This window comes from Lethenteron reissneri, chromosome 19 (assembly GCF_015708825.2).
Source record: "Lethenteron reissneri isolate LAM-NWPU_2019-01 chromosome 19, ASM1570882v1, whole genome shotgun sequence".
Lineage (NCBI taxonomy): Eukaryota > Metazoa > Chordata > Hyperoartia > Petromyzontiformes > Petromyzontidae > Lethenteron > Lethenteron reissneri.
The window spans coordinates 12,715,807-12,767,343 of record NC_083797.1 but is presented as its reverse complement, the minus strand read 5'-3'; the positions used below and the strand labels follow the sequence as shown (position 1 = coordinate 12,767,343).

At 48.3% G+C, this 51,537-nt stretch overlaps 2 protein-coding genes across 10 annotated transcripts in view; one reads left to right on the top strand and one right to left on the bottom strand.

Moving 5' to 3' along the window:
• Positions 1-17,647, top strand: part of RAB23 (RAB23, member RAS oncogene family) — a 25,843-nt gene extending 8,196 nt beyond the window's left edge. For 2 of the 3 annotated variants that reach the window (XM_061554382.1, XM_061554383.1), the window contains exons 2-7: positions 4,187-4,465; positions 6,755-6,840; positions 8,870-9,026; positions 9,409-9,491; positions 10,748-10,837; positions 11,958-17,647. In XM_061554382.1, the coding sequence (XP_061410366.1) occupies positions 4,311-4,465; positions 6,755-6,840; positions 8,870-9,026; positions 9,409-9,491; positions 10,748-10,837; positions 11,958-12,091 (705 nt within the window). In that variant the 5' untranslated portion in view covers positions 4,187-4,310 and the 3' untranslated portion in view covers positions 12,092-17,647. Of the gene's footprint in view, positions 1-4,186; positions 4,466-6,754; positions 6,841-8,869; positions 9,027-9,408; positions 9,492-10,747; positions 10,838-11,850 lie in introns of all 3 variants that reach the window. The other variant, XM_061554385.1, reaches the window with a different exon arrangement.
• A 3,371-nt stretch (positions 17,648-21,018) lies between these two features.
• On the bottom strand, positions 21,019-51,192 carry ZNF451 (zinc finger protein 451). Of its 7 annotated transcripts, none has more exons than XM_061554379.1 (16): positions 51,066-51,192; positions 46,309-46,399; positions 44,337-44,414; positions 43,594-43,722; positions 42,368-42,479; positions 41,084-41,234; positions 39,959-40,085; positions 30,302-30,470; positions 29,861-30,008; positions 29,230-29,564; positions 26,928-27,905; positions 25,541-25,690; positions 24,430-24,560; positions 22,397-22,583; positions 21,781-21,855; positions 21,019-21,437 (listed from the first exon to the last, which is right to left on the bottom strand). In XM_061554379.1, the coding sequence occupies exons 2-16, from the start codon at positions 46,390-46,392 to the stop codon at positions 21,349-21,351; spliced, it is 2,943 nt and encodes a 980-aa protein (XP_061410363.1). In that variant the 5' UTR covers positions 46,393-46,399; positions 51,066-51,192; the 3' UTR covers positions 21,019-21,348. The 7 variants fall into 7 exon arrangements, with proteins under 7 accessions (XP_061410363.1, XP_061410358.1, XP_061410361.1 ...); XM_061554374.1 differs by lacking the exon at positions 51,066-51,192 and adding an exon at positions 49,536-49,596; XM_061554377.1 differs by lacking the exon at positions 51,066-51,192 and adding an exon at positions 49,536-49,592 and having other exon boundaries at positions 46,309-46,394.
• Between the last annotated feature and the right edge of the window lie 345 nt (positions 51,193-51,537).

Genomic DNA, 51,537 nt, shown 5'->3' with positions numbered 1-51,537 from the left:
CAGATCGTTTTCAAGGGTGTGTCTATAGTGTCCATTGACTCATGCATAGTGACCCAGTTATGACATATATGCACATTAATGCAATGAATACGTGCGAAAAAGTAAACAAACGTTTTAATTGCAATAACATGAATGCGCCCCCGCTAAGCGTGCATTCATAAACAAATGACCGTGGCTGGTGGCCGGCACAGGACGTTGCTGCAGGGCACAGCGCTTTCATAATCCGGCGGCGAGACATTCCGTGCGTGGCTCTGCGATGTTATCGGAGAGGGACTTCAGAGAGGGAGGACCAAGTGACCCAGACAGCGGGGCACTGTGGGATTTGACACCGTCATTTCACCACAGTGGGGGGGGGGGGGCTCTCTCATCCACACTCCACTGCTCTCCCAATGCCCTCCGTTTCAGCAACCAAGGCCTCCCGTCCAATTTCCCCCATTTGATCGTTGCTCAGTAGGAGGTCTCTCCTTCTCTGTTGCTGCTCCAGATGACATTGGCAGAGTGGGGGAGTGGTGATGCTTTAATCGGTACACTGCACTATGACAAACCTGTCAACCCCTTCTCAGTGCCTACCTTATTACAGACCAATTCAGACCTTATTGGTCACTCCGTGCCCTTATACATCTCAACGTTCATCCCACAAAGTCCCATCACAAGGGAGAAACACAAACATATAGACAATTTTTTTTGCCCGTATTGAAACGGCTGTACGTCGTATGGACCCGAAAACTCAATTTCCCTGTACAAGAATGCAGTAGTACCCCAGAGATCGAACTTAATTCGTTCCAGAAGGCCATTCAAACACAGATTTGTTTGAACACCGAAATAATTTTCCCCATAAGAATTAATGTAAATGACATTAATTGGTTCCAGACACAAGATATCTCTCATTATAAAGATTTTTTACACGAAGTTTACAGTAATTACATGCATAAAATCATACAACAAGAAACACAATAAATAAATGGAATAAATGAATAAATATATGGAATAAATTAAATAAATGAACATTAAACTTCACTTTACCTGTAGTAAGGAGAGTTGATGGCTTGAGTGGAAGGTGATGAGGAGGTGGTGGTGTTATTGTTTGGAAGGGGAGTCCCCTTTGTCTGGGCAAGCGGCATGCACGCTGGCTATACGCGTCTCAGCCGTACAGGTTCTTTCAAGTCGCGATTGCCCGTCCGACCTCCGAATTTTGTTCGGTTTCCGGAACAAAAATGTTCGGAAATATCGTTCGAATATCGATTTGTTCGAGTTCTGGTGCGTTCGATCTCCGAGGTTCTACTGTCTAGGTAAACCGTATGGGTTGACAACAGGTATGCTATGAACTCAGCTGATTTGTAACGCGTTCGTGAACTGATGTTAGTTATGACAACGTTTCTTTTGGTAGGACTGCATAAATGTCAATGTGTTCTACACCCACCTCCACACTTTTGCCAATCGCCCAATGATGCTGGTTGTAATCGCCAGCGAAACGTCATGCTCAAATTGTAAATGTTGTGAGTTTGCTCTCCAACACACACACTGGTGTGCTGAAGTAGCAACTAATTGGCACGTTCCGTTTACGTGACTACCTTACGAATTGGCTGTCGGATGGAGGTGGCTGTACGACACACTTACATTCACGCGATCCAACCCAAACAACGGTATCCGTGAGCTGAGCTAATTGTCTGGCCATGGCTAACAGTAGTTTCAAGTTACATCGAAACCAGACCTGGACTCTTTCACCACCCCACACTGATCAGCATGGTGAAGTATAGTCAAACAGTACTCACGACTGACACGGCAGGGTGGAGGCCGTCATCCACCAAGGAAATTGACAAAACACTGTACGTTAAATACCAGTACAGTAGACTCGATTATTTGCGCTAATGACGGGGAGGACAGCCGCGGGTAATCCAAAAATATAAATTTTCCTTGGATCTGCTAAAAACCACTAATATAGGTATACATTATGTTTAAGCCTAGGAAATTGAGGTTCTCATCACTAGCGTGCTCAGTGATAACACTTTCCTGTCCCCGCACAGAAGACTCGGCACACTAAGTGGATGATAGCAGAGCCACGCCAATCAACATCAATCAAACGCTGCCCACTGTTGTAAAGATATTGCAACTACTGTACTGTAGAGGTGACTCCGTGGATTTCTGATTAACTGGAGCACATATTTGTTCGGTTTAAGCATGTGACTTGTAATACATATTTCCAAGAATAACAATGTGTAACTGTTATTAGATTATTAATTTGGGCTTAAGGGAAAATCCACGAGTTATTAATTTATGTCAAAATATCAGGTGCGCGGTTAATCCGCAAATTGTATAAAACGCACGCGGATTAATCGAGAGTCTAGTGTATTTACACCGTGCAAACAGATTAGATACTTGCTTTGCTTTCTTTCCCATCCCCACACCGATCACAGATGTTATGAAATGCCGTGAGACGTGATGACATCTCATCTCGGCAGCTTATTTTTTCGGAGTTCGCGTTGAGCTGACTGGCATGGCCTCTTGGTCGGCGATCGGCCGCAGAAGATGACGTCGCGGTCACTTTTGATGTCGCTTCAATCGGTCTCTTATCCACGCTAGGTGGTGGCTAGGTGATGGCGCACCCTTACGCCCTTCAAAGCATGTCGGTCTTTTGGAAATGAAACTGAAAAAAGCTGTACGTGTAATCCTCAGTTGGAATAAGCCAAATTAAGTCGGTACATTATCTATGGTGGCAGTCGTCATTGGACACCAGGCTGAGACCATACATTCACCAGAGTTGAGAACAAAGTGTATTCATTGGTGGCTGAAAGCCAGATTTATTGTACATATTATTATTATTATTATGCTTGTTTACCAAGGAAAGTACCACTGTGAGTCGAGGACCTTTTGTCATGAGGGTCCTACCAAGTTTTCCCAGTGATGGGAACGATGTTGCTGTGCAAAATCCCCATTGAGTAATTTGCGGCTCTGGTTTATTTGTAAAATACTGGTTGCACTGTGCGTGTATTTGTTTGGGCTATTTGAGGAAACTGGAGAATCCGGAGGAAACCCATGCAGAACAGAGAGAGAACACACAAACTCCACACGAAAAGTCACCGTAGTCGAGAATCGAACCCAGGCTTTCTTAGTTGTGAGTGTTACCGCACTGCAAAAGATGCCAGTGTTTGATGTCTCAGTGCTTTGATAAAACCATGATGTGACCTCTGAGCTAATATGTAATTTACCTAGGCAATCTTCAGTCTCAAGACTCCTCTTCGTGCGTCAGAGGAAACCCACAAATAAGAGGGGCGGACACTCAAAGCAATCCGTACAGATAGGTCTGTAATTCGGGGCTATCAATCTCCCATGTCTTACTTGCCATGTCAGAACGTTGCCATGTGTTTTTGAGAATACCAGCGTTATTTTAAGGAAGCCTCTTCAGATGCGTCACTGTATTAGTCTGACGTGAGCATACGTGTGTACATGGAGACCGAATCAATCCTGACACAGGAGCCATGGTGATGTCCCCACCACTTAGTGGTGATTCCTAGTTGTTGGGTTTTTTGTGTGCGTGCGTGTGCGTGCGCGCGCGCGTGTGCATGCGCGTGTCTAGGGAATGATGTTGCAATGGTTTCTGCGCTGCAACTACGCCCCCGTAACTTGGCTTCAATTCTTGCCAATGCTTGCAAATCAGTTACAAGCTGCAACTGAAACTGTGTTGAACCTTCCCTCGGTCAACGAAATCTTAAGTACGTTGCAAACAATGCCGGATTGCAGACAATGGTGACCGGATGTGGTAGTTGCGACACCACCTGTTCCTGCGGGATGCGGGCCTTCACAGGTGCTCACTAACAGCGCTTGTTATTAAGGTCCATTAGGTTTGCCAGGAGATCCTTTTTTGTGTGTGTGTGCGCACACACGTGGCATCTGGTGGGTGTGTGGCCTAGCCGCCCAGCAGTCCTTTCAATTTCGCTTGGATAGCATTGCTATCTCCCTGTCTATTTGCTCCTCTGCTTTCCTGCCTGTCTTTCCATTTGTCTTTCGATCTGCCTGTCAGTCTGTTTATCTGTCTCTCCGGTTGTCTGTCTGCCTGTTTGTCTTCGTTTCCACCAATCCCTACCATACAGAATTAATGCAAACCAATGGCAGGTATGTGGGGCGACTGATGTGTGGGGTGACTGCACGCGTGACTCACCTGTCCGCCTCTCTGCGTCGTTCACCACAGACGCCGCATCCGCACCCTCTCCTCCTCCTACGCCTCTGCGGGGGCAGCCAGGGGGCCGGTGCGCGAGCGCCACTCTTCCACGGGAGGCGGTGTGGTGGGCGCCAGGCGTGGGGCCGCCGGAGTCATGATGGAGGAGGACATTGAAGTGGCCATAAAGGTAGTGGTGGTGGGGAACGGCGGCGTGGGGAAGTCCAGCATGATCCAGCGCTACTGCAAGGGCGTCTTCACCTCCGAGTACAAGAAAACCATTGGGGTGGACTTCCTCGAGAGGCTCATTCAGTAAGTGCCTCCGGCAGCGCTGGGGAAACCCAGAGAGTGCCTCAGTTGTGATGGCTCATTGCTCTGATATGTGACAATTTAGTTTCCACCAAAGCCTCGCTATCTGCCTCCCTAGTCGATCACATACTCTGCATCTCATCCCCTATATTATGCATAGCCTCCCTTTCTCAACCACATACTCTGCATATTGAACAGTTACTCCTTATGTCACCAAAAGCCACCCTCTATCACCCACAGAGAATCAAATCCACATATTTGCTGACATTTTTACCTCCTTCTGCCGGTCAATACTTTTCTAAAATGTCTCGCGTTAGTCTGTCCGTTTGTCATATCAGCGTGGAAATTGTGCTTCCTTGCCGCACGCCGCGCTTTGCCTCACCGCGATTCAGGCAAACCCCCCCCCCCGCAGCCACCGCTGAACTCTGGGACTCTCCCCCCCCTCCCCTCGTCTTCCCCACCAGAGTCAAACTCACAGTCACTTTAAGTCTTGCGACAATCGCTCTCCACTTTCACGTCTGCGTCGCTGACGCTGATAAGGTCCACGGTAGGCCCTGAGCTCGTGCCAGCAACTTTCAATAAAGCAACAATAAAAATCTGTTAGTTTCTGAAATTTGAAATTCTGTGTGGGGTGAATCCCTAAGGGAAATATCCCTGCAGCACTGACACACGCTGATGGAATCGTGAGACATGAGTACGCGTGTATTGGTGCCGATAGCCCGTGCCGCACAGTCGAGGCACACCAGTTAGCACGGCCACAGCAGGTAATGCGTTTCGTGCCTGCATGTGCTAAAGAACAGCATGTGATATGAGGGTGTTGGAACACCGTGAACCCCGTAGTTAATGCATTTTCAGAGTTTGTTCAAAGATCACAGCCCTGGTCTTGTATGCCTGGAGGCTGTGCTTTAATAACGCCTATTGTGTTTTTCGATTTCTTTTGAAAGCCATTGTTTAGATAATTATTATTCTAATCTGCACCTGCTGCACTGAATGGGCCGTAGTTGCGTAGAGTCACAGCAAGGGGTTGGAGCGAGGCCCAGGCAGGGGCTGATTTATTTAAACGTGATTTATCGTCAGTGCCTGACCAAGCTCCTCCTTCCTGATGCGCACTCAATGATCGTTTGCACTGAGCCCTAACAGCAAAAGTCGCAATAAAACGAGTTGGCCAAGAGAGATTGCTTGGTGTGTTTTTCCTACTTGGATTCTCAGTTGTTTCGATTTGGCTCTGAGTCTTGGGGTATTTTCACTTAATCCCAAGGATCATAAATACACTTCTGAGTTTGGCTTCGGCAATTTAACTATTAGCTATTCAACTATTTATTTTATTTTATTAGGTAAGGCCCACTGAGCACTATAGCTCTCTTTCAGACGCTACCTGGCCACAAACGATAGCTCAACGAAGTGGTTTATCATGTGGAAATGTGTAGCAACACAAATGCGGTAGGGAAAAACCGGAGGACTCGGAGGAGAATCCACACGACCATTGGGAGAACATGCAGGCTCCAGGTATCAGGGTTGGAATCGAACCCACGACCTGCATACCAGGCGAGGGAGATGAGATTTCGCCACTGCGGCACCAGTTCATTGGTGACCAATGGTTTCCGAATCAAATTAACATTAACTATTATTATTATTACTCCAGCGCTTTGCATTCTGTTCTTATCGGACGGCTCGGACCATACAGCGTGAACCCCGTATCCACCAAATCGAACAGTATTTGGGGATACCGCAGTGGGTGCACAGGCACAAATAAGAAATAAACAGACAACTCAGCACATTCAACAGTAGCACTGGATATATAATGGGTGACGTTTTGGGCAATGGCCCTTTTTCGTAGCACATGAAGAAGGGCCTGAAACGTCTCTTATGTCTTTTTTCTGACGACTGTGTTGAATTTTCTTTATCTGCAAGAGCCGATTCGTTTTCGGGTTCCATCCTCCGTCGACTCACAGGGCCCTCCCTTGGGGGGGGGGGGATCTCAGTGGAACTTCTCGGGGAGAGGGCAGCGCTGGTACAGGCAGCGGCGTTCTCTAGCCGTCTCTGCGGCGACCGGCACAGCTTGAGCCAGACGGAGCGCGCAGCACTCGCCCGGCCTCCCCGTCATCGCATGCCCAACAGTCTCCTGCTGTTGCTGCTGATTCTGTAGCTGCTGACTCTGCTTATGTTGCTAATTCTGCTGCTGTTGCCGATTCTGCTGCTGCTGATGCTGCCGATTTAGCTGTTGCTTTTGCTGTTGCTGCTGATTCTGCTGCTTACTTGTCTGATTCTGCTGCTCCTGTTGCTGCTGCGCAGGATGAAGGGGCAGGACGTGAGGTTGATGCTGTGGGACACTGCTGGGCAGGAGGAGTTTGACGCCATCACAAAGGCCTACTACAGAGGTGAGGTGCTGCTGCGGCTCTGCTGTGGGGGCGGACTAATTCACAGCGCCAAAGCACCGTGAACGCGCCGATCTCAACGAATATCGCAAGCCCAGCAGGTTTGAATCTGGTTAGTGCTTCGACAGCTTGCCACGTGTTGTAGGCTCGAGGCTGCGAGGTGACAGGCAGTAGTGTCACCCCCTCTTACGAGTGGTGGGTTTTGTCTGGGTTCTCCAGGGTTGCTCCCACGTGAAGCCAAACACTCATTCTTGGAGTTGGCCAAAAATCGCCCTCGGGAGAATGGTTCACAAGACTCGGCCAGACTTCGTTCTGTGACATAACCTCCCAGGGCTGCTCTCTGACACAAGGTGGTGCACTTCTCCCTGCTACAGTATCGAATGGAAATCTCTTTCGTCTCACGACATGACGCAAAATCAAATGTCAGAATTAGTTAATGTCTCGGGATTTCAAGAATTGTCTCTACTCATTCTACACCACACCGGAGCCTCTTAGCAAAGTAACCATGGTCTGCTAACACTGTGTCTTTGGGCATGCCTCGAAGCCACACAAGTATGCAAACCAGCTCACTTTTTCGTTTGGCATTAAGAAAATAATTGAAAAAGAAAAACTGTCTGGGAGTGCAGGAGGCGGTTTAAAGATTTACAGATCTCTGGTTCTGTTTGGGAAGCTAATACATCACCCTACACATTAACGTGACCCGACATGCCGAGCCTGCACAGCCCGCCGATGGGAAACGGGGTCGCGGCACCTGCAGCTTTATCTGAACGCACACAGTCCCGATGAAGGCCTCGTTACCCAGTCGACTTTCACCTTCAAGAGAAAAGGACATATGATAAAAATAATAATAATGACTTGCATTCATTGGCTGCCCATAACAACGGTACTTCTCAGAGCACAGTCTTTGGTGTACGGTGCTCTTTCTGGAAGACTTTGCAGTTTTTTCCTGGATTTTTCTGTTTGCGCATAGTCACTTTAATATGTTTTCTTGTTCATTTTTTTTTTGCGGTTGTACCCGATTCAAGAGCCGAATGGCTCACAGGGCTATACCAAATAAACTGAAACTAAATTAACTGAAACTTTCTATCCGAGGGGACCCCCTCTGCATTAGGGGGGTGGAGGGGAGCTCTGGAGCCGCATGCGGCTCTTTACGGCCTGCTTAGTGATGTAATGTACAGACATATTCACGTGCATTGCGGCTCTTCAAATATTGAGTTGTTGTGTGGAATTTGGAAGTAAAAAAATGGCTCTTCTTGAGCCATTTTGGTCTGCCGACCCCTGCCCTGATGTCAGCTTGTCCCTACACACGGGGGCCCTTGGGGGCCCTGGTTGAGCAAGCGAGGGGAAGGATATTGTGGGGCACAGCAGGTGGCTGTTTGTGGGGAGCAGCTGCCCCACTGCCTCCCGTGCCCCAACAACGCGTGACCAAATGTTGACGAGAGATCGCTGGAATGTGCTGCCTCTTGGCTTTCAGCCACAGCGAATGTTCGCCCCCTTTGCTGGCGCAAGGTGCGATGTCTGCTGCCGGCTCATGGCCGCAAGGGGAGACCGGCACTACCCCAGTGTCAAGAGACACTTTCACTTTTGCGTCGTGCACTTTAAGTTTCGTCCTTTGAGCCTCGTCTTTAGGGATGCATTCCAGTGTCTTTAAACTACGGAGCAAGCGGTGTATTGATCTCTTTCTCTTCTTTTCTGTGCTGCCTACCTGCCTGTGTGCCCATTTGTCTACCTGCTTTTCTCTCTTCGTCTGCATGTCTATCCTCTGCGTGTGTACGTGTCTGCCAGCGTGCGAGACTGTGTGCATGCTTGTCTGCGTGTCTGTGTGCGTGTCTGCGTGCATGACTGCACGTGTCTGTGTGCGTGCATGTCTGTGTGCGTGACTGCACGTGTCTGTGTGACTGTGTGCGTGTCTGCGTGACTGTGTGCGTGTCTGCGTGCATGACTGCACGTGTCTGTGTGACTGTGTGCGTGTCTGCGTGCGTGACTGCACGTGTCTGCGTGCGTGACTGCATGTGTCTGTGTGCGTGCGTAGGTGCGCAGGCGTGCGTGCTCGTCTTCTCCACGGTGGACCGCGCCTCCTTCGAGGCGGCGCTCTCCTGGAGGCTCAAGGTGGAGCGCGAGGTGGGCACCGTGCCCATCGTGCTCGTGCAGAACAAGATCGACCTCCTCGACAGCGCCGTCGTCAACAGGTGTCAGCGCCGGACCATCGTCGGCTCATCGTCGCCGTCATCTCTGACATTATCCCTCCTCTCATTGTCACCGCGATCGTCAGCGACAATGTTGTTATCAGCAGCGTTCTTGTCATCCTCGTCTTCTTCATCCTCGTCGTCGCCGCCACCTTCAGCGCCTTCTTCATGATTAACGGCATCGTGATAATCGTTTTCATCAATGTCACCATCGTCGCAAAGTTAGCATAATTGTCACCGCCACCATCTTGCACACTCCATGCTGAACGCGATTGTGAAGCCTGCCACGCTGCAGAGCGCAGGAGGAAACTAACCTCCGAGTCTAGTCGTAGCCCCGGTGTTCCGCGGTCTTGGCTAACGCTGCGTGCTGTGTGCGCTTTCATAGTGAGGAGGCGGAGGCTTTGGCCAAGCAGATGAAGGTGCGGTTCTACCGGGCGTCCGTCAAGGAGGACCTCAACATCAACGATGGTGAGCTCTGTGCACAGGGCACTGGGAGGTTTATCCGTGAGGTTTTCCCCCGCATTGATATCTGTGCCATAGGGATCCGTGCACAGAGCAACGCAGCTTGTTCCATTCTGGTTTCACTATTTTCATTGTCAATTTGAGACGATGCCTGTGCCTGCGAGGAGCGGGGGCGGGGGGGGGGGAGCAGTGGTTCGCGCACTTTGCTGCGAACCCGACGCCCTGAGTTTGATTACTGGCCACGGCCAACATCAGTGGCGAGTGATATCTGAACCTGGTCCTGGGTCATTTCTTCACCAACTCACACTGGCCGGCTTGGTGAAGTATGGTCAAACAACTCCCATGACTGATAACGGCGTGGGGAAGCCTTCGTCTCGTAATGGAGGAAAGCACACGGCGACACGTCCACATTTCAAATTAGGTCATCTCAGTCGGGCTCCCATTGGTTGCATTAAACACCGATGGAGTTTAGATTTGGATTGATCATTCGCGCTGTCGTGAGACATGCGCACGGTCGTATAGGCTGATGGCGTTTAATTCCTATCCATCCACGACATTCGTGGCCGATGTAAACTGAACGTGGCCCCCACGTTCTTCACTTAACCCTTTCCCTTTCGAAACCAGAAGGGAAGATTCAAGATAAAATAACTTTATCAGTAGAGATCCTCCCACAAGGCCATGCAGGAGGGCGTGTGGCACAGTTTGGCGCCGGCTATCATAGAGTGGTCGTATCGCTACGGTTTCTCTGCGGTGAGTACAGTAAAATGTATTTTTAAAAAAGCAGGGCTGTCTTTCCGACAGCCCTGCTCTTCACCTGAGGACGGCTGCTTGCATTGTGGCCGAAACGTCGTGAGAATTGTATTTTATTATGTTGTATCTTTATTATTTTATTATTTCCCTTCTATGTGACTTTACCGAAAGAACCAAGAAGATGAATCCCTGCAGTCACGAAAGCTTTAAATCGAAATTTAAACGGCGCTACTCCTTAAATAAAATGAACGTCGAGCTACTTGCACGTTCCGAGATTCAGCGGTGAGCGGGACACTCCCACCCTGCAACTTGCAGACGTCTCGGAACGAGAAAGGGTTAATAAACTCTACATTGAGCGACTGGTGCGGTATTTAGACATCAGGGCTGAGGAGGTGGTCAGGCGTGGCCCTGCCCACAGCCACCCACCTCATGTGCCCTGCCGGCACTTCCCCCAACAATCTATGCGGCTAAAAGTTGGATCTTTTGAATTGTTGGTTGTTTGTGTGAGACAGTGTTTAAGTACCTGGCAAGGAAGTATCTGCAGAGCCTGCAGCAGGGTGCCACAGAGGCGCCACGGAAGCAAATCTCCAACAGCAAAATAGGTGAGTCATCTTCAGTCCAGATTATCCATTTGCTCAAACGCTGCACCGAGCCGTTGCCATGGCACTCATGTGCCACTTAGTCAGTGGCTCGGCGAAGTGTGTTGTGTTAGTGCTAAGCGGGCACCACTGATATCCTGGGCTTGAATTGAGGCAATCAACTGCCTCACCACACCGTCGCCACCCCTCGTGGTCTTGCCAAGCCGTAATCCGTCTCACTCCGACGCTCGCCTCGGCGCTCCTTGCGGTCTCGGCGCTCCGTGTGTGCGATGGTCGTCCCGTTTGCTCCTCACCAATCTTGCACACCGGCCCTCGTCCCACCTAACGATGTGCTCCCTCACTTACTAACCAGTGTGACGTCTTGAACTGCGTTTGTTCCACCTTTCTGTGCTTTGCACACTTTTCAGCTTTTGCCATATTTTCTGTTTCAGTGTCCATGTTTCTGATCCATATCTCACTGATTGAAAACCTTCTCGCACTGCCTTGGTATGTTGCTTTCCATCATGAAATTCACGTTTCCAAAAGCACTCCATTCCGCTCTCATTTCATCATTTTCACCTCGATCCTTCCTTCAGTAATCGTCACATGTGTACCTGTTCTGCTGCGTCATACAGTTGCCTCCCACCAACAATTATTCTCTTGTCCAGTTCTATTAACCTAGTAGAGTTCGACTTTTTTTATTTTATTTAACCAGGTAATGTCCACTGAGCTATTTTTCAGAAGCTACCGGCCCAAATTATAGCTCAACGGGATGGCTTATCACGTCGAAAATTATAGCAGCCATATTCTCGAAATGAATGTTTCTAAATGTGGAGAGAAAAAACACACAACCACAGTGAGAGAGAGAGCATGCAAACTCCAAATATACAGGCGACAGGGTCAAGATCGAAGCCACGACCTCATGTATACCAGGCGAGGAGGTTAACATCTCGCCACCGCGACGCCCTGCGATTGCCCTATTCGTGGCTCTAATCGAGTGGGGGGGGGGGGGGGTCAATTCCACTTTGCCATTGCAGGGTCCCGTCTCCCCCGTAGAACAACCGCTGCTGTTGGCCTCTCTGACACGAGAGCGATCGCGAGCTGGGCGGACGGGGGCGAGTGACCGTCGTTTCTATCCCCACAGCCGTGTTCAACACCGCGAGCGACAGCAGCCCCACGCTGCCCGCGGCCAACGGGAGCGACATCGTGAGCCTGAGGCCCAACAAGCAGCGCGCCAAGAAGAGCCGCGTGCCCTTCAACAGCTGCGGCCTCTTGTAGCGATGGCGCCCGGCACGCCCAGGGAGGAGGCGCGGAGGCGGCACACGGCGCCGCCCGTTAACGCCGTCGTTCTCGCAGCGGCAGGCGGCGCTGTAGACAAGGAGTCCTCGGGAGACGTGACAGAAAGTCAAGCACACGCGCTCGACCCTCGCCGCTTAGAAAATGCTAAGGGGTGACGTCGGTGACCCCGGCGTTTCCAGAGCGGGGCTCGTGCCGGACCGGCTCCTAGATCCTGCGTTGAGCAAAACAGGGTTTGGTTTTAATGTTCGTTGTCGAGTCGCAAAACGTTGCCTTGCCCCCCCCCCAACCCGTGCTCCTCGCCCTGGAGCTTCCCGCTCCACCTATGGACGCAGCGACCGTGCATGTGCCGCTCTGTGTGTGTGCGCCGCGCCGTGTGTGCGCAACGCAGCAGGCACCGGCAAACAGAACGTCGATGTAGCCCGAGGCTCGGATCTCTCTCTCCGGCCGCGGCGACGCCGATTAATGCCGAGGGAAAGAACGTGCGGTGGCTGTGGATCCCCCGGCCTCTCGGGAGCTCACCGTGAGGCGGTGGAATCCAGGAGACGACAAAATCAAAGCTGCCCACTGCCTGCCGTTTGTGGGAAGGCGTCGCCTGCATCACCGGAGGTGTCTCCACTAAAGCCGCTTTGCACATCGTCCGATATCGACGAGTGGAAGGTTTAAATTTTTGCTCCGTCCGCCCGGTAATTTTCGCGAGGAGATCCCAAAGTGGGCCGGCCATTAAGACTCTTGTGATGCCATCGTTTTGCAAAAAAAAAAAATGGCCGTTGTGTGCCACTTGCAGCCAAAATCCTTACGTGCATAGAGCTCTTGCAAAAAACCACCCCTAAATGTTGGACTGCTCCTAGATACAAATGGCCTGCCAGGTCTCGATTGGAGGAGATGACGATTATCAGTAGATTTGCACCTTGTTAAAGGATGGGGATAACGAGTTTGTTTTATCTTAAAGTTTCAACAGCACCCACGTTTTTTAAAATGTATTATTTGGGTTAAGGGAGTCAGAAGATGCTCATTTCTACTGTATATTAACATTTGACCCCAACGGTAATAAAATGTTCAGAATGCTTCATTTCTAGAACGCATACCTAGAAAGTGCCACACTTGTAAATCCGCAGTCCTTCGTTAATCCGCTGCTGGTTCAAGGCCTCCCCACGCCGTCCCGGTCATGGGGAATGTTTGGCCATACTTCACGCCAGTCAGTGCGGGTTTTGCCAACACTCTGTACTGATGTCAGCTGTCGACAGAAATCGAACTCGGTTTGTCGGGTTTACAGCGCAGTGCGACAACTGCTGTGTCATTGTTCCCTCATTCCGCTTGTTGCTGATTATTAACAGTGGCTAGTGGCAGTCGCAGCCTGGCGTGTTGGGAATGAGCTGCTTTGAGCGTTACGGGTCGGGAAATAATGAACAGCGACATCCAGTGGTGAACTTTCATGTTTTGTAACTGTTCCTATGTCCGAGTGCTGTGTTATTGTGGAACGCAGGGTGGCCTAGCGACGTGGACCCTTGTCATCTAGAGTCGATCTGGAATGTACAGTTTCCAATCTTTAAAGTTAAGTCGGCGTCTCCCTGTTGATCTCCATCGGTGGTCCCTGAGACGCACGGAAGCTCCACATTCCAGTTGGAGACACCAGTCTCTCCGTAGGACCGCAGGTGACTTCCAACAAAGGGGTATTCATTTTGACCACCATTCGAGGGATGATGGGGCCGAGTCATTCCACGGCGGGGGATTTGAACCTCGTAACCTTTCGATTGTGGGTCAAGCGTTTTATCCGCAGCATCACCCAGCCGATTTGAATCTTTGTGGCTGATGGCCGCGTTTTCTGAGAATGACCCAAGCGTGCCAAGGATGACGCTATCGAACGTGTTCCATTGTTTGGAAGAGGAGGCCATTGGACACTGCTGCCTTTGCCAAAATCTCAACATCTCCACACTAAATTGTTAATGTATATTGAACAATCATGGATCCAAGCGTCTGTTTCACAGGCCAAAAAAACATGTAATTGCATTTGGATCCATCGGTGAGCGAGCCTTCCAAACCAACGTGTTTTCCTGCACCATTTCCCTAGGCGGCGGATCTTCGCCTGGTTTCAACATTGGGAGATGGACCAGAACAATGTGGCCAGTTAAACAAATGCTGACGGGTCTCATTAATAATATTGCCAATCACCGAGGGGTGCAACACTGAGTCTCAATACTTTTCGATTTTTAAAGTAGGGTCCTGGCCATTGGGTTCGATCGGCCAATTTGACAAACGGCTTGTGGGAGGAAGCCGGAGTTCCCGGAGAACACCCTCGCTCTCTGAAGGGGCGACACTCGGCACTGACACCGCCTGGCCACCCCACAACCCCATGCCGACAGTGACTGCCAAGCCCTGATGCTTCCCGTCCACCTGCTAACCAGGCCCATCCTGCTTATCTTCTGAGATCAGACGGGGGAGGCGAATGGTCGACACAGCTAATACCTGTGGCGACGTAACTAGCATGCAGGCCTCCATTTGAAAGAGGTAACGCATTTAAATGTGCCCCCATAAACAAGAATAATGTTACATATTTGTTCAACGAATAATGAATCCACCGAGTCTCAAAACTAATTTCTTCGGGAGGGTCCTTGCTTAGCATACGTGGCCAATTCCGAGTGGATTTTTTACGATAGCATTCACGAACAACATTTTGGAACATCCGTGTGGTTCTGTGACCCCGCTGTTCCCACCTCAGACTGCTTCTGCCAGAGCGCTGCCTACGTACAACGGCCTCGTGTCCGATTGATGATGGAGAGACACCTCAGTATACATGTGTACAGATCAGGGTTCGACGGTCAAATGACGCGCAGCAAAGTTTGTAATCCTCGGAAATCGCACTGTGCAATCGGGTGTCGTGTTGCGCCTGCAAAACACGGGTTTTATGAGCTTTTGCGAGCCGAGCAGCGTCGTTTTATTCGAATAAAGTATTGACGCGTGATGGGATTGGTGCAGCGGCGTGCACGCGGATCGGCAAGCATCGTGCGGCGAGGCACGGCGGCGACCGCGTCGTGCAATGAAACGCGTCGCGCTGGGACGCGCCTCGCTCCTCGAACGTTTGTAACGCGACGTCTCACGCGAAGGGAAAAAAACCCACACCAGTCGAGCTTATTACTCGCTGGGGCTAGGTGTGAAATAATTGGAACCGTAATTGGCCGACTGGGCTACGCGTGTTTGCCAAGTTTGTGAGATGTGTCCGGGTGGCTCGATGGCTGCGTCAAGGACACTGAGCCTGCACTGCAGAGGCCCTGGGGCTTGAGTCTAAATCTGGTTTTTAGTCACAAGGAACTTAAACTAACTGCATAAGTGTCGCGAGTCTATGGTCTTGGCCTGGTCACCAACGAATAGCAGCACACTTGCCATACGAATGTCGTTTTTTTTGCTTAAAGTATCATAACATAGCTTTAAGGACTCGGTTTTATGAATATATCGGTTGACTTAACATGAGGGTGTCACTCTTTTTTAGAGGGCACATTGGGAGCACCATCTCGTGTTGGGTGAGACTGGTCTAACGTGAAGTAGCTCCAGTTCTGCTGACCGTAGCAGCTTCAAGGACAGTTTCTTCAACTTGAGAAATTACTTAAGCAGAATAGCTTAGGAAATGTCAAAATGTATTGGAAATATTGTAAGTAGGGTACTGAAGCCTATATTGTCAAATTAGGCTTGGCACACTGTATCACCGTCGTACAGAACATGGGGCACTGCCAAGACATTTGAACGATTAGCTTAGTCACTTATCGGAAATTATGAGGGGACATCACCAATGGGTTGGGATGCTTTTTTCCATGATGCAAACGAATATATTACAAGATGACCTGATTTTAAGCGCAGTGCTGTAATAACCGTTTCCGGTCAGAAATGTATCTGAATAAAGAATGCCCGAGGTTATATTGCCTTTAAGAATATCAAGTCGGGATCCACTGCATATTCATGTTGGTTTTATTCATAACCTATGTATAGGAAATTAATCAATGGTGAGACCAGGTTTGAAAGTGGCTTGATCGGCCAAAGTTAATTTGACATCCATCATCTACGTGCACCGCCAAATGTGAAGTTGATTCGGTTTAATCCAGGTGAGAACTGAATGGGCCAGCATAGTGTCATTTACAGGGGCTCCTCTATTTACGAACGCGTTAGGTTCCAGAAGTCTGTTGGTTTTGTTCACAAGTCCAACTTTAACTACCGTCGATTCCAAACATGTTGTAAGGCATGTACACTAAACGCGGGGAATGGTTTAAAAAGTTGTATAATCTCCTGTAGATGCCACTGGTTCTTCATGTTCTGCAGACGGAGATGCCACCACTGCATCTATTGCGCGGTTAAACTTATGACTATCGGTCCGAAGAGGCAACTGGACATGTGGACATGTTTTTTCGTATCTCTGAAAATGCGTAAGTCGAATGTTCGTAAGTAGAGGAGCCCCTGGACAAGAGTAACATAGAGCCTGCCACTCACGAGCAATGAATGCTGCGTAATCCCAAGTGAGTAATTTGCGGTGTGATGTTCAAATCTTTTAAATTTGGACCATGCTGCCGGCACACAACGGAATACTCTTGCGAATGACTTCACAGAATCTTTAACGTCCACTGGTGTGTGTAGTGTTCGGGTTATTATACCGACAGTAATAACCAGGGCGGCCGTTGGGATTTGAACCGTGAACCTCCGTAAGAGGTGAGCGCGCTCCCACAAGGCCACGTCACCGCCGCCGCTCTTCAATGAGAGTTTGTAATACGTCAACATTGAATTAAGTGGTTACGGAAACATTTTTAAATAATTCTGTATCTGCAAAATACATTTCAAAGGCATAAGCACAAAACTGTGTCGCATCTTACGTAAGCTCGCCGACACATGGTTTCCTGTTATAAAACGTCAAATCGCATTATTACAATTTTGTGAGTTAAATAACGTAACCGACTTGTGTATCCTTGGCAAAGTAACGGAGGCAGGTTAAAGCAGCACAGACTATTTAAATGTCAGTGTGTGTGCTCTTTGTGCCGCATAGGGGTTCCCTTGCAGTATCATGTTCAGTTTGGTTCCTGTCTGTGCACGATGCAGTTATAATAATGTTTGGAAATCTGGAATGGGGGCGAGGGGGTACCTTCCCCTGGGCCAATTCACCCGAAAGTACTTGGTGCTGTGTTGACGAAAGTGAAATAGACCATGCTTATGTGCCGGCTTTGCGAACGCGTCAGCAACATTTGCCCTAAACAGTCGATACAGACGAATATAAAATGGTTGTTTCATACACACAAATATAAAAAAAAAACTTGCGTTAACAATCTGACTTTATCAGACGATTCAGGCTTGCGTTTGAAAACAGCTGTACGCTTGCCATTCGCCCCCGAGTTGGAATAGTAGTGGTCTGTGCGTGTACGCGTGCAGTTAGGGATTCAATCGTCGATGCTGTACATGTGACGCATGAAGAGGGACCGCACCAGCAGTTACGTTGTTTTCTGTACTGTGATTTTGAGAGGGAAAAAACTCACGAGGTATACCAATTAAACATTGTGAAAACGAGCGTTTTAGTCTGGGTTGCGATGTTGCACGCATTTAACGCTGTTAGACTATGTAGAACTTCTTTCGCACCGTATGTAGCCAACCGTGCTAATCGGAGGTACGGGGAGGGGAACTACAAAGTAAACATAGAAGCGGTTATAAATAAATTAGTTTTCAGGGTTGAACACAAGATTTTCCCTCCTCCAAGGAAAAAGGGCAGTGGTTTAAATTCCACAACCATATGGTAGGGACCCACCGAACTTCCCTGTAACACATTCCTGCGGAGGGAGCTAGTAGGGACGTTGGGTTGCTCAGTCAATGGCCAGGGTCAACGGCGGCGTGGTGTATTCCGCAAACATGCCCGACTAAGGGCGGGCACAAGCCGGCGTGAGTAGGTTAAACGTTGAGTTTTATAAGGGCACCACGGGGTGACCAGCCCCTCACCCAGCCCCACCCCTCACCCAGCCCCACCCTCCCCACCCAGCCCCTCCCTGCACGACGGACGGATGGACACAATAATCCCCTGTGGGCTGGTGTAACCAGGAAGTTCCTACCAGTAAAACAGCACATTGTCAACATTGCCTTGGCGACTGGATTCTCAGATGTCCCTTGTGGGATGATGACCGTGCATTTTAACCCCACCTGAGTAATGTACGGGAATTCGCGGCGATACGGTCAGAACCCAATGGGACAAAATTACGCACAAAAGTTTTATTATCACAACCGATGGTCACTTACAAATGTTATGGCATTCTAACCCATTACTCTGGAGCTGTGGATTTTAAGGCATAGACAATCACTTATGATGCATGTAACCAAGTTCCAAAGGAGAATAGATCTAGAAAATACTCAACCCGAGGCCATAAAGATGCAGCAGCACTGCAATTGCTTGGTCAGGCCACTGCTGATAAAATGGCCTCCTCTAGAGGGTATTTGGTCTACTCTTCCACCCTGACCATAGGTCTTGGAAGCGGGAGTAACCACTCACAAGTGTAACCCCACCACACGCGCACTGCCGATCAATTGGAGGTGCGCAACTTGACCGGTTTCAAGTGCCACGCTGGGAGATCAACCCGGTGGCCATTACATCGTGGCAGCATCCTTACCCTATCAATCCGATGCCATACACGCTTATCTGATCCTAAGCGATTTTTGTTGTATGGTTTTAATAAAACTATGGGGAGTCCTCGCCTAACGCGTAGTTCACGTAACGTGTTTTCCACGTGAACGCGGTTTCTTCCATTGGGATTTTTTCACACAACGCAGACTGCGCAAACCGTTATAGCGCGGCTCGCCGTTGTAATGCGCTTTCTGAGCGGTTGACGGCAAACTACTTTCTTGAGCTGCGCGGTCCCAGCGGTACGATACGCTACGCAGAATGATAGTAAAACGTGGCGGCGTACCCTCAGTGAATTGTACCGCTGCGTGCGGACGTCATCTCACCAAACATTATTGTTGCCGTCAGTTATAGGGAAATTGTTTTCGCTTAACGCGGCACTTTTAAGGAATGCACTTACGGCGCTGAACGAGGACTTGCTGTAAACCCAAAGTATGCTTAAGCTTACAGTGGAGCAGCAGCAGCACTGGAATCCATTGCATTTAGGCTGCACCGTCTATGATAGTACTGTACCTCTGATTAGCACGCTTGGCTACGTACGGTGCGAAAGATGTTCGACATACATATGAAGACAAAGAATCCCCATATAGCCTTAAGACTGTTGGGCCAAGTTTTCAATCGAAATGCATTATCCCACAGAGAAGCCCTACCACAACTTCACCCTTCACTTTTAATTGTCAATTATTTTTTTGGAGAGCACAGGTCAAATAAAGCACATTACAGTTGAAGAAAAAGGCAAAAAAGGTTGAAATTGGAGTCGGCTCTGTTGAGACAATGATGTCTGAGAACTTGTGTAGCTGTAGGAGAGATGGACCCATTGTGGAAAGGTTAATAAGTGATGGCTCACATACCCGTGGAACTTGAATCATATTTACAAAGTTGAGAATACGCTCTGGGAAATCATAAAACATTTCTTGCAAAACGTATTACTTTACATTTTAAAGCCAACATTTTTTTGGGGCAAACTGCTCACAAATAACTGGAGCATTTAAATTGGGCCAATGCCTCTTTTTAAATCCTTTATATAAGTTCGCTTGCTTGCGTGCTTGCTTACGACCGTGTAAATCTTTCGGTCGTTTTTTAACCCACTTCCCATGATCCAATCGAGCTGACATTTTCCACACACACTCGTTGTGCGTGACAATTAATGTTCGTGAAAAATTTTTTCCAAAATTTTACACTTTATAGGACAAAAATATTATATTTAATTACCAATTGTTTAATACTGCAGACAATCATCTGACCCATAGGTGGCAGCCATCTCAAGCCAGAGGACGAGAGGACTCTAGCCGCCACGCATATAAAGGATTTAGAGTGAAAAACTTTGTTTTTACGGGTTTACTTATATTAAGTTCGCTTGCTTGCGTGCTTGCTTGCTTACGACCGTGCAAATCTTTCGCTCGTTTTTTAACCCACTTCCCGTGATCCAATCGAGCTGACATTTTGCACACAGACTCGTTGTGCGAGACAATTAATGTTCGTGAAAATTTTTTTTCCAAAATTTTACACTGTTTAGGGAAAACAAATTAAATATTGAATTACCAATTGCTTAATACTGGCAGACAATCATCTGACCCATAGGTGGCAGCCATCTCAAGCCAGAGGACGAGAGGACTCTAGCTGCCCGTTTCATGATGACGCAAATGTTGACTAACCACATGGCATGAAATCCCTGCCCCCACGCTGTACAATGGAGACTATTTATAGAGCAGTTACATTGAAGCCGCCAGGTTCTTGAAAGTGGTAAAACGGGTCAACGCTAGTGCCCTCGGGAATATACGGGGCATGTCAAGAGGTGATCTTACATATAAAGGATTTATAGTGAAAAACTTTGTTTTTACGGGTTAATTTTTTCATCTTCTGATCAATATACACCAACTGTGAGTTAACTAAGTGACAGATAAATAAATGGCCTACCAAGATCCAGTGAGTAAATGATAAACATCCACCCTTTCATAAAAATAAAAAAAATTCTCTAGTTAATTTAATGACTTTTTTTTAGTTGCCATGTCATGGACAGGTAACAATACATTCCTGCGGAGGGAGCTGGTAGGAACTTTGGCTTGCTCGGTCAATGGCCAGGGTCAACGGCGGCGTGGTGTATTCCACAAATATGCCCGACTGTGAGGACGGGCACAAGCCGGCGTGAGTAGGTTACACGTTGAGTTTTATAAGGGCACCACGGGGTGACCAGCCCCATGCCACCCAGCCCCATCCCTCCCACCCAGCCCACCCTCACCAACCAGCCCCTCCCCACCCAGCCCCTCCCTGCACGACGGACGGACACAATAATCCCCTGTGGGCTGGTGTAACCAGGAGGTTCCTACCAGTATAAACAAAAGCAATCATCTCATTTCGCCAAGCAGTTACACCATTAAAAAATTTCTGTTTTTTTATTTTGCAGTCTTTATTTTGTTTGGTTTGCCTAAATGGAGCACACTGGCATAATCAGAATGAAGATTTGTCACTTTCCATGTGGATGATACAATAGTCATAGCTCAAAGCAGAGCGCTGTCTGTTGATCAAAAATCAATGCTCATTAAAAAATTAAGGAAGGTCAAATGAAGGTTCTGAGGTGAACTGAGGGACAGGTCACGCAGAGAGGTTAGGATGCAAGAGGGGACTGCGTGGACCCCATGTCTTTCAGACTGCGCGCCAACGCCTCCCTCAGCTCAGCTTCCTCTTCGGCGTCTACTGCACTCACACGACACGTATACACACAGCAGTCACACACGTGGACACACAACACACTGTCCTTTAGCCCACGAGCCCAGACCAGATATTTCACTTATCGGTACCACAAGGCAGCATAGCTTTTTAGTGGCTCCAATTTCTTTATGTGGCCAATAACAGTGAATTGTGAGAACCCTTTGAAATGTTCGGGTGTGCAGATAATTAACGTCTCAATATACTGTACAACAGCGGAGGGGCTCTCACATCAAAGGGGACCTCGAAGAGGTTTAATTACCCATTGAGGGGACTACAGGGCAGGGAAAGGAGACGATGGTTTGGAAAGAAGTGTGCATTAAAACATTACACAGTGAAGACAGTCCTGGGCAGAGGAGCGGACCAGGGTCTTTAGCCTGGACGTATGAATAGAGGTCTTCATCAGCTGCAAAGGATAGTTTGTGTCATAAACCCTTAGAAGGTTGTTACACTTCCTCTTTTGAGCAGTCCTTTCAGTTTACAGAAAAGGACGGTTTGTACATAAGGTTACTGGCACACAACACGCACCGGCATACAGACACACACGCACATGCCTACACACACAAACCTGCATACATGCCGTTACAGACAAAGATCCCCCATATAGGCATTTACAGACTGTTAGGGCAAGTGCTGTTAGCGAGCACCTATTAAGCAAGGCAGGAACGGTTCACGAAGGGGTGGGTTGCCAGCACCACACCTGACCGCCTTTGTCTCCCCAGTGCCAATGGTTACACAACAGCTGAGGCCGAGTCGATCTAGGGGAGGCCCACGACCACTTCAAAAAATCATCACTTACAATGACCATGAGCGGGAATCAAACTGGGGGTCGCCGCTTTTGTAGCGCATCACACAAACTGCTGCGCCACCGCTCCCCACAGCCAGACACATATGCGCACCCAAGCAACCGCACGCAAAGATTCCGCACACACACACGGTAGCCGTACCATTGTCAGAGTCTGAGATGCTGTTGATGAGGGCGCAGAGCAGCTTGGCGTCAGTGTTGTGGGGGTCGAGGATGTGTGACGGGCGTCCCGTGCGAGCAAACTGCTCCTTGACCTCCATGAAGCCCTTGTCCCCCGACAGCACGGACAGGGGGATGTGCTTGGGCAGCTGCGCGTCCATGCGCCCGGCCTACGCGCGAGCAGTACGAGGCAAACGCAGACCATCAAAACACAGGTTCCGGCGCCGAAACGGTTGTGTAGCTAATTCATCGTCGTCGCCGCCGCCGTCGTCTGCGACGTTGTCCCTACTCTCGTCGTCTCTGTGATCGTCACCGACGATGTTGTTTATCAAAATCCTTGTTGTCGTCGTCGCCAATGTTGCCTTCAGCACCTTCTTCATCATTAACGTCATTGTAATGACTGTTGTTGTCAATGCCATCGTCTGGGTGTACACCCACCACCGGAGTGGAAGAAAGGCAGGCGCATCTTACAGATGACTAGTCGATGGTCAGAGGGCAGATCAGCTCCACGGTAGGTCCTGGTGTCAAGGACATTGGCTCGCATCCGCTGGTCCGTCACTATGTAGTCCAGCAGATGTTCTTACTTGGACCCGGCATGCATCCATGATGTTGTGTGGATGCGCCAATGCCGGAACAGAGTGTTGGTAATAACAAGCCCATGGGCTGCACAAAAATCTAGCAGCCGCCTACTGTTGTTATTGAGCTGATCTGGCCCATGCCTTCCAATCACTCCAGACCAGGTGCCAGCATCATGACCAACTCGGGCATTGAAGTCACCCAACAAGATGACTATCCCAAGGGGCCACTTTAGCCAGCACCTGTGACAGGTCATAGAAAGCATCTGACTCATCGGCCTTGCCTGCATCCCTCCATGGATGTTCGTCTTTGGTGGGGGCATAAGTAAACACGACCACCACTCCTCGCCTGTGGTTGATGGGAAGGCAAGCCCAAAGTAGCCTGGGGCTTACAGCCTCCCACACTTCACCGCCACGCTCCCACGCCCCCTTCATTATATTGTTCAGAAGAAGAGCCACACCCTGTTGTTTGGCAGTCTCCTGCCCCGAGTAGAGGACTGTCCACCCCTCATGGTGGCAGGAGCCAGATCCGGTCCACTGGACCTCCTGAATGCCAGAGATCCAGGCGGTACCAATCCAGCTCCCGACAGGAGTGGCAGCCTCTCCTCCGCAGTGAACGTTCGAACATTCCACGTGGCCATCCGAAGTGGCTTTTCATTGTTCCTGGAGGAGCCCCGAGAGATTCAATCTCCTGGCTCCGCCAAATGGGGTTTGGCCAGCAGACGTCATAGACGCCTGTCTGCCCGGGGCCTCCGGCACAAGCTTATTAGTTAGATATTTCAGTCGTGGTTTAGTGGTAATTTATTGAAGGTGGAGGGGTTACTAGCCCCTCGCACCCATCCAGAGCCCCCATTTAGCCGCTACGGTGGTCACAGACGCCCTGAGGGGAAAGGCCAATCTGAATTGGCCCTCCCCTCACGGCACTGCCCACGACAGCGTTGCCCGTCCAGCACCATGAGGTTAGGGGGTTATTTTGCACAGACACCAAAAATATATACATATATACACCAACACACAACAATTTATAAGTGACTGAATGACAGACCAGACTATGCATCAGTGTTAATGACTGAATGACGCACTAGGCTAACGGTGTACGTTTGTAGGGGTGGGGGGGGGGGGTGTAGCGTTTAGCGCGCTGCGATATGAAACCAGCCATCCGAGTTCGATTCCCGCTCACGGCCATCACCAGTGACAATTATTTGAACCAGTCTTGGGCATCCCCTAGGTCAATACAGTCTCAAATGAGTACTTGGTGCGATGTGGAAAAAACTTTGCCACTCGGGAGACAAAGGCGGCCGGGCGTGGTGCTGGCCACCCACTCCCTCGTGTGCCGTTCTGGCCTTCATAGATGCTCACTAACAGCACTTACCCCAAGAGTCTGTTAAGTCTACACGAAGGGAGGGGGGGATCTTAGTCTTTAAAATCTTTTGAAACTCACGTGCAGGCAGATGGCGAAGTCGGCGGCGTCCTTGCGCCCACTGCACTGCGGGTGTAGGAAAAAGCAGCCCTGCTGCTGCAGCTGACGGTATGCGGCACAATCCCTGGGTGGCTGCCACTTGTTGCTTCCGCCTTGGTTTGGCAACGCCACCCGGGGGACGAACGCAAGCACAGCGTGAAGGGGTGCAGCCACGCGACTGTCCGTTCACACCGCTGCTGGTGGAAGGGCTTCCACACACGGACTTCCACGCTAGCCAGACATCTTGGAAGCGTTTCATATACCCACACTTTACCCCACCAGACGCGACCTGCCGATCGGTTAACTGTGCTGCACCCAATTTTTGGTGCTGTGTGGCAGAGGCCGAGGGATTTAAGCAACCTCTGTATGTATGTTGAACTTTTTCCGCACCATACGTAGACAACTGTGCTAATCGGAGGTGCGGGGGAAAGGACAAAAAACTAAACACAAAAATCAGTTCTAAAGAAATTAGTTTTTAAACTAGATGATTTAAAAATACATATCTGCAGTGGCTTCCTAATATCAGAAGAGTGTTCCAGAAGCCGCAGTAGCGCATTTAATAAGCGCGCGATGGGGTGACTGTCTTTGTTCAATGGCCAGCAAAAAAGGTGCTGCTGCGAGGATGACCGGAGTCAGATTGATGGTTTATACTTCATCGTTGAAACTGTCACGCAAGGAGATCAAACATGCAGCATGTGGATCACAAGAGTAACTGAAGGTACTTCATACTGAACAGTGAGCCAGAGCCTGGAATTGATGGCAAAAGCCAGCAGGGTTGCCTTCACATCCAACCTGCCATCGAGAAGTAGAATCCAAAAAGTTTATTTAGACCAGTACTAGAATGCCAGATTCACAATGGAGTGTTTATTTAATTGAAACAGCGATGATAAGAGGTTACACAGGAGTTAAAAACACATTCGGCAAAGCGCCAATCAACATTGTCCATCGCTAGCTTACGATGAAATTGGTTGTCATTTTATTTCCTCATGGGTAGAGAGGGGGGGTAAGGATGACAACCATGGCTCAAGGCCACTAATCTTACTCACCCATTTGCTTACTCCTAATCTTACTCACCCCTTTGCTTACTCCTCACCTTTGAAGCCCCATATGAAGATGCCAGTCTGCAGCTGCGCAGGGAGTTTTTGAAAGAAGTTGGGCCAGTTGTCCAGGTCAATGAGGAGAACGTGTGACATGGTGCTCAGGTAGTCGGCGTCCGGGAGCTCCTGATTGCTTGAGTCGGGGCCTGGTTGTTCAAAAATCCACCCCCCCACCCACGCAGATATGTAAAACACAAAGCACACTCCACACACACCAAGCACGTACATCATTGTGTCTTGCTCGAGCGATCAAATCACATTTGCAAGAGGCCTGAAGGTGGCGACATGTTAACAACCTCGCCTAGTATACAGGAGGTCCTGCGTTCTATCCTAAATATAACGCCTGTATATTTGGAGTTTGCATGTATTCCCCGTGGTCACGTGGATTTTTCTCTGGGTTCTCTGGGTTTTCCCTCCACGTTTAGAATTGACATAACATGTTTAGAGTATCTGGCTGCTTTACATGTCCACACGATAAGCCACTTCCATAGAGCTATCATTTGTGGCCAGGTCACTTCTAAAAGAGTTACATAGCTCAGTGGGACTTACCTGGTAAAATAAAAGTTTAGTTTTTAGTTTAGTAAAAAAAAAACGAATTGCCAGACTAATAGGGTGGAGCCCTCGTTCCCAGATCTGAAAGGTCTGGCGCGTGTGTTAGTGTACAGACCAAAATAAGAGAGTACTTGTGGTGTGTTTTTTTATAGTACTGCAGTCGTTTCGACGGTACACGGCTCCCCCCCCTCACTCCCCCTACCATACATCACCCACCGCCGCCCTCCCCTCTCACTCCCTCCCCGTCACCCTCTACCGCTAATGTATTTACGCAAATAATCTTCACACACAATGCAACTACATAAAAGTGCAATAGCATGCTCGAGCGCGTTCCGTCATGCATTACATTATGTAAAATATTCCAAACGTAGTGTGTTAAATATTCTGAATAAATATACATATTAGTTTTTTTTTTTTTTTAGCGGACCTGGTCTAGCTAAGTGCAAAATCTGGCTCACTGTGGATTTTACTGTACTTTAACATCTAATTTGCATTATAATAATTCCTAAATAATAGACTCTTTGGCAAACATGCACTCCTGGTGGAAGGCCTCCCTTCATGGTGTGGATCACGGCAGTTCTATGACCGTGAGCTGGTTGGTGAAGTGAATGAAGGGTTGCGACGGGACAGGTTTACATTTCAATTTCCACTGGTCTCTCAGCAGTAGCGAAGAACAGAGCTCACCAGGATTCATTGTGTGACAAGCTAATAACCACCACGCCACCTCCCAAATCATCAGTATGTATACACTATGTCTTTGGTTACTCTCAGTTCAGAGTAACGGAGAATCTCAAAGAACAAAAGCAATTAAAGCAAAATGCCAGCACTCACTGCTTTCCGGAGATGGAGACGCTGTGAACTCAAATGGCATGGGCTTGGGCTCCAAGTCCAACTGAACTTTCATGTAGGCCGCTAAGAAGGGGTAACCACCTCCACCACTACTCCCAACCCCATTGTTACTGCTGCTCCCACCGCCGCTGACCCTGTTCCCGCAGCGCTGGCACGTGCTTTTGCCTGGCAACAGCTGCGTTCGACACTCTGGACACAAAACCAGGTAGTGCGGGCCCTTTTTGGATAGATTAGACTGCATGTGACTTTTCAGGTGGTCATGAATAGCCTCCAGTAGATAGCTTGCCTTCTTGCAAAAGCAGCACTTGTAAATTGGCCCGCGATTGTCAGCAACCTTGTGCTTCTTCCTGGGCGGTTTCAGAGTCTTCTGCTGCTCATCACTGTCCCTGGGCCTCACGGCCACGGTGTTATCCTTCTGCGGGGAAGCCCCGCTCGTGCCGGCCGCCTCCGAGCCCTGCGCGCCACCAGCCGCTGCACCGAGCGCCGGCTCTGTCGCGGGATATTCTGGCGCCGCCGTCGCTTCCGTCGCCGGAGTCTCGTCGTCGTCACCGCCGCGGCGCTCGAAGTAGAAGGAGTGGCCTGGGTGGTAGTTCAGCAGGTGGCCCGCAATGCCGTTGCGTCCACTGGGCACCTCAATGCGGCACGAGCAGCACCAGCGCTCGTAGTCGGATAAGTGCGCACCGCCGTGCGTGCGGCTCATGTGCAGCCTCACAATGCTTTCGGCTAGGAAGACCGTACGGCACACGAGGCAGCGGAAGTGCACGCTGTTGGTTGCCACGAGGTGCTCGAAGGCCTCGTCCTCCGTGGCCAGGACGCTGCCGCACTCGCACACCCACTGCGGGGCCTCCGTCGCCCTGCCGCCGCCTGCAGCCTTGCTGCTGCTGCCACCGATGATGTTTCCGACACCGCTGCCATTGTCGTCGTTGTTGTTGCTGCTGCAAGCGGGATGTGGAAATGCACCTGTCGATTGCGCAATATACACACACGCACACACACCAAGCGACGGTAACGCAGCATTTAAAAGGTAATATTTAGAAAAAACTGTTCTAAATAAAATACTCAGTCAAGATCAGTAAAAATGTATTTGTGTTTAACCCATGAAGACTCCAAATGAGCTTCGGGACTATTTCGGGATGGTTCTGCTCAGGAAACCTAGCCAATACCTTTGAGTAGTTTTTTTGTAACTGGGAGATCAGAACAGGTGCACAGTAAATCGAAGGACGGCGTCATTATTCACTGCCACCCACTGGCACGGTCAGTGCAGGGGTGAATATCTCGTACGGTAACTCCTCGCTTCGCACGTTTTCGCTATAACACGGTTCTTTTATTGGGAAGACTTTCTGAACAACGCGCCTGTTAGAACTCGGTTCCTGAGCGGTGAACAACAAACTACTTTCTGAAGCTGCGCAACCGAGTGGTACGATACAGTACGCGGAACGATACAGTACGCTGTGTACCCTCATCTCAGTTCTTTGTCCCGCCATGGCACGACTCCAGGCTGGTTTGAGTGCAAATGTTGCTTTTACTTAACACACCTTTCAGGAACGCATCTACCGTGTTAGACGAGGAAATACTTTGTACACAGCTATCTGTATGTGGTACCTCACAAATTATAACGTCCTGAGAACAATTGTTTGAGGCCGTGTTATAAATTATGATTAATCATTACAAATTGGTATCTGCTTCAATGTCGTCTGTTGAGAGGAGACCTGCATAGCTGCTGATTTAAACACCATTACAAATCGTCGTCATGACCTCACCAGGTCAGTTTGATGGATACGAAATGAAATGACCAATCGTACCGGCTAAATTGCTCGACTAAAGGGAATGTCACCACAGCCCTTATCACAACTCTACGGCCATCACCCAGGACTGGCTACAAAACCTGAAAGCACGGCCTAGCCCTCGTATGCTTGGCGGGTGGTGAGATGTTAACTACCTCGCCTGGTATGCAGGCAGGAGGTCGTGGGTTCTATCCTGACCCTTATACCTGTATATTCGGAGTCTCCATGCTCTCCCTGTGCTAATGTGGATTTTTCTCCGGGTCCACCGGTTTTTCTCTCCACATTTAGAATCAACAACACGCGATTAGAGTAGTCGGCTGCTATATATTTCCACACGATAAGCCACTTCGTTGAGCTATCATTTGTGATAGTCAGGTCACTTCTGAAAAAAAGACCTACGCAGCTCAGTGGGCCTTACCAGGTAAAATAAAAAAAATAGTTTCTAGTTTTTTTGTTTAGTTTAGCCCTGGCTGGCCGACCTCTCAAACCGCATTACTTGCCGGTGTCGGTGGATGACGTGCTGGGCTGTGGACTGTGTGAGCCAGCCGTCTTTCCGTCATAGTTTTTGCCGATGCTGCTGCTGGTTTTGCCGTCGTTGACAGCGGCGCTGTTTACGCCCGAGCGGAAGTAGCAGAAGGCGATGAGGGCGACCTGCATGTTGTTGATGCGCCACACCAGGTGGCCCGTGGCCGCCTCGTGATTGGCGCAGTCGTCCTCCGTGAGCAGCGCAAGGCCAGCGCACAGCAGGCAGCGCCCGGCTGCCCAGAACACCTTGGCCACGTCGCTCACCGGTTGCTTGGCCAGTGCCAGTGGCCACCCGCCCTGGCACCGCAACCTGCCACAAGTCCCCCCCCACCACCACCGCGGGCAAACAAAAGACTTTAAAGACAAAGATCCAACCCCCCATAGCCTTCACATAAGAGCTATTCAGACGGAGGTAAAAAGCGCGCGATGCAGTCACCGTCTTTGTTCGATCGCTAGCCAAAAGCATTGTTGCGCTACACGGCGGTGTTAAAGGTCCCGGTGGCGACGACGTGTTCTTGGTGCGGGCCTGCCGGGTGCAGCCAAGGCTACCGCAATGCTCCATTATCAATGGAGAGAAAGCGACCCCCGAGCCCCACGCTCGGTCACCTGAAATGTTCCGTGACGTGATTGTTGCTGCGCAGTCCCTGCCCGCAGGAGACGCACGTCACCGTAAATTCCACCTCCCGGCACAGGGACACCAGCATGTTCTTCGCGTAGTCCGGGAACACGATAGGGCACGGCTCCTTTTGCTTCTCTGCCAATCACAAAGGGTTCAGCAGGTGGAGGGGGTTAGAGGTATTGATGAGTGTGGCTTAACCACAGCGAGCAGGTACGTACGTCGAACTTCTTTTGCACCGCACGAAGCCAACCGTGCTAATCGGAGGCGCGGGGGAAGGACAACAAACTAAACACAAAAATCAGTTCTAAAGAAATTAGTTTCCAATCAGGATTTAAAAGTGCATGGTTCCGGTAGCTTCCAAAAATAAAAAAAATTGCTCTCCACCGATATCAGCATCAGGTACGAACGAGCTCATTGGATGCGCTTACCAATGGGGTAGGTGCTCCGGAAGTGGCCCTGCTGCTGCATGTGCTGCAGGCACTGGTCGTGCAGCGTGAAGAGCAGAAAACAGTCGGGGCAGGCGAAGTGGCGGGAGGACAGCGGGGACGCGCCGGGCTTGTGGGGGGGGCAGATGCTCAAGCTTGAGTCATCTTTCAGCTGAGGAGATCATTCGTAATTGGGGATAATTCAGCACGGCTGCACTATGGCAATATATACGGTATTAGTAATTTGCTACGAGTCGAATTGCCGAACCGAATGGCCCAATTTTGGCATACACGTGGAACGATGCCACACGCCACGACCAAAACACCGACTTAAGTCTGGTGGCAGCGCGCATGGTGAGCGTCAGTGCAGACCTGTCGCTTTGGACTTTACCTTGTTTATGCACTCTGTGCAAGCCAACTCCCTCAGAAATGTCTACACCTACATCAAGTAAATCCCTTAGTCTGCGAGACAAATCCAAAGTTTTGGATAAAATTGATGCAGGTGTGTCAATGTCAATGTGTGAAGAGTTTGGGGCAGGAGGCACTGGGGAGTACCGTTGTACATAATTCGGAATATTGGGTAATTCGGCAAGGCAAGAGCTCCGCATGTGTCGATTTAACAAGGGTTTACTATATTTATTTATACTGCAGGAATCCAATGAGCTAAAACGCGATTTTTCACAGATGCCCAGTAGTGACTGATCAGAATGTTAGAACAACAATCAATACGAAAACAAGATAGGAGTGCAAAGTATAGAAAAAGTAAACAAATCATACTCTTTGGTTCTTTCGGTAAAGTCACGTATGTAGAAAAAAAGAATAGATCACAACGTTTCGATCGCCACACAAGCAATTGTCTTCAGGTGGGACAACCACAGCAAGAAAAAACTGAAGAAGCAGTGTGTGATGTCCTCTTCTTCCCCCCCCCCACCCCAATGCGTGAACTTACTACTATAGGATCAGTCGATACTACTGTAGTGAGTTCAACTGAGTCGCAGACGTACTCTTTGGAGGCAACACATTTAATGACACCAACACAAAGGGGTAACTGCCTCTTCACCAGATAACCTATGGTGGTGAACCACCAAGCTAACTACACTAAATACACTGGGAGTAGCTACAACGGGCAGGACCGCAGCTTGGGTCCAGGTCCACGTGTTGGTGACTCTTCTCGGACGTCGAACGTAGATCTTCAAGATGACAACAGCAACGCTGAACCCCGGTCCCTCTGGGGACCCGGCTTATATCCTTCACTGGTCGTGGCTGGCCCCGCCCTTGGCCACGACCACCTTCTCGAATCCTCGAGCAGGATCTCGCCCCAACACGTGACCACCCCTAGTCCCCACTTGGGGCCCCTGTGTAGACTTTACCAGTCACGTGTCCTCCGGGGTCAACCAGAGTGCCACGGCCTATAGTAACCCCATTCCCTGGCCGATACTCTCACACCCCATCCTGTAGGGGTCGGTACTGCACGCCAAGCGTAGTGCCACTCAGCGCTATGACTCAGCGCTCACCGAGCCCCTCTAGGGCCGGTACTACACCCACATATACGGGATGTCCGCGATGTGAGTCCATCGCACGCAAAGCCTCTCTAGAGCCAGCATTACACCGTAATGTCAGCGATGTCACTACACTACTGTAGAGTTTGTAGTTACTGCTATCGTAGAGCGGGCGGTGGGGGGGGGTGGTGTAGCAGCCCAGGACCAGGCTGCCAAGGTGCCACCTCAGCCGGCTGGGCAATCTAGGCGAGGCCGGGGGCTCTGCACGGGACAAGGCATCACCACGGCACTGATAAGTAGTTAACTGCTATAGAGTCGAAAGATACTATTATTAAGTCGGTATATATGACTATAGAACATTCCAGCATGATCTGGCACCAGATCCAAATGGCCAAGGTGGAGAAAAGGGACCTCCATGTAGTCTTCCTCGACCTCGCCAATGCATTTGGCTCTGTGCCCCATGAACTCCTATGGTCTGCCTTCAGATTTTTCCACATACCGGACACCATCACAACCCTGGTGAAGTCGTACTTCCAGGATCTGCAGTTCTGCTTCACCACCTCAGAGTTCACCACCTCATGGCAGTGCCTGAATGTAGGTATAATGGCGGGATGTACCATTTCTCTGTTGGCATTCATAATGGCAATGGAGGTTATCATTAGATCCTCAAAATGGGTTACTGGTGGACAGCGAGTCGACTCTGGTTTCCGCCTCCCTCCACTCAGAGCCTACATGGACGACATTACAACATTGACCACCACTGTCCCATGCACCAGGAGACTGCTCAGAAAACTCGAGGAGAACATCAGCTGGGCCCGTATGAAGATTAAACCATTTAAGTCACGCAGCATCTCGATTGTGAAGGGAGTACTCTCTCTGACCTGAAATTCTTCATCGGAGATGACCAAATCCCAACAGTGTCTGAGCAGCCGGTAAAAAGCCTTGGAAGGTGGTATGATGCAAGCCTGAAGGACAAAGACCAGGTGCAACAGCTGCGCAAAGACATCAGTAGTAGCCTACAGTCCATCGACAACACCCAGCGACCTGGAAAGTTAAAGGCCTGGTGTCTGCAGTTTGTTCTCCTACCCCGGGTGTTGTGGCCCCTAGCAGTGTATGAGGTTCCAATCTCAACAGTGGAGAAGATGGAAAGAGGAGTCACAGGCTACTTAAAGAAGTGGCTCGGAGTTCCACGATGCCTTACCACCATAGGCCTCTATGGAGATGGAGTCCTCAAGCTGCCCCTCACCAGTCTAACAGAGGAATTCAAGTGTGCAAAAACCAGGCTCCAGATGACACTGAATGAATCTCGAGACCCAGTGGTGAGCAACAACGCGCCGACCTTGGCAACTGGGCGCAAATGGAGGCCAGGAAAAGCAGTCCAGGAGGCAACAGCAGCCCTCAGACATGCTGACATTGTGGGTCATGTTCAGCAAGGGAGAGGAGGCCTTGGGCTAACTAGCCGTGCTGCTTGGAGTAAGGCCACTGCACCAGAGCGGCGGAAGATGGTAGTGCAGGAAGTACGCCATCAGGAGGAGGCTGCAAGGTGGGCCAAGGCAGTCTCTCTTGCCAAACAGGGACAATGGACTCGATGGGACAGTGTGGAGAAGAGGAAGATCAGCTGGAAGGATCTGTGGGCCATGGAAGCGAGGCGGTTGAGCTTTTCCATCAGAGCAACATATGACGTCCTTCCAACACCAGTTAATCTTCACCAATGGTATGGTGAAGATCCGGACTGTGCCCTCTGTTCCATGCCAGCCAACCTCAGGCACATTCTCACAGGGTGTAAAACAAGCCTCACCCAAGGACGCTACACTTGGCGTCACAACCAAGTCCTTAAAAACCTTGCGTCCGCCCTGGAGGACAAGCGAGCTGCCACCAACTCCCTACCACCCCCAGCAGCATCACACCACTTACGGACGACCTTTGTCCGCGAAGGGGCTAAACCACCGAAGAGCGGCTCTACACCATTAGAGCGAGACCAGCTGCGCTTGGCCCGCGACTGGAAAATGCTAGCTGACATTGGCCGGCAACTTGTGTTTCCTCCGGAGATCGCAACCACCACCCTAAGACCTGACATTGTGCTCTGGTCCCGTTCGCTCAAGAAGGTCTTCATCATTGAGCTCACAGTACCCTGGGAGGACTCAGTAGATGAGGCTTATGAGCGAAAACATCTGCGCTATGCCGATCTAGCTGCCGAAGCATGGCATCATGGCTGAAACACAGAAGTCCGACCAGTGGAGGTGGGCTGCAGAGGTTTTGTGGCAACATCTACAACCAGACTGCTTAGAGACCTGGGAATTAAGGGCCAGAGCCAGCGTTCGGCAATCAGAGCGGTATCGGAGGCGGCAGAACGCAGCAGTCAGTGGCTCTGGATGAAGAGGAAAGACCCCAGCTGGGCCCCGAAGTGAGAGGGCCAGGAGGTATGCGGTCAACAATGCTTGACTCAGGGAGGACGCCCCTGCCATGCATAGTCCCATGGGATGTTGGCTATCTACAACAAGGCAACTCCTATGACTAATTGGGAATGGGACGCAAGCGTAGGATTGATCACCCTGTCGCTGGCCGCCTTTGGGGAGGGTGTATAGTATGAAAGGCCGAAACACCCTAGGAACCAAAGGTACACTACTGACGATGTGCTCCCCAAATTTCACCAGGCTCACTGTTCATGAACTCTTGAAAGTGCTTGCACAAAGGATAGTAACATCTCATCCTGTGTTCTTGGAATCGTACAGTCGGTAAATACTACTGTAAAGTCGGGCGATACTACTGCAGACTCGGTAGATGCTACTGTAGAGTCATTAGTTTCGACTATAGTCGGCAGATATTACTATTGAGTCAGCAGATACTACTGCAGTCCGTAGATAATACTACAGTCAGCAAATACTGCTAGTCAGTAGATATTACTATGACTTAAGGCTTTCGTGACTGCAGGAATTCATACTCTTTGGGTCTTTCAGTAAAGTCACATAGATATAATTGTTTTTTTAAATCACGACGTTTCGATCGCAACACAAACAATCGTCTTCAGGTGAAAAAATATAGCAGGCGAACTGCTGAGGCAGGAGAAATATAGCGAGAGAACTACTGCAGCAAGAGGTTATATAGGTTTGAGATGGGTACAACCCAAGGGAAAGTGGGCGGGGCTAGAGATGGAATTTACAAGTAATGTACCTCGGCCATTGGATTGTTAGAGATTAGCATGTCAATCTGTTAATGTAACTCCACGACTACGGTGCTGAAGAAGCCATTGTATTGCTAAAGATTAGAGATTAGCATTTCAATGTGAGATGCCTCCCGCAGCAGCGGCTGTGTTAATGAGACACATTCAGCCTATTAAACAACGAGAGCCACCGCCACATCGAGGAAAAGGGAAGCAGCGACTATGTTAGCGAGACATTTAGCCTGTTAATGTAAAGACATTTAACAAGGTAATGTAACTCAGAGATTCGTAAATAACCGTTAACATCGGCAGGTAGGATGGAAGCATCACAGCCAGTTATGACTTTACCTGGTTAATAACGTCCTTCTAAAGATTGCTCAGTTTATACCCATCTTTTCGGTTCAAATTAGCTTCATGAACAAATCTTTGTTGATAATCAGTGGGTTTGCAGAGTACCCTCGCTCTTGGAGAAATCGATTCCGTGTGAGCCCACCGCATTAAAACAATGATCAGCCACGGCTGAGGTATGGGTTCTACCGTGTTTCAGATCTGCCTTATGTTCACAAACACGGTCCGAGACATGTCTCTTAGTTTCTCCAATGTAAATACTGCCGCAGGCACAGCTTAGTTTGTAGACGCCAGGATATTGCATGTCAGGGATCACATCCCTCACAGATGGGATCAAATCACGCATTTTATGTCCTGTGTTAAATCGAACCTGGATCTTGTATTTGCTCATGATTTTGGAAATACTTTTGGTGACCCCTGCTATATATGGCAAGGTAATGGTTTTGATTGGGTCCTCAGATGGTTCTTTCTCAACATTTGGGGTGATTTATTTACGGATTGTGTAGTCTGAATATCCATTCATCTTGAGGGCTTGGTGTACGTGTTCCAGTTCACTGGCTAGGTGGTGTTGGTCGGAAATACAACGAGCTCTATTGTGTAGAGTTTTGATGAGGGAATTATTTTGGGATGGATGGTGGTGGGAATCAATTTTTAGGTAGGCATCCGTATGGGTGGCTTTCCTGTAGACAAAGTGTCCCATTGAGCCATCTGGTCTCTTTTCGATTAAAACATCCAAAAATGGTAACGTGCCATCCTTTTCCACCTCCATGGTGAATTTGATGGCTGGGTGTATGGAATTGATGTGGTTCAGGAATTGGTTCAGAGCTGGTAGGCCATATGGCCAGATGACGAACGTGTCATCTATGTACCTCTTCCAAAAGGACGGATGAAGAGTAGATGCCTGGATGGCATCCGTCTCAAATTTTTCCATGAAAACATTGGCTACAACTGGAGATAAGGGAGAACCCATTGGGATACCTTCGACTTGTTTGTAGAATGTTCCATTCCAGGTGAAGTAAGTGTTGGTGAGGCAGTGTTTAACCAGGGCCTGTACAACAGCATTCAGTCCTTATTGGACCAAATCTTCAATGATTGCAATGGTGTCAGGCACAGTAACTTTGGTAAACAAATATACTACATCGAAACTAACGAGCAAATCACCTGGAGATAGTGAGATGTCCTTAATTAACGATACCAAGTGAGCCGAGTTAAGTACAGCGGAGGTGGTCTTACCAGTGAATGGTTGTAAGGTCTCAGACAGAAATCGGGCCAGTTTGTAGGTGGGCGAGTCAATGGTGGAAACGATAGGCCCAAGTGGTGTGCCTTCTTTATGGATTTTTGGTAAGCCATACAATCTGGGTGGTCTAGCAGCAGAGGGTTTTGAGGAAAACCACTTGGTTGATTCGATTAAAGATGTCGAATCGGTGATGATATTGTTGGTTTTTGTAACCAGGCGGTTGGTGGGATCTCTATTGATTTTGGTATAGCTACCATCATTAAGTATGTCCTGAATTTTGTTCTTGTACGTGGTTTTGTCCATGATGAGTGGCATTTCCCTTGTCGGCTGAGAGCATTACTACGTCATCTCTCTTTTTAAATTGAGAAAGCTCAAAGCGCTCGTCCTTACTGATGTTGCTAATGGGATTGCAGCGATTTACAATCTTGCCACATCTGCAGACATGTGTCCCAAACCTTTAAGGGCTACGTCGACCTGTCCAATGATATCAACTGGGATGTGTTAAGGGGTGACTGCGAAATTCAACCTTTTAGCTAGAACCGATTTTAGGCTGTCGGATATTGGACTGTTACTGTGATTGATAACAATCTTGTCAACGTCTAACTTTTTAATGTGTGGATCTGGCATTCTTCTTGGAAAGGAGGTTGAACTTGTGAATCAGGTTATCTTTGCATTTAGCTGACATTGAGGCGGCTGAAGAGGCTGTCGCGTTGTCTACATGTTCCTAATCAGATGCAGACATTTTTTCTGTCAATGTTAAGTGTGATTTCAAGAGTCTTGTCTAAATTGTCTAGTTCAAATCGGAGCAATCTTATTCTCTGAGATCAGGGCTAGGACGGCCCTGAACAAGATCCGTTTAGCATTAGGAGAAGTGACAGCAACAGACGTCAGCGTGAAGGCGATCGGTATTACCTGGCTGTGATGTTTCCATCCTACCTTCAAATGTTAGCAGTTATTTTCGACTCTGATTTTACATTAACAGGTTCACACTAGGCCTCGGCAAGGTAAGGTAAAAGTTAAAAGGTAAAAACGAGCCTACCTTTACCCTACCTTTTACCTTACCACAATACAATCACTCTACCCTTACCTTTTACCCTTTAGCAGGTAAGGTAAAAGGTAAAAAGCAACGAGCTTACCTTTACCCTACCTTTAACCCTTACCCCATACAAATTACCCGATTACAGGGTAATTACTGGGGTACTACTACACATGAACAAGGTTTATAACGGTAAATGCTAGGTAGAGCGCTTTATTCATATAGAATACTCTCGATGATTCCAATTTTACATGGCTTTCTTTGAACTCACTCTGTCTGTTGTTGTCGTTATTGTTGTTGTTGTCGTTGTTGTCATTGTTGTCGTTGTTTTCGTCGCTGTCGTATCCTCAAATCTTGTAACTCAATTTTAACCCACTTCCTAATTTGGTATCGACTGCAAACTTGGTATACGTATGTCGTAATGGTGACAATACTATATTATATCACTAAAAAAATACATATTTTTATACGATCTTTTGTATACGTTATGTTTTGGCTTGGCTCTAATTGTCCACGCTCAACTCACGTTGGCTGTAAATCACCACGGCCCCTTACGTTATGGCAAGCTTCGGGGCCACTTCCTGGAGTCGTGGAGTTCTGCCATTACGAGTACATTTAATAAAAGCGTGTTTTTTTTCTTCTTGGTTCTTTCGGTAAAGTCACGTAGAAGGGAAGTAATAAAATAATAAAAATAAAACATAATAAAACAATTCTTGGTGAGAATTGTTTTATTATGTTTTATTTTTATTTTTTATTTTATTTTTATTATTTTATTACTTCCCTTCTACGTGACTTTACCGAAAGAACCAAGAAGATGAATCCCTGCAGTCACGAAAGCTTTAAATCGAAAAAAAAAAAATCGTGTTTTCTTTTTTTAGTTTTTAAATATTACTTATTAAATGGAAGCCACAGACTGCGCCACGGAGCTTCTCGCAATAAACAAGGTACCGTATTTACCGGGTAATACTTCGCGCTATCTTTACTCTACCGGGTAATTTTTCCGAGCTACCTTTACCCTACCCTTTACCCTTACCCCTTGGCATGTCGACACCTTTACCCTTTTACCCGGTAAAAAGGGTAATTTATCTTACCTTGCCGAGGCCTAGTTAACACTAACAAAGCCGCCGTTTACACTGACATGCTAATCTCTCTCACTTTAACATCACTAGCCCCGCCCACTTCGTTTATGACCCTTGGGCTACACCCATATCAAACCTTTAAAACAGCCTGCTTCAGCAGCTTTTCCCCCTCTTTTTTCACCTGATGACGATGCTTCTGTTCGGATCGAAATGTCGCGATATTTTTATTATTTTTGATTCACTTTATTTTAATTTTTATTATTATAATTTTATTGTTTTATCTATGTGACTTTACTAAAAGACCCAGAGAATGAGTTACTACTATAGTCAGTGGATACTGTTGTAATGACAGTGTGGAGCGATAGCGGGACAGTATAGTTTTCCTCGGGATGTTGCATATGTAGGCCTTTTTCCAAAATTTTATATTAAGAATCATTCTGCCAATTTTTTTTTTTTATAATCGATCGGGGTGAGCATGGGGCATGAAAGGGTGAGGCACACCCCACCCCTCACACCCAGCTGCCTTGCCACATTAAATCAACTGGAGGGAGGTCATAAAGAGCCTTAGATAATAAACTCCAGGGTAAAGAGAGGTTAACGACGATCTGGAAAATCTCCAGATTGTCAAAGGACCATATGACATGACCTCTACGGACGTTTTGGACGTTTCGCAAACATCTCCAGACAAAGATACAGTGCAGGGGCAAATGGATATTACACTGGCGTTTTCTTTAACGGTAAAAGTTCGAAGCTTGGCTATAAGAATAACTCGACATTATAGACTGCAGTCTATATTAGTGGCATTAATTATTACTTATTTTATTTCACCCTTATTCACCTCATATTGTTTCTTATTGTATATTTCTATCTACGTGATTTTACCAAGAGAACCAAGGAATATGAATTCTGGCAGTCAAGAAAGCTTAAGTGAAAACTTAGTTACATCTCCCACCTCAGGATATCAAACTATAGCTCGAGAATAAAAAGCACGGATCCCTGGATACAGACAGGGAGCAAAGGTTAATACAACCATTGAAATACCAGAGGTAACAACTAATGGCACTATACAAATATTGGTTAAACATAAACCAAATAATAATCATGAGGTATTAGAGTAGATACAAAAAGTGGCTGGCTGCAGGGTGACGTAAGGTTAAAAAATACATGGCTCTGAAAGGGTTAAAGGCAATGGCCTGGCTGAAAAGCCGGTTGGCAGCAACTGCAGCGGCAACGATCGGGCTTCACCAAAGACGTGCCCAATGCTCGTGCCCGACCCCCGTGTGCGAAAGCGACGCTCTCACCTTCTCCAGCAGGTGTACCTCGTAATCGACCATGGAGTAGAACATCCGTTGGCACGGGCCACACACGTACTTCACAATCGGTACTCCCTTCAGCATCACGCAGGGATCGCAGGGTGAGTGGTCGAACCTGCAGAGAAACCCGGCCGATTCATGTCAGCCGAGGCCAAGGCCACCGGTCAGTACCCTTACAAAGCTGACAATAACGAGGGGCCTCGGAATACTACCAGCCGGGTTGCCTTCACATGTTTCAACTACAACATTCCTCAGCCGACTGCTATGAAATATATCGTACTTGTAAAGTTTTTTTTGGCAAGGTTGATAAAAAAAAGTTTAAATGTTGTTTTTGTTGTTAATAAAGGTAATGCTGCATTCTAGCACAATGAGCAGTGCACATGCAAGGATGTGGATATAAATTCACGTGCTGCATGTGCATTCAGTTTGCATGCACCCAATTCTTTGTACAGTCGATCCCGCTAACAAAATGCAGGCTCCCATGATAGACTGTCTTTCCAGCTTCCCATTCAAGTGAAGAGTGGGACAGCATCCCATTCAAGTGGGGATGTTCACATTGGAATCGCCAATAGAACTGCGATTCCTACAGGTATGTGTGCGTACTTTGTTTAGTGTTTGGCTCATGATAAAGGTTTTTTGGGTTAGATCGCATAAGTATAAATGTGTCATTAACCCGCCACCACCCGACACAGCCAATTAGTAAGGTTTGTCACGTAAACAAAACGTGCCAATTAGTTACTTTAGCCCACCGGTGTGTTGGAGAATAAATCCACAACATTTACAATTTGAGTACGACGTTTCAATGGTAATTACATTCGGCATCATCGGGCGATTTTGCCAGAATTGTGTTTGGCTGCTATAAATTTCCATATGATAAGCCACACCGTAGAGCTATCATTTGTGGCCAGGTTGCTTCTAAAAAAAGAGCTGTATTAGCCCAGTGGGTCTTACCAGGTAAAATAAAAAGTGTAGTTTAGACATCGCCCATGATAGAATTATAATAGAATGTTGGGATATGAATATAATTCCCGCAAAAATAACTTACGTTAATTCATACGATGAGTAAAGTAAGGAACGGGCATGGCTCGTCATCTACTCCCTGCGCAGACTCACCTTTTCATGTGGCCCAGCAGCAGAGCGCGGTTGTCGAAGGTGCGCAGGCAGTTTTTTATGGGGCAGTTTAGGGCCTCGGTGAACGAAGAATAAGTTGGGCAGCCTGGCGCCTGCTGGCGCCTGTTTGCGTGCAGGTTGCCTGGCCGCAGGGCTGGGTAAGGTCGCACACACAAAGGGGGATTTAACCAGCTACAGTCTAGATTAGAGATTTCCAGTACACTCACTCCGATTACGCACCAGGCTAGTCTACATAAGCATTTTTGGTTTTTATTCTTTTTATTCACCTTATTTTTATTATTATTTTTCTATCTACGTGAATTTACCGAAAGAACCTAAGAATATAGAGTGAAGTGAGTTGAACGTCTTAGCAAATACCAGTGAATGCACAAATATACCATATACCTACTATAATGACCCAGGAATGTCTGTCCTTAACGCTCGTGACATCATTCCACATTGACCAGTTCCCCTCATTAATATTCATGAGCAGGTGACGTCCTCCAAATGGACACCCACCCCTCATTAATAATCATGAGCGGGTGACGTCACTCCACATCGAACAGCCCCCCTCATTAATAATCATGAACAGGTGACGTCCTCCAAATGGACACCCCCCCCATTCATAATAATTAGTGGCTGACAGTCACTCCATATGGAAGGCCGAGGTGCCTCCTCCCCCCTCCTCGGCGTCAACTTACAAACCTCACTACAAAGGCAGAACCCTCACGTCACACGATCCCCGTAACGCTATTGAGACATCAAAGTAAAAAAAGACGTCATGATGAACAAGGGATTATAACCTTAAAATGAAACAGGTTTATGTCACCACGCCCTTACAAATTGCACACGCATTAATGCAATGAATATCACGTCGCGATCTGCTTTTTGCTTGCAAGCTTCAGATTTACTGCAAAACACCCATTCTTAGACGGGCAAAAGGCTAGTTAAGTTAGATTTTCAGAAAATGGATCAAAATTTCCAGCGACAATTGAGTTTATTTAGCCAATGTGATGGACACCTCTTTAGAAGGACATATGAAAGGTACACCACCCAGTGTGGATAAGAGGACATTTAAGGGACCTCATAGGTTGTCCTGGGATATAACCTTTCAGAAGTTGTTCTCTAATACGAGTGGCGGCTTCCTGCGAGTATTTGGAATGGAAATATCCTTCACTTCAAGCAAAATGACATCATAAAGCCATTGCAAAATAACTAGGAATAAGACAAAATGCTATCGCCTATTCAGGCCCTCCAGCTAGTTAAACGACCCATGCGACGACTGACCGGGCTTCTTGGCGTAGTACTCGACGCATTTCTTTGCCGCCTGCATGTCGGGGTTCTGTGGGCACAGCCCCAGCATGTAGGTGCCGTGCGCCTGCAGCGAGTCCCTCTGCACCTGCAAGCGCAGCGCGGCACGCGCCTCAATCAGCGCCGCACCATCGCTGTCCGCAACCCCCCCCCCCCGCAACTTTTGTGCAAGCTCCCACAGGGCAGCCACGGGAACTCGCGCGCACAGCTCCCTCCTTTTGACCACTTTGAGACTCGTGTGTGCAACAGCAGGGACCTCAGCTCTCCGGGCGCCGCAAGGACAGCGCTCACGCTCACACCATCCACGCCGCTCCCACGCCTCCGACTAGCACGGTTGGCTACGTACGGTGCCAAAGAAGTTCACTATACGTACACACACGCCACGCTCCTCCCTGTCGGGTAGTGGGGAGCTACGGCCACGAATATATAAAATACAACCCCGCAAATTTAAAGACACGCTCCAATAAATGTATCGCAAAACCGCGGTTATAAAACCCGCAAACATTACGGGTTTACTGTTTCCAATTGTCATATCTGTTAAGCATGAAATTTCTATCTCGCTGTATTTGATAGAATTCACAGTAGAGCAATAAGGTTGATTGATGATCCAGCACTCACTAATTCACTCCAGTAACTCACTCACCAGCAGTCAGTCACCTCCCTATCGCTCTTTTATCGCTACGAACATGTTTGCTGTTCGTTCCTCTAAACCTCACTCATCAATTCCTCCACCCATATTGCAGACTCAGTCAAACAAAATTACTATTCCGTCCCCTCCACACTGCGTTCAACTGCGGCTCCCAACATTTCTCTTTCCGCTTCTTCCCTCGCACGGCTCGTCTTTGGGAATTCCCTCCCATTGTCTCTTTTCCCAAGCTCTTATAACCTTGCTCAATTAAAAAAACGTGTTAACTCGTATCTAATATAACTCTGATAGTGTTGTATTGTTGCTGGCCCAGTTGGCATTTTAGGCCTTTGGGCCTGTGCTCAAGCAACCGTGTAAAAAAGAACGATTCTCAAATACAAGCATTGCCTCTTCCTTTCTCGTAATAGCCAGCGGGCATCGCCTTTTTCCAGAATCATCCCCCCCACCTTGGCCGTAGAATGATGTACGTTGAACTTCTTTCGCACCGTACATAGCCAACCTAATCGAAGGTGCGGGGGAAGGACAACAAACTAGGGGAGGTGACGTAGGCACTTACGCGCAACAGCTCGTTGTGCGCACGCCGACTCTCCTTGTCCTCCTCCACGTTGCGGGCGAGACGCTCCAGTGTGCTCTGCACACGCGCTTTGACACGGTCCACGTGATCCTCGGCGGCAGGCGTCTTCCCCTGTGAACAACAGCGCAAAAGAGGAGTCTCGAGACCTCCTCAAAGTCGTCGGCTTCACGCGGACAGGATCGCTCCCATGACGCCTCTGAAAGTTGTTGAACACATGCAACCCTATCAGATCGAGGAAAGTAAGCAGAACTGAGCCTGGGTAATACTCTGAATGCAGGGCCAGCATGGGCTTGATACAGTATGGAGATGCAAGGTGGTCCAGGAGATGGCGGTGCCGAGCATTACCCCTTGTATGCGTGGCTTTGTTTGGGTACTCTGGTTTCCTACCACATGCAAAACACTGCTTACAGAGGACTTGATCGAACATCCCAATGCAAAACCCTTATGAAAGATTCTTGAGATTCAGAAAGGCTTTCCCCTCGATAATTATTACGACGGACAAGTCACTTGACAATGATGATTGCAACACGCACTCCTTTACCGTTCACCACATGCTAAGCGTTAAGAACAGAAAACGAGCTATTGTGCACAATCCATAACAGCGAGACAAGCAATCCATTCACATGAACTGGTTCACACAAAATCAGGAAAATCGCCGAATATAATTTCGACGAGTGTGGACAGCGTGAAAACCGGCGTTGACTGCAAAGCATCGTGTATCTTGCCTCATCGTTGGGATTGTTCAAGTTGCTCTCTTCGTCCGAAAGCTCAATGAAGGCAACCACTGGCCTTTGCAGCCCCGCCTGCAAAGGGGCACAGCCGCTTCCCATGAGTTTTTGTACAGCAATACTTTTTCCATTGAATGGAGTGTCAGATTATATGGAGTGCTCTTACCAATAACATCTGGTAATCCAGCAGCATATGTTAACAAGCCTGACAAGACCAACAAGGTCAAAACCGGTTCAGAGTTTCATTGCTTTGCTTAAACAAACATTGCTTGATCATTTTGGTCAAGAAAGCCATTAGGCCGATGGATATACAAATATTTATTTATGGAGCCACAGAACAGAGTTCGGCTTATATATGCAGTTTCCTGTGTGAGCGATGAAGATGTACTCAAGCATTGATGGCCGATCACTGCAGTTTCTCTATGATGGTACACAGAGCAAGTGCATCGCTTTTATGATTAAAATAAAATCTTACACTCATAATACACTAATCATTTGTGCTGATCAAGTGAAACTACAAAAAAAGAGAAACGATGCAAAGATGGTCTAAAACAAGACAAGAAATGCATTAAATCACCGAGTTGGGGAATGGTTACAATCCCTAGTACCGAATGCAGGTAAGCAGAATGTCATATAAGCAATCAGAAAGTTGAACCTACGGATGTTCAGGTACGGTTTTCCGGTTAACCCAAACCGACTAAACCAGCTATGCGGTTCAATCGGCTTAGAATAGTTATAGAAGGTTCGGTTCCAGGTTAACCGTTGGCAAAAAAACTGTTTTAAATCGGTTCAAATGTGCATATTTGCTCAAAATTTATAAAACAAAGACCTCCCATGTAGCTTGCATTTCAGGATACAATGTATGCTACACAGGTCTTCATTTAGCAAAATTTGGTATAATTTTAGCTGATATGTTTTGTTGTGTTCGAGTCACATGTCTCTCTGCAAAGAGGCAGATGCCAAGAGACAAACAGAGATGCAGAAACAAATGGGGCAAAGAGACAATTGGAGATGCAAAGAGAGCATGATGCAGAGATGTAGAGACAGAGGCAGAGACAAACTGAGACGCAAAGAAACAGAGATAGAAAGAGGCAAATGGTGGTATTGGTCAACATGGAAAATAAATGAGGCGTTCATTATTTCATATTTTCTCTAAATATCAGTAAAATTTTCACGGATTAGTTGTACCCTTTTCGACATTATCATGAAAGTAGGAATGAAATGTTATTTTATAAATGTTCTGCAATGTATTTTTTTTGTTTTACTGCTTGTGTTTGCATGAATGCAACTACTAAGGTACAGGATTGATCAAATATGCTTTAATTACTACTTCAATGACAATGTTTTAGAACCCAGCGACCCGAGTCCAATTCACGCTCACAATCAATATTAGCGACGAATATCTGACCTGTTCCTAGGCCTCCTCCCCATGGTCGACTCAGTCTTAAATGAGTACCTGGTGCAGTGTGTAAACATCAGCATTGCGAAGAACAAAGGCGGTGGTCAGTTGTGGTGCTGGCCACCCATCCTCTCGTGTGCCTTGTTGACCTTAATAGGTGCTCGCTAACAGCACTTGCTCCAAGAGTGCTGTTTAAGTCTTATACAGGGGATCTTTGTGTTAGCTGAAACTATGCATATTGTCACCATTGGATTCTGAGTGAGTGTGACCGTCTTACTGCCTGGTCTTGAGTTGACCGTTGAGTAGTGTACTTCTGAGTACAAGATGTCTCACCGAGTGACTCAAGTACCACAGCTAATGTGGCCTTCAGCATCATTGGTTAAAACTGCAAAGTTGGCTTTGAAACCGTATCCATTTTAACTTTTACACCCTGGCTACAAAAAGCAATATTTTAAGTGATTATCAATGCTGGGCAACACATTTTATATTGATTTGGTTTTCCGTTCGACTCTCTGGAAGAGAAGCACTTTTGCTGACAGGCTGGAGTGCATGGAAGCGTGCGGTACCTACAGACACAAAGACCACCTCATCAGAGTCTTCTAAGTTATTGCCATTGACGGGCTGCTCAATGTCCGAGCTCTTCTGTTGCTCCATGTCTGTGCTGCGTGGAGCAGAGTGCAAGTTGAAGGTTAATTTGTTGAACCAGGTGAAAACTGAAGAGACCAGTGAAGTCGCATTTACAAGAGCGACTTGGGTTACCAACATGACAAAAAGCAACAGATTTAAGTTTTACAATGAAGCAAATAGAAATCGGTGCTAACACAACCTCGTAAGAGGAGAAATCGAAAATGTTGCAGAAATGTAAACCGACAACGAATATATATTTCGAAAGGTGGCTTGGCCAAATTACCTTTAAATACATTTCTATTACAAAGGAGTTAGAGAAATATGAAACAGATTTATAGTGATTGTTGCACGATGTAAACAGACACGACGAACACATGCCACGTTATACAAATACAATTGACGTTATCACAGAGCACAGGGCATGAGACGGAGAGTCTAGGGACCCATCCATAACTCATCAACCAAATGGCAAGTCTAAATGTACATTGCACATTCGTTTCTTAAATCACAAGGGCATTGTGGTGGCAAGGGTCGTTGGATCACACAAGACACGTGAAACTCCCAAACATGCCAAGTACACAAGGCTGCCCAGAGATGGCAGTATCGTACAACAAATTAGTGAAGTGAACCATCATGGGACCTCCTATGCCAGTACCTAAATATTAGAATAGGTTTTCCCCTTTTTTCTGGCAACAAAACAGGTGTTAAGATGTTAAAACACCAAACTGAAACCTTTGACAAGGAATCATGTCTGTATTAACCACAATACTTGTGGTCAGAATGCAAACAAAAAACATACTCTGATAGTATATGCATTGCCTGTGAAACTGATTGGTCCACACCAGAGACAGCTTTCTTTCGAGCCTAGTCCCAAAAGGCGTACAGCCTCAAGCACATGCAACTTATACACATACACCGGATGAAGAGGGGTATCAAGGGCGTGTGTGCACCGTACAGACACTCACTGGTGCTCGCTAGCAGTTCGCAAGGGTTCGAGGCGTGAAGGAGCTAACTGTTAAAACGGAATGGTTTCTCCACGTCCGTATGTGATGTGTGTGCCTCAAAGTGCACCTAGCCTGGCACAAGCATCGTGGTGACGTCACCTCCACTGAGTTGCGAATGTCGGCTGTTGTTGTGAGTAGTCTGTGGAGTATTTGTGAATTGTTTGTGGTGTATTGGCGAGTTGTCTGTGCGTGTCTGTGTTCTACAACGTGGGGCGTGTGAACGTAATGGCGCATGTCCCAAACACTCGCAGGATCTTGCAAAAATTTTCTGAAACTAAACTATGTTTATTTTACCAGGTAAGGCCCACTGAGCTACATAGGTATTTTTCAGACGCGACCTAGCCACAAATGATAGCCCAGTGAAGTGGCTTATCGTGTGGACATTTATAGCAGCCAAATCCTCTACACGCATTCTAAATGTGGAGGGAAAAACCCGGAGGACCCGGAGAAAAATACACACGACCACGGGGAGACGTGCAAACTTCAAATATACAGCAGGCGTCAGGGTCGGACCCACGACCTCCTGTATACCTGGCGAGGGCGATAACATTTGGCACAATTACGCGACCCCCCATGCGTAAATCCCATAGAAAATGGTACTTTTATAATTATCATTTCGTACGGCCGATATAGATGCAGAGCAACAACTGCGATTTCACGTTGAGGTGCCAAAGCCAGGTCAACCGCGTCTTGGAGCGGCGGAGTGTATCGTTGCTTGTGACGGCGAATCTTCACATGGGCCACGAATATTGACCCCACGCGATTTCACAAAACTACGTGAAGCAGTTCGGTTACTCGAGGCCCCCAGGGCGACTGTTAAAAAGCGAGGCCTGCGTGCACTTGTGTTGTTGGTCGCACTAAAACCAGCGGTGGTCGTTATCGGCAGCAAGCAACATCATTTAGCGTACAACAAACACATTCCTGCGGAGGGAGCTGGTAGGAACGTTGGGTTGCTCGGTCAGTGGTCAGGGTCAACGGCGGCGTGGTGTATTCCGTAAATATGCCCCACTGTGAGGGCGGGCACAAGCCGGCGTGAGTAGGTTAAACGTTGAGTTTTATAAGGGCACCACGGGGTGACCAGCCCCTCCCCACCCAGCCCCACCCAGCCCCTCCCTCCCTTCTCCACCCAGCCCCTCCCTACAGGCAAGCGGTGTGTGTGTGTAGCAAGCGGTGTGTGTGTGTGTAGCAAGCGGTGTGTGTGTGTGTAGCAAGCGGTGTGTGTGTGTGTAGCAAGCGGTGTGTGTGTAGCAAGCGGTGTGTGTGTGTAGCAAGCGGTGTGTGTGTGTAGCAAGCGGTGTGTGTGTGTAGCAAGCGGTGTGTGTGTGTAGCAAGCGGTGGGTGTGTAGCAAGCGGTGTGTGTGTGTAGCAAGCGGTGTGTGTGTGTAGCAAGCGGTGTGTGTGTGTAGCAAGCGGTGTGTGTGTGTGTAGCAAGCGGTGTGTGTGTGTAGCAAGCGGTGTGTGTGTGTAGCAAGCGGTGTGTGTGTAGCAAGCGGTGTGTGTGTGTAGCAAGCGGTGTGTGCGTGTGTAGCAAGCGGTGTGTGTGTGTGTAGCAAGCGGTGTGTGTGTGTGTGTAGCAAGCGGTGTGTGTGTGTGTAGCAAGCGGTGTGTGTGTGTAGCAAGCGGTTTGTGTGTAGCAAGCGGTGTGTGTGTGTAGCAAGCGGTGTGTGTGTGTAGCAAGCGGTGTGTGTGTGTAGCAAGCGGTGTGTGTGTGTAGCAAGCGGTGTGTGTGTGTAGCAAGCGGTGTGTGTGTGTGGCAAGCGGTGTGTGTGTGTAGCAAGCGGTGTGTGTGTAGCAAGCGGTGTGTGTGTGTGTAGCAAGCGGTGTGTGTGTGCTCGTGTTGATTTTTTTTTTAAAGCGACGGCCTCACGATTATCGCAATTTTAGTGTTACCCCTCTTAACAACTGCGACCACTAACAACGACAAGAAAGCGGCGAGGAGAGCATTGCCAATGGGGTCAATGACCGGACACCCCTGAGGTACCGTGGTTGGTAGTTGTTGTTGGGGGTTGTTGTTGGTTGTTGATGGTTGTTTGGGGGTTGTTGGGGGTTGTTGTTGTTAGGGGTTGTTGGTGTTGTAGGTGGTGGTTGTTGTTGGTGGTGGTTGTTGTTGGTGGTTGTTGTTGGTGGTGGTTGTTGATGGCAGTTGTTGTTGTTGTTGTTTGTTACCGTGCAGCCGCGTGCCGCCTGCGGGCGTCGAGACGTTGAACTGGCGGCTGCGTTGAGGCCTCCCGCCACTCGCATGTACGGTGGCCGCGCGGTTTTTTAAATAAAAAAAACGCGCGGATTCGCGTTTTTATTGCGGCGATGTTTCGCGACCCGTAGACCTTGCCCTGTGCAAGCGGCGTGGTGGTGTGCTGAGTGGTGGTGTCCGGTGGTGTGAAGTGTTCTGTGGTGTTTACTGTGATGGTGTGTGCTGAGTGGTGGTGTACGGTGGGTTGGTGTGTTCTGTAGTGTTTACTGTGGTGGTGTGTGCTGAGTGGTGGTGTACGGTGGGGTGGTGTGTTCTGTAGTGTTTACTGTGGTGGTGTGTGCTGAGTGGTGGTGTACGGTGGTGTGAAGTGTTCTGTGGTGTTTACTGTGGTGGTGTGTGCTGAGTGGTGGTGTACGGTGGGGTGGTGTGTTCTGTAGTGTTTACTGTGGTGGTGTGTGCTGAGTGGTGGTGTACGGTGGGGTGGTGTGTTCTGTAGTGTTTACTGTGGTGGTGTGTGCTGAGTGGTGGTGTACGGTGGTGTGAAGTGTTCTGTGGTGTTTACTGTGGTGGTGTGTGCTGAGTGGTGGTGTACGGTGGGGTGGTGTGTTCTGTAGTGTTTACTGTGGCGTGGTGGTGTGCTGAGTGGTGGTGTACGGTGGGGTGGCGTGTTCTGTAGTGTTTACTGTGGCGTGGTGGTGTGTGCTGAGTGGTGGTGTACGGTGGGCTGGCGTGTTCTGTGGTGTTTACTGTGGCGTGGTGGTGTATGGTGGAGTTGTGTGATGTGTTCTGTGGTGTGTGGTGGGGTGGTGTGTTCTGTGGTGGTGTGTGCTGAGTGGTGGTGTACGGTGGGCTGGCGTGTTCTGTAGTGTTTACTGTGGCGTGGTGGTGTATGGTGGAGTTGTGTGATGTGTTCTGTGGTGTGTGGTGGGGTGGTGTGTTCTGTGGTGGTGTGTGCTGAGTGGTGGTGTACGGTGGGGTGGTGTGTTCTGTGGTGTTTACTGTGGCGTGGTGGTGTATGGTGGAGTTGTGTGATGTGTTCTGTGGTGTGTGGTGGGGTGGTGTGTTCTGTGGTGGTGTGTGCTGAGTGGTGTACGGTGGGGTGGTGTGTTCTGTGGTGTTTACTGTGGCGTGGTGGTGTATGGTGGAGTTGTGTGATGTGTTCTGTGGTGTGTTTACTGTGGTGTATGGTGGTTGTGTGATGTGTTCTGTGGTGTGTTTACTGTATCGTGTTGTACCGTAGCCCTACCTAACCCACTTGTGCAGTACAATGTAAATTACTATCGCATTTATTAGCGACTGGAAGAATGCGATGAGCTATTAAGCTCTATTTTTCTTACACAGATCTCCAGTAAGGGGACATGCCAAAACGTTACAAGCAATACAAAAAAACACGCATAGGAGTGCAAAGTATAGGAAAGGTAAACTAATCGCTTGCAAAAATATATACAAATAAAACTGAATTTTTTATCAGCTAACAATCGTTGAGCGTACAGAGATGCACGTACCGGAGACAATTGTCCGCTTGTCCCGTTCTTTTGTTTTCTACAAAACGAATTGTGAGAATTGTTATACTGTTACTATTATTATTTTGCAAGAGAAATAACCGAGGGAACAGACCGCTTACCGAGGGCACACAAACGCACGTGTGGCCCCCACGGAGATTCAGGAAGTGAATCAAAGCCTCTGAATCGTTGCACGGAGGGCCTCACAAGAGGATTGGTCAGATGAGATGAGATATTCAAAGTTGATTGGCGGGGGGGGGGGGGAGATTCAAACGTTAAAGGCGGGAGACGAGGGCTGATTGCGTTGGATGGGCAGCAGGACGAGCATTGGCTGAAGGGAAGTGGGGTGTAGCGAAGGTTCGGGGAATATAAATGAGTTCTAGATTTGAAGCTTTCGTGACTGCAAGGATTCATACTCTTAGGTTTTTTCGGTAAAATCACGTAGGTAAAAAATAAAATTAATAAAAGTAATAGT

Excerpts from the sequence above, each read along its gene's own strand:
- ZNF451 (XM_061554379.1), bottom strand. The coding sequence starts at position 46,392 with ATGGAGCAACAGAAGAGCTCGGACATTGAGCAGCCCGTCAATGGCAAT. Across the intron at positions 43,723-44,336 it reads TGAACAATCCCAACGATGAG|GGGAAGACGCCTGCCGCCGA; the intron begins GCAAGATACACG and ends TGTTGTTCACAG. Across the intron at positions 21,438-21,780 it reads CCCAGGACTGTCTTCACTGT|TAGACGCCGAAGAGGAAGCT; the intron begins GTAATGTTTTAA and ends GTGTGAGTGCAG.